General features: G+C 39.0%; 1 protein-coding gene across 3 annotated transcripts; it reads left to right on the top strand.

The window, feature by feature from the left end:
• The first annotated feature begins 1,974 nt into the window (after positions 1-1,974).
• IFT56 (intraflagellar transport 56) lies at positions 1,975-53,907 on the top strand. Of its 3 annotated transcripts, XM_075078864.1 has the most exons (18): positions 1,975-2,071; positions 2,185-2,322; positions 3,327-3,419; positions 9,968-10,082; positions 17,499-17,548; positions 19,216-19,361; positions 20,721-20,892; positions 21,303-21,377; positions 22,528-22,630; positions 26,742-26,797; positions 28,579-28,632; positions 29,054-29,117; positions 35,767-35,855; positions 42,230-42,313; positions 44,434-44,503; positions 47,305-47,411; positions 51,084-51,217; positions 52,574-53,907. In XM_075078864.1, the coding sequence occupies exons 1-18, from the start codon at positions 2,069-2,071 to the stop codon at positions 52,683-52,685; spliced, it is 1,665 nt and encodes a 554-aa protein (XP_074934965.1). In that variant the 5' UTR covers positions 1,975-2,068; the 3' UTR covers positions 52,686-53,907. The 3 variants fall into 3 exon arrangements, 2 of the variants coding, with proteins under 2 accessions (XP_074934965.1, XP_074934956.1); XR_012657992.1 differs by lacking the exon at positions 35,767-35,855 and having other exon boundaries at positions 1,988-2,071; XM_075078855.1 differs by lacking the exon at positions 28,579-28,632 and having other exon boundaries at positions 2,001-2,071.
• The last annotated feature ends 741 nt before the right edge of the window (positions 53,908-54,648 follow it).

Genomic DNA, 54,648 nt, shown 5'->3' with positions numbered 1-54,648 from the left:
GTCCCCCTGTCCTTTTCTGCTGGGCAGCTTTCCAGCCACTCTTCCTCAAGCTTGTAGTGTTTGTATAGTAAAAAAACCTCAAATCAAAATCTTGAGTTTTCCTAACTTACTACATAGAACCAGAATATTCTATGACAGTTCTGAAAATTACTGCGAGGTACTTACAACAATTATTATTTTCTTCCAATTTGAAATTAAGTACTTCTGAGCCATTGTTTAAGATCTGAAAGGAAAAAGGCATCTTACAATATTCCTGTCAATCTAGATGTTTTCCTTGATTTCACAGGGTTCTGACAGAGGATACTTTTAAGCCTACTAGCCTGCTGAAATTTTTTTTCTGGTAGATAATAGAAAATCCTAGGCAACCAATAAGAGGACAGATATCTGCATTATACGGATTAGTCTATATATACAATCTTGACAACATAAAAAAACACTTAAAATCAAAACTCTGAAAAGGCAAATAATTTCAGAATTATTTATGGAAAGTTAATTCTCTCCTGACAGAAATAATACCTTACTTAATAAAGAACAGCTATAAAAGGAAACCAAATCACTGGCACACATTCTTTATCACTTTGACTAACTCAAAATTAATTTCTTGCAGAGAAATTCTCTGTGGGAGGGTGGATTATTTGCCTTCCTTCTTTATGGCCTGTGGTATGAAAGCACATTCATAAGCAAGGTACACTGGCATGCTGCTGTTGCACTCCTGTGGTTCCCTCTCTGGGACAGTTGCAAGTTGGGTGTATTGTTCCTGGATCAAGCCCTCCTGAAGTGATTGGATGAAGGCGAACACGGAACTCACGCTTTGAAGAATCAGCATGCAGTTCTCTCCTGCCAGACTATGTTACAGACAATTGCAGCATGACATGATATATTTATTCATACAAAAAAAGCCTCTTTCATTTTTCGTGATGGAGTGCAAAAATTTTTTTCTTCTCAAGGAAGGAAAAACAGTAGAAATACAGATACCTCATTAGTCCTGTCCACGGGCATGTATTTTCTGGCTAGTTGAGTTGTCAGCAGGAGTGTAACGTATTGGTCCTCTGCACTGGAATTGCTAATGGTGCAGTTCAGGCAGCATAAAAATGAAATTTTAGGGGATTCCACCACATGGTGTTCCTCTGTAACTAGGGGAGATCCGTTTCATTCACAGCAAACTGCAATGTCAGAGATGATACAGGAAACAAACTGCTTGAAAATAATCCAGAGTTTGCAAGAGAGATCAGCTACTGCATGCAGTTAAAATGTACACAACCCACGTGCTTAACATTTTATATTATGCTTTCATCTCTATAGTTATAGAAATACAGATGGAGTGGCTATGTTTACCAGGACAGCATAAACCTCTGTGGGACTCCCTCCCCATGAGGCTGTCACAGGAGAGCGATCAACCCATGAAGAGAAGCTCTCTGGTCAATGGAAGAAGCTCTCTGGACCTGACACAGTGAGGGGGGTTGCTCATTATGGCATGCCAAGGAAGAGCGTTTTGGGATTGCACAAGACTTATTATGGGATGTTTAGGCAAAGGACAAAAGGTGGGGAAAGGAAGAAATTAAGCAGGTTTGGGAAGGAACCACTACGGGACACAGGACAAGGGGATAAAAGGGGGCTGTCGATGTGCAAACCAGTTGCTCATCAGTACATTTCTCTGGCCGTGCCCTGTACCTGATCAGCGCAGTGTCTCTCGCCTTCATCTTAAACTCCAATTCTTACCATTTTCCTGGGCGAGGGGACTCTGTGCTGCACGTGTGGGTGTGTGTATGGCGGTCTAAGTGCCGGCAGCTGGAATTAGACCACAAGGCATAGGGCCCTACATGTCCGGGATGCCAGCAACCGCACAGACAGATCGAGGGAGAGGATCGGCCGACCTCCCTCCCTCCCATGGTCGCTACGGAGATCGACGCCCGCCGCAGCGGAGGCGGAACCCTGGGGGGCGGCGCCAGTCGCCAGCCGGCGCCTATTCGCCGCCGCGCTCAGGTCTGCGCTGCCGCCTTCCGCCGTCCTGCGGTTACCCTGGCAACGGCGCCGTCGGCGCAGTGAGGAGCCCGGTCCCCGCGGCAGGATGGTGAGGGGCGGCGGGGTGGGAGGCACGGGGCGGCCGCGGTGCTTCTTTCTCGGGCGGGGGAAGCCCCGCCGAGGTCCCGCTCTCACCTGGCCGCGCTCTGCTCTCTGCCGCAGATGCTCTCCCGGGCCAAGCCGGCTGTGGGGGGTGCCCCGCCGGCAGGAGACAGGCGGAGGAAGAAGGGGAAGAAGGTGCCGCAGCTGGAAGAGCTCCTGGCCCTGAGGGACTTCACCGGTGCCATCGCCTTGCTGGAGGTAACGGTCGCGCCGGGGGCGGAGGCCCCGGCCCGGGGGCGCCGCCGGCACCCTGGCTCTCCCGCTCCCCTCGGGAGGGCGGTAGACAGTGGCCCCGGGCTGGAATGGGCGGACTGGTGTGTCCAAGGGAAGAGAATTCCTTTGATTTAGGTACCTGTGTAGTGAAGACAAAGTCTGCGAGAGAGAAATCAAGTATTCCTTGCTGGCAGCCTGTCCCCTTTATGCATTTGGTCTCCCTTGATGTTTAAGAGGTTTGTGGGATATGCGTTCCCATATCGATCTCAAAGGGGCTTACTCCCTCCTTAACCCTAGGGGTTATTCGAATTTGCAAAACAGCTAAAGGTAAGGCTTCTATCCATTTAAGGTGTCCTTCCTGGCAAAGTTTAGAGACTTGCCTGTTAAGGGTCTGATTCAGCCTTTCTATTTTTCCACTAGATTGAGGCCTCCAGGGGGTGTGTAATTCCCACTTAATCTGTAAAAATTTGGAAATTCCCTATACTACATCTGTAGTAAAATGAGGCCCATATTCAGAGGAGATTCCCTCTGGAATACCAAATCTAGGAATAATTTATTTGAGTAAAACCCTAATTACTTCTTTAGCTTTGTTGGTGAGACAAGGGAAAGCCTCTGGCCAACCTTGAGAATATTTATTGGTATTAGTAGAAACATTTATGCTGATTACATTTAGGTAACTCTGAAGAGTTTATGTGCCAGTATTTCCCAGGAGTTATTCCTTGTCTTACAAGTCCTCCCATAATCTTCTTCTCAGTTTTTGCGTTATTAGCGCAACAGAGAGTACACTTTTCCACTACAATATCTGTTTGGCATGTGAGGGTTGCCTGCTGCTTCCTTCAGAAAAGTGAGAGCAGCTTCACCCCAACAGCATCGACAGCTGTCAAGCCATCCATGATATCAGATAGCCTAATATTACTTTGATTACCTGTGGGGCTTTATGAACTCTGTGGCAGCTGACAAAATTCTTACATCCTTCCTTCTCTACAAAGTTTAAACGGCACGTGGGTGAGCAGGAGGAGGATGCTGACCTTTGGATCGGATACTCTGCCTTTCATTTGGGTGACTACAAGAGAGCACTGGAGGTAAGGTGGGAAAGTTCTGCTCCCTGAGGTTGGAAACTGGGGTGCTGTGGTAAGGCAAAGACAACAGAGAGAAGATGTTCTGTAATAGGGAACAGTTCTGCCAACCAGTTAAGGTACAAATGTATGGTAATAAGACAGATGCTGTGGAAAGCAGTTTGGATTGGGAAAAAAAAAGGGTATTTGCTTATCAAAATAGACCTTTTTTTACAGGTACCTACTGTCTGATTTGACAGGACTGGGGCAATGGACACAAGTTGGAACACAGGAAGTTCTACTTAAATATGAGAAAAAACTTCCCTACTGTGAGGGTGACAGGTAGCAGTGGAACAGGCTGCCCAGAGTGGTTGTGGAGTCTCCCTCCCTGGAGACATTCAAAACCCGCCTGAGGGTGGTCCTGTGCCCCCTGCTCTAGGTGTCCCTGCTCAAGCAGGGGGGTTGGACAAGATGATCTCCAAAGGTCCCTTCCAACCCCTGCCATTCTGTGATTCTGTGATTTAATACTAGGCTCAGTAGCCCGATTTGCCCTTTTAAAAGTCATAGTTCATGTCCTAAACTTTCCATTCCCTTTTTGCAGCTAGCTTTTCACAGGTTTTTTTTCAGGTTTAATTACATCTTTGTCTTCATTATGTAGCTTATCTCTGATATGCATACTTTTTAAATTCTTTCTCTAGAGGTTGATGCCCCTGGCCATTTAATGTACTTTGTTGTTCTTTGTGTTTTCTTGTATTAGGTAGCTCAGTGAAATGAGACATTCTTATTCTCCAAAAGCTTTAAGTCACAAAAAGACATTAATTCTTCAAATACACATAAATCTTTAATATTTAGACCATACGGTGCTGTTGTGTCTCTTTCAGTATATGAGTCCATATGCAACTCCGTCTCCAGCAAAACCCGGTTTGTTGCTAATCAGTTTGTTGCCAGTGTCCCTAGGATCCCTTTATCTTCTCGGTTGTGCTAGCCTATTTCCCTGTAGAAGTCTTAAATTTGCATCTTGCCTTCCCCTGTACCTCCGAGGGCTTGGAATCAGTGTGCACATCAGAACAGAGACTGTTGTGGAGAGCGGTGTGGTGATACGCTCAAGGCTGCATATAAGCTACTGAAGATTTGGAAACAACTCGGTCTGCCTGAGCAGTGTTTGTCTCATTGCTGTATTCCTACAGATGTGAATTGCTGTGTCTGTACAATGCTTTATTGCACTATTCAAGGCTTACTGCTTTTGGTCAAGGTCAGCTGGTGGAGATCTCCATCATAATGTACTGTGAAGTATAGCCGTGCTGTGGAAACTTTTCATGGTCTTTTAACTTGCTTTCCCTGGAAGAAATATTAAAACCAGATTATACTCTGAAGTATTAACAAAAGAAAATAACCATGGAGAAATAGGCTATAGAACAATAATGTTATTTTCCCTCTTAGATAAAATTAGGTGTTTAACTATAGTAATACATGGTCACACGCACAAGATTCATATGTGAGGCAGAAAGAGAATTTCTAAAGCTTACGAGTAAGTTCACAAGGCCCTTGCCTTAAAAAACTGAAGAGCAAATATCCGTTGGAGATGTTAGAAATGCTCAGTGAATCAAACTGACAGTATACATAGAATGTAAAAAAGTAGTATAGAGCATAGTGGTAACTTAATGTTCATGTTTAGAGTTGTTTAGAATGTAACAAGCAGTTTATTTATATCTGGATGTTGGGTGTAATTAGAAGTGAAAGTTTAAAAACAAAAATGTTTGTATAGAAATGAAAAATAGCTTGTATTTTGTTTGAAATAAATTCTGTTATTTGGAATACCTAGTAGGTGCTTTCATAGGCAGCACAGTTTTTAAATTTTTCCTTCAAAGAAAGAGTAACAGATTATTTTTTTTTTTTTAAAGATTAGGTTTTGTATGTGGTGTTTGATTCACCACTAGGTGATGCTGTTGATTCAGGCTTTTAAAAACTGCAACATAGTCGGGTTTTTCCCGTTTTTCTGCCGAGTAGGGACTGTAAAAGGCTTGTATGAGTGGTTTGTGGTTGGTTTGTTTGTATGGCTTTTTCAAGTGAGCGATCACAGGGCCTATTTTTTCAGATTTAAGGCTGATTTTTGGCACAGTGGTGAGTCCTGATAACTTTGTCATTTTGCTGTGGCATGTGGGAAATGAGCCTCTGCATCTTACCTAGTTTCTTTTGGGACAGAACGCTGTCTTGCAATTTCCAGGCTTGTAGTAATCAAGGGAAAGAGTGCTGACTGTAGAGGCTGAATTGCCTTTCAATTATCAGCGTCAAGGTTGAAGCAGAATGCTGTCTCTCATCTGCTATGTTACAGAGGCATTATTGCTGTATTCTCAAGGACAAATTCCTGGATTATCTTTAGTCTCTAGATCTTGGAGCACTCTTTGGGGTGGGCTGAGAGGACTGTAAATAAAATACTATGGGTAGGAGATTCTGCAGGATTCCCCAGAGTGACATTACACATAATCTAAATGATTCACACTCCTAAGTGCCTGCAAGTGACAACATGCCTGTGCCACTATATTCCCAGTCTATGATTTGTATTCCATATACCTGATGATGAGGCTCTTCAGAAACTCTGCTGCTCAATAATCCTTTTACTTGTAACGATACTTTCACAGTGAGCCAGGCATGCTGGTTGCATGACAACTTTTGGAGACACTTGAGAGTTGGGGTGAGGTGGCCATCATCCACTACTGGGAGAAGCAGGGAAAAAATGAAAAACACACAGACCTGTGGCTCCAAGAATATCTTCAGAGAGAATAACAGCAAAATACCTGGCTTATTTGCATGAGAGAATTCCTGACTGTTGGTGTGTCTACAATAACAGAACGTGTATTCTCTAGGTAGAGCTCTAACCTCAGCTTCACTAGGTTACACTTTCCCCTTCTTAGTAGGTAGGTGCCTTTCTCAAAGGATGTATCACTGACACTGGTCTGATGGGATCATCCCTACTGCAGTACACCAATTTACAAATGGTACTGCACTGGATTTCACCCTTCCAGCAGTCATGGCGGCAGTCCCTGCATGGGGAATGTCTTGCTTCCTTCACTCACAAACTGATTTTTACTAACAGTGGGTGGCCAGTGTCTTCCTGACATCATATGGCAAGCAAAACTGCCCTAGCAGGTGGCAACATCTAATTAGTTTTCTGAAGTCTTCCACCTCTGCTATCCCTAGTGGGGGAAAAACCCACCTGTCTTTCTGCCATGGCTTGTTCATAGCACTAATATTGAACTATTCCTGAAAAAATTTGCAACATCACTCGAGGACCAGAATCCAAGCATCAGCCTGATGATTCTGTTTCTGAGCTGCCTGATCTTATAAATTGAAGCAGCCAGGACCTAAGAAAGGAAGGGTTGTAAGACCTATTTGAGATATTGACAATTTAAGAGCGGAATTGGCAAGGGTGGGTGTGCTGCTAGGTTGGGTTCAAGACCTGGTTTCACATTTGCACTTTGCACCCTCTGGCTGGGCTTAGGCACACAGGATGCTGGCGTGGTACAGCTGCCAGACATGGTAATGCCAATTTGGATCATCAGCTGCATGTGAGAGCAAAACACAATCCCTGGGCCAAAGCCTTCAATACATTGTTTCTGTCAAAATATCACAAACTACCAGCCAGGGATTCAAACAGTCTCTGCTGTCTGCCACCTCCCTCCTAGCAGAGAATCAGGAGGCGTTCCACCTCTTCACTGAATGGGACCTCCTGCCTACTCTGGCTCAGCTCAAGATAATTTTGGTCAAACTGAATTATGAAAGGAATAGGGGGATACTAGGGTAATGGCTCATCCATGAGCAATATCTGGTCTTGCTCAAGTACTTCTGTTGTGAAGTGTGAGAATACAAGTACACTCAAGTTCCTAACAGCTGAAGCTAGGAAGTGAAAGATGGATTTTTGGCTCTTGGAAGTTCTCTAGGCTTCTCTCTTTTGACTGTAGCCAGCTTATGATGAGTATCTCCACACCTCCTTTTAGCACTTGTGGGGCAGCCCTATAGGTTGGCTTGTTTATTGGCCCTTCAGGGTCTGTGTTTATGGGTTTGGAGGATCCAGACAAGTAATAAAGGCACTGGGCAGAATCCTGCTGGCCTCACATCAGTAGGTGTCAACAGTTGTCGGCAGTCAGCCTGGCAGCCTGCTTTTGAGGAAAAGTGCACGTCTCATGATAGGGGTGAGAGGTGGAGGAGAGTGAAATAGCAAGAAGTTGTTACGCTGCTGTTTGGCAAAAATATGCCACAAGTTGACTGTTGGGAAAGTTTTTGGAATATTTAGTTTGTTTGGTTTTGTTGGGTTTTTTTGGAGAGCGGGGGGAAGGCTCTTGTGAAGTAGTCTTTGAGAGACTGCTGTTGAATGCCTTTTAGTGAGAAAAGGGGCAACAACGCATAGTCTGGGCTCATGGCCCAGAACTACAGGGTAAGGAGCACTGATAGTCCTCACTTTTATTTACAGTGTTTCCATAGATTCACGTTGGTACTGCTGGAGCACTCTTTATTTATTGCTTGCTTTGAATGGCCAAGCCAGAACATGACTTGTGTTTATGCACTTTGTCTTTTCCAATTAATCTGCTTGAAGCAGTAGCCGAAAGAGACCTTTGGGTGCATTTAATCTGAACGGATTTTGAAAGATTCCAGATGGTCCCAGTAAACAGCAGTGGCCTGTCTCTGAGCTCTGTGACAGGCCTACGTCAAGACTGAACTGGCCTCAGTAGGAAAGGTTGGCCTCTATGTAATTTTTTTTTTTAAATTATTTTTATTTATTTATTTTAAATCATCTTGAAGGACAGCTAGTCCCTGAAGTACTAGCAAGACTGAGCTGGCTTTTAAGGGCATACCCTACCAACATCATCTCTGTTTGGGAATGCAGTTTACTTTCCCTTGGCAACAAGAAAAAAAAATTCTTTGTGCTTGCAAACTGTAAACTTTATTGTTGTCAGCATGTTTCTGTTCTTGGGATATGCTGTCCTTTGGGCGTGGCTTATTTTATCTAGTGCTATGTATATATCTGTGCCTTTCCCCCAGGGGTAAGGAGTCTTCCACCTGTAGTGGCACAATATGGTAAACTATCCCTAGGCAGAGGGAAATTTCATGTGTTTGGAGGAAGAGTACAGAGTCAAGGGGTTGTGCTGCTGGGAGGGATGAGAGGCTTCTGGCAATTGGGAAGCACGTGGATGGCATTCCTTCAGCAGGTCTTGTGAGAGCCTTGTGTGACCCTGCCTGCTTTGCCTAATGCTGCCTGTTGGATGTGGCTGGATGGAGAGCAGGAGCACCAGCAGGAGGCACTTTCACTGGGGTGGTCCTTCCTAGCAATTTAACAGAAACCTGACAGAGGAAGAAAAAAAATAGCACTGAGGTGTCTCTCTGCCTCTGTTTTTAGAACCTATTGTTATGCAGAGCAAAGATGTTTATCTTCAGGAATGTCACTGTTTGGTAGCTCCAAAGTTTTTCTTCATTGAAGAAAGTAGATTGAGAGATTGATGTTAAGTTTTTACTGTTTAACAAATAACAAGAAATGAAGCAGTTTATGTGACAGTATTAAGGGCTATGTAATGAATGTCGATGTGTAAGAAATATCAGAAAACAGCATCTACTGGTTTTCTGTAGCTGTTGGCTATGAGTATTAAAATGGGAAGTGGTGAAGTTAAGCACAGTTTAGTAATATTTACTATAACTAAAGCTTTATCTGTTAGGAACTCTTGAATCTGCCCAATACCAACTTGTAGGCTTGTATTTAATGCAGTGGTCTCCGAACAATTTTGATCATGTGCCCCTAACAGTAAAAAACTTTAGAGCACTCTCCCCCAATATATATACATACATACATTTTATAAATTTATATATATGTACTACTGTACTAGTACATTGTGTAATTATAAAACACAAAAATAGAAATTAAAAAAGGATAAGATAAAGACAAAATAAACACTATTTTAAAAATATTTTAGTTATTAATGGCACCAAAAAGAATTTTCTTCCTGCACCCAATGGTATTGTCTTGCACAACCACTGGGGTGTGCACATCCCACTTTGGAGACCACTGTTTTATTCTGTACTAAGACACTACCTACAGGTTTATAAAAGCATGTTTAATGCTTGCTCCAGTAAGTATTCACAAAGAGATTTCACTGGTGTTTATGAGTCCCAGGCTTTGACTGGAGGGGAAGTTAGGAAAAGATGGGGAAAAGTTGGTTATGTTGATGCCTTTATAACTTAAATATATTTATCTTTTATAAAGGCAAATAATAATATATTAATAATAATATAATTTTCTTTATATTTGTAACTTTGCTGTTGACAGAATTCATGCTCCTACAGTGAAGATTCATAGCACTGCTTGTCCATGTTGTATGTTCTATTGCTGTAAACAAAAAAGAGCTAGGGACATACCTTAGGTTAAAATGCAATAGTTTCATTGTAAGAACGGTAATGAACTTGAGAATAAGTTATTTGATCTCAATAATTTAATGATATGTTGTAAAACAGTGGAAGAAAGAATGATATTCAATACAAGTCTGTGCTATTACACATTTTTAAAAAATCAACCCTCTCTTCTGTTATAGGAATATGAGGCCTTAACCAAACAACCAGCTTGCAATCCAGATGTTTGGGTGAACCTTGCCTGTACGTACTTCTTTCTGGGGATGTATACGCAAGCTGAACAAGCAGCCTTGAAAGGTGAGATGTGTATCTCTGATGGAAAGGACTATTTGTTGACTTGAACACTTAAGTGATTTCTTGAGAAAGTATTCAATGCCTTTTTTATAGAAATACAAAATACTTTTGAGCAAAGCTTTTTTGTTTTTGTTTTGTGGGGTTTTTTGTTTTCATTTAGCAAGAGTGTTATGATGCAGTAAAAAATACCTTGGGCAGGTTGGAGCAGCTGGAACGGAAAGAAGCATCTAGAAAATAATTTCTCTTATTAATTTCTAAATACAAACCTCAGCACATGCTCCCAGCAACAAAAAGTTACTTTTCTTTTGACTGATTTTATGTATCTGGACCAGTGTAGGTGAAGCTAATTAGGCTGCTGAAATTGTCAAAAAATAAGCATCACCCTGGTGTGGACAAGGACTCTATTTACATAGTTTGAGTGACTTAGCTGGTGCTCTTGTTGCCTGTTAAGTCAGATATTAGGTATCTGATTGTTCAAGGTGTGGAGTTTACTGCAGTCACATTGTTACAGTTCTTTAATCCCAGCATGCATGGGGTCATTTAAAGGAGAGGAAAGGGTATTACATTCCAAGGCAATTTTTACTGCCTAAAAATGTTTCTGCAGTTTAATTTTGCTACCCATCACTTTCTATTTATCTTAGTGATTTATATTGTTTCCCATAACCATAGTATCTCAGTGCTTGCTAAGTAGAATTAATAATAGTGATGTTCTCAGTCAACTTCTGACTCTTGCCTTTTTAGGATAAAACTCTTACTGAAGTATGGGTTTTCTCTTTTCTTTCTTTCTTTCTTTAGTCTTCTTGTCCTAGGCTGAAAATAATTGTGTACTCTCTGCTACTGTGGAGGAATGCCTTCAGAAAGGACAGTTTTGTAGTCTATTTTAGAAATAATTAGATTCTTCTGTCCCTTTAAAATCTTCTAAAAGATCACGCTGAGCTCGAATCCCACAACTGGAAATGTTTTTTTTCCAACTAAAAAGTTTGATGCAGAGCTTTCTTCTGTATTGTTCAAGAAGTGTGTAAATTTCTAATAGTCACAGATAAAAGTAAAATCTTTAATGTACCACAAGTTTGATCTTTGGAGGCTACAATCAAGGATTTGAACTGGAATCTAAAAATAATTGGGCAATAGAGCCTGAGAAGTCGCTTTGACCTAAACCATGCAGGAAGCAAATGGCTGCATCCTCTACCGGTTGGAGACATTGTCATCAGCTTCACATCATGTGAATTACAGTAATCCATTCTAGAGATGACAGATACACAGCTGGGCATGCACCTTTATTAACTGTGAGCTTGAAGTGAGGGAAGGTTAATTTTTTTGTGCCCCTTCAAATTAGTTCGTAGTGGCATGGTGAGTGGCAGGGTAGGGGGTGTGGTTAGTGGTACTCGGTGCCGGAGGAAGGAGCAGGAACATTAAGAAAGGAATGCAAGACGTAGGGAGAGTAGCTGAGGGAGGGAACAGAGAATAACTGAGTGCTCACGCTAGTAATATCAGTTCCCAATTTTATGTAATTGTTTAAGAAGGACAGCATGCCAGTTCTTATAGCGAGGTGGTAAACCTTTCTTGTGAGTACTGTAGTACCGATTTCTGGCTACTTGAGCTTGGTGGGGAGGCAGTCACAGGTGAAGATTTGTAACACTTGTCCTTTCTCCACTGAAGGCTTCTAAGTGTTGTATATTCCCCTTTCCACTCCTGTCGCTTCCATCGTTCTTACATTGAGGTTGAACCATTTTATTTTCACTCAAGACAGATCCTCTTTTAGTTTTTTTTAACATCTTAATATTGCATCATCTTGTGATCTCTTCTGTGGTTTTGCAAAGATCCTGAAGAAGCAAAATATTTCATTTGATATAGCAACAACAGGTGAAGTCTCTAGAATAACACCATTTAAGCAGTACTGCCTTGAGTACTGCTGAAAAAACGATAGTGTTAGTGTTGAGCTGCTTACCATTGCTATTTTGGGATTATTTTGCATGAATTCTTGCATACTGCTTGCTGTTTATTGTTGCAGTTATGCTAAGCCCCTGAAAATAGCATAGTGCTAAAACGAATGAGAGAGAAATAATTTATTTTCAGCTATAATTCTAAACTTCTACAGTGATGGAATGTGTGAAAGGCAACATAAATGTCACTTAGCTTTCTGGAATAGATTTTCCACACAAACATGTAAATCTAGAAATCTAATAGTTGTTTTTTCTTGCCATGTACTGTCGCTATTGCTTAAGAAAATTATTGTTAACTATCTGGGCAAAAATATGCAGGATACTTAAAAATTAGGAAATTAGCGTTAAGAGCCATGAGGTAATTACTGCATTTCCTACAAGATATATAGTCCACAGTCTCTTGTGCAGCAAGGTTTTATGTTTGTTTTGTAATAAATTTGAAGTGTTCTCTTAGCTTGTCGTTACTTAATTAAAACTTCATGGTACATTCTCTCAGGGAAGAATAAATCTGTATATCAAAAGTCATATAAACCAAAATTACTGCAAATATAACCTAAAAAGCAGAGCAAAAAGGCAATCAGGGAAGATCCTTCTTTGAGGGTTTTTCATTACAGTTGTACTTCATCTCCTCTATGCTTTCTTCCAAATTTCTTTCCGATATTTTTGGCTTCTCCTTTTTCCCTGCCCTCCCATTACAGTACAGTTACTAATGTTTGTGGATCTGAGGTGAGGGTAGGGTTACTTCAAGTCAGCTACTGTTGTTTCATAGTCATCCCATAGTGAAGCTGCCAAGTGATGCTTTGTGTACTCCTTTCACATCTGTGCCCTCATACATGGGTTGAACATATGTTTTCCATTCATCTAGTCTTGGGAGAATGAGGCTGAAAGTCATCTTGGTTTAATACATAATAATAATAAATTACTGTTTTTTCAATTATAAAACCAAATAATCTTATGTTGCATTCCCAGTTCCTGTGCCTTGCACAGGACAAGGACTAGGAACTCAGCCTGGCAGGCTTACACGGTGAATCTGGCAACTGATCCTAATGTTTAGAAGCCTGCATAGTGGTCTCAGAAGCCATTGGCTAGTACTGCATTATGAAAAACACAAGAACTAACAGTGTTCTTTTAAACCACAAAATGTGCACATAAGTGGGGCTACAGTTAAATCTGTCATGAAAAACAGTCTTTTTAGGATAAACGGAATTTCACAATTAAATACAAGATTCATGTACAGACAGGGTTGTGTTGCTGAACCAGTCATTAAAGTTCTTTTTTTGTTTTGTTTTTCTTTTTTTCTGCCTTCTAATTTTTGATGGGCAGAGCTTTGTAATTACTTTACTTCTTCACAACTCTGCATGTGTCAGATCTGAATGTGGTTTAACTGAACAGAGATACTTCTCATTTCACAGCCTACACTGGCAGGAGCAATACTGTACAAAAGCAGAACAGAGATGGGTTAGTAAGAACAATGACATTTTCCAAACCAGTTTTGCTTTTGCGCATACTGATGTTTGCCAGGTGTCAGATAGTTGTCACCAGTGAAAACATGCAGTTACAAGCAGGCATGGAAAAGTTGCTGCGTTTTCTTTTTCTTTAGACTGCACCTTTACCTACATGCAAAATTATCTGCTTTCTGTTTGTACGGTATTTCTTGAGAACAGTAGTTCATTATCCTTGAATCTTAGCTGTGGTTTTGAACTAGCAGAGCTTGATATATGGAACTTTGAAAGTGCACAAGTGAAAATATCAATTTAGACATGTTTACACTTTAAAACCTACTAACCGAATTTTCTTGTTTTGCTTTTTAAAATATAGTGAAAGCTACAGAACAGGAGTAATTGATAGGTTTTTTTTGCTTCAATGATCTTTAAGTTACTGTGCTTAGGCATGACTGAAATTAAATGCGTATATGTTGCAAGTAACTGAACGTAGCTGACCTGGCTTTTAAGTATTTTGGGAATGGGAAAATTTCAGTGAATGTCCTCTGTAAATTTTGTTCAAGAAAATTCTGAACAGTTGAGCTATTCAAGTGTGTGTAAGCGTGAACCTCACTGTTGGACCATGTTTTTTCCATACCCTTGCATTTTCCCTCCACCAGTGAGACTGTGGTTCTGAGGCACAGAGGGCTTCATTCAGCTACTGTATTCAGGTGAGCAGGGTGTTGTTTCTCAGGGACAGGAGAGTAAGATTTCCTCTGGTCATATTTTCTGCGCTGTCAGGCCAGGGCCCTCGCAGCGTTGTTCTATTCCTACCAGCTCCTGCTATGTATGTTTAAGATGTGTTCTATGTCTGTTAATGTGTCAAGTGCTGCTATAGCATACACATTATGTCTGCTAGATAGGATTTTTTAATGCTTGATGCACGACCAGTGCTGTCTCTTATGAGAGGGCACAAATGTCAGATTGTCCATGACTGTATCTCATCATATTCTTACTGCCTGTGGCAGCAACATGAAACCCACCAAGGGTCTGAGCTGCCATTTGTAGTGAGCTTAACTTTTTATTTAATAATTAGTGAAGATAACTGCCTTCACTCTTCTTGTAATCGTTTATTATATTTTAACAAATACTTCACTATGTGCCTGTTCAGTGTCAGCACATAAAAATATACGGAACACTTTAAGATCAATGTCAGCTATGACTTTAGTGCCTGGAACACCAGCACTGATCGTGACAAAAATTCTAGCGTAGGAATATAAGTGTGTTTCCTAGCTACCTCAGTGATGCCTTCAGCACAAGGCCAATACTAGACCTCGAGCAGGATCTAGTTTATTGCCATGCAGCATTGTCATCATGTTTGTTATGATCCCTGGATTGCTTAGTACCGATCATCATGAAAAAGTAGGACAGAAAAAGAAGATTGTGCTTCCTTGTGGCATTAGTAGATCAGTGACAATGAAATTCAGTAGCAGCAGAGATTAATAGAAGAACAAGCCTAATATCCTAAAAATCATTATCTCTGGTAAGGCAGTTGTATCACTTCCTGCTCCAGTGATTAACAACAGCTTTATCCAATATTCATAACCAGATTCTTTCTGGAAACTAATCTGATCTTGTTCATATGTTTTCTTGTCTTGCTCAAAAAAATGCATTTGGAACTGGGAGAAAAGAAACTGCTGATAATGAATATTTCCCGTGATTCTGCCTATTGTACTGATAGGACTATATTTTGGGGGTTTTGCCCCTCTCCTTCTCTGGCTGACATTAAGTAAAAGTGTCTTAAAGAATATCAGATGGATAGTATCCTATGATATCTTAGGAGGCAGGACATTTTTTTTCTCCCTCTGTATATCCATGCACACCATCAGAACTCAGCTTTCATCTTTTGCCTGTTTTTAGGTGTAAAATAACATGGACTAACCCTCCAGCTTTTGCCAAGAAGTAAATAATAATTTTGATCTCAGATCAGATGCCAGGTTTGCGAGGGCAGCACTGCAGTCATTGGTTGACCAGTGAAACAAGAATTCCTCGGTTTAGATTCTTGAGGGAGTAGTGCTTGCAAGTCACAATTTTCACAGTGAAATTAATGCTAAAACTACCCATAGTACTGTGATTATACAATATGTTATTTTCAGTGTAAATCCCACAATCTGTCCTGCTCATATTTTTGGAGTCTTTGATGACCAAACGGTTTGAATTGTGAAGGGTGGTTGTGGTTGGCTTAAGTTTCGCACAAAAGCACATGTGGGGTCCATGTGCAACCCTTCTAAACTTTGATATTAAAACCTATCAATTAATGCTGGAGCACATGTGGACTTACCACAGTATCATTGCTGACAACATTTTGAAGAACATGTGTTTAAATTAAGGTACTCTAACTTTGTAACTCAGTGGATGAAATAATTTCTAGAATGTACTATCGTGTCAGTTATACTACTGCTGCTGCTTATACAATATTAATTGTAGAACAGAAAACCTTTCCACTCTTTAATAATTAGGCTAGTGAGAATTCCCACATATATCCTAGACTGAAGACTATTTAGCTTCTTAACAGCTTGATGCCCTGTTAGTAATACCTCGCAAGATGTTGTGGTTTTGTGAGAACTCTCTCATACTGCCTTCGCCGTTTGAGACCCCCGTTCTAGCAGTTCTTTAAAGATACAATTCACTGTGCTCTTTTTCTAGGAACGTGGTTAAATAACACAGCTTGGGAAGAAGAAAAGGGGAGAAATTATTGCTGTGCCTATCAGAATTAGGTGGACAGCCTTACACTGCCAACCTGACAAGAATGGCCTGGGTTTTGGCATTGCTCACTGTGTTACAAGATTTTCTTACTATGTGGAGAAAGAGTAAGAAGTCTGGAAATATATCCCTAAATTTCTTTAAAAAAAAAGCAATCTAACTTATTACTAGAAAATTCCATCTTAGAGGCAGGGAGGGAAGAGGTTTTGGTGGTTTGAGCCCTCTTTCATGGTTTAGGATGTCAGAAGAATTATAGCCTCGTGTTACAGGCCATTGCTTTGCTAACTCTGCACTTTTGTGGCCTCATAAACACAGTAAGTAATTCTGCTTTTTGTAAAGATTCCATGTACATCCTTTCTGTGGAACATAGGTTGCCAGCTGGTTGGTCTGAGCAAGAATGAGAGTGCTCATTAACTGAGTAGGCTAAAGAAAATACAGGAAACAAGGGAAGGCTTTTTGGAAGGTTGCTGGCAAAAGAAATTAATAGCTCTGTTGGACGAGGACCTTTGTCACTCTCAGTGAAGCACAAGGCTCTCTCTAGTGACTTAAAGCTCTACAGTTAACAATTTGTGTCATATGGGCTTAGTTAAATGGAATTCCTAATCCTGCTAGAGCAAGAAATTTAATGAACTTTAGTGGCTCTAGAAAGGAGATGTCTTCCTTAAATCTCTCACCCATATCTTAGTTTAAATCTTATGGGCTCTGACTGCAGGATTCTTTCATGTGCCTTTTGCTTCTAAGGACAGATGAAATATTAGAGCGAAGTATCATATGTGCATGCATAACAAAACGGTAGCAGCGGTAGGTTTTGCAATACACTGGAAGTTGAAAAGATTCCTATAATTATGGATCACAACTTACTTCAAATATGACATATTGTAGAAGGAGCCTTGATTATGAGTTTCTGTTGCTCCTTTTTATTTTGTAAAAGATGCTGTGCTGTGTGTCACTTGTGCAAAAACAGAGAACTAGCCAGAAGGCCCTGCAAGCAAATGATAGTGCAATTCATAAAAGTTTTAAAGCTCATGGAAGGCAGAGGCCAATGAAAACTTATTTTCAACAGGGATTTCAAAAGAAATGGGCAAGGAATGAAAACAGGAAGCTGGAAGGCCTTTCAACCACTCTCAAATTGGTAGAACCTGCCCCAGGGCATGACCTGCAAAGAACTGTACTTGGGCTAGTTAATGAAAGAATATGGGTGCATGAATGTCTATTGAGAAAGGGAGTTAAAAATAAAATAGAGACACCCTGAGTTGCTCTTTGCAGCAATACTTACCGAATTTTCCTTACAGCACCTAAGAGTCGTCTCCAGAACCGTTTACTCTTTCACCTGGCGCATAAGGTATGTCTTTTCTTTACTCATGCTTTGTTTGTTTTCTTTTCAGTTGGGTAATATGTAATTTATGCTGGCAACCTGGCAGAATAATTAAAATGTCTGTGGTGGCAGGAGAACAAAGGTTTTCCACAACCACCCTACTCTATTAAAATGTGGAGGAGAAAGTAAGTGTGAAAACATGATCTCAGAATAGATGCCCTCAGCATGTATCTAAGGAAAGTCTTACCAACTCACTTCACGTAAGTCATACCACAGGAGCGTGATGGTATTTTTGATCACGAAGAACCTGGGACTTGAATAGAATCTGAAATGTATAAGCCCCTCTTTTTCTTTTTTTCTTTTTCTTTTTCTTTGAAGTGTACCAAGTTTTCCTAACTTGCAGCTGTCTTATACTTAGCAATTTGAGCAAAATGGTCTATACGCTATTACTGATCCTCCTAAGTCATTCATTATCCAAGAAGTAATATTGTTTATAGGATGAAATTTACTTTAATTTCAACAACAATAAACGCTTATTTCACTCTACCACACATAGCTATCTTGCCATAAATTTGGGGTTGCACCATCCTGTGTTACATTTAATAAGTATTGTGCTTGAGTTTTGAGTGAAAGAGAGTGAGTTTTGGAAGACAGAAAGTATAAATCCCAAGTGTTAGCTTTGATGTCAGATCCTCTTTAATGAAATCTTTAAAAGAGAAATGTTAAAACATTTTTGTAGTGGCACTGGCACTTATAGATGTCCATGATAATGAGAAGTTGGATAATTCCTAGTTCATGTAGTTAGTCTTTAGAAATAAAGGGTTTTATGAAACTATGAAGCCCATTGCCTTTAGTTCTGTTATGCAGCTTCTCTTGCCTTTTTACTGGAGTATAATTTTGTGACTGGCCCAAAGGAGGAAAAGAATTTGAATAAAACTGAGCAGATAGGTGAAAATCAAATGCATAAGACTGAACTTGTGTGTAAGAGGAATTCATAATTACTGTTGAATCAGCAGAACCAACAAAGGGAAGCACTGGAATACGTGATTTGAGTAGACTGATTAAGGAATAGACTCAACTTTACTATTGTAATACAAATATAATGGGTATGTTTAACTCTGTTCCTTGTTTGTATCCTTGTGTATGTGTGTTATATGCTATACAGCAATGCTTTTAAAAATAAACCATTTAGTTAAAGAAACTGGAATTTTACGGGGGTGATGAAAGAGAATTTGTTAGTGCTGTGAAGAAGTCTTATGAAAATTAGCGTTTGTGTGTTGGCAAGTCTTGGATTTTTCTCCTATCCAGGAGAAAAAAGATTTGAATCTACAACCAGCAAAATTTCTGCTGGCTCAAATAGTAACAGTCAAAACTTGTGTTGCAAAATTCTGTTTGTGAAATAATTAATTCAGCTATTCCTCTCTTACCCATCAAGGCATGTGACATGTAATTACGTTTAAATCACACCTTAAAGGAAAACGTGTACTTAGTTTTAGCCTCACATTTATCTAGTTTCAACTGGTCTGCCTTTTAATGTTTGGCTTTCTCCAGTGGTCAAATTAACTTTAAAGTAACAGTTTTTCCAGATGTTTAATATGAATCGTGTGCTGTTTGCCAGCAAGGACAAACTAATCCAGCTAATTAAAACATTTTTCTTGCCGAACTCTTCTGAGAATGTGTCACACTCTTTTTAGTTCAGTGATGAGAAGAAACTGATGAGCTCTCACCAGAATCTGCAAGACATTACAGAAGATCAGCTTAGCTTGGCATCTATCCATTACATGCGGTCCCACTACCAAGAAGCTATTGATATCTACAAACGCATTCTTCTTGATAATCGGTGGGCATCTCTACTCTAAACCTTATTGCAGTGTCTCTGATACTGTTGGTATTTGACTTCCATTTAGTTGCTTGGTTTTTGAAAGTAGGAATTTTCCCCAATTGCTATGTCCCTTTCCCACCACAAAAAGTGTACAAGTTCTAGCCCCCTCAATTTTGTTCATTGCAAATCATTATTGAAAAATGCATGTCTAAAGAGCTCTGCTGTCTGTTGCTGTCTTTTAGTGGTATTCCCTTTTATTCATTCCAAGATCTTTATTTTGCTACTTATTTCTTCTGAAATGATACATAGTTCTATACCTACTTTGTCTTTTTCTCCTCCCCTCCCCTGATGGCCAGTCTGGTGACCCTTGCTTGTGGTTATTGACTTCTTCACCTCTTAGCCTTTTTAAGAAGGGTTCAGTTCTTAGTTTTTATGTAGAGTTCCTTGCATTCCTTTGTCTGAAATTCTTTCGATTTCTATTTATCTTGCTATGACATTTGTTGATGGTTTGGGGAACTCTTTTGGGTTTTTTTTGTTGTTTGATTGTTTTGTTGTTTTTTTTATTTTATTTTATTTTCTGCAAGTCCTTAGTTCAGAATTTAACAAGGAACAAACTGAATTTGTAACTGGCTGGAAGTATTAGTATTGTTTAATAAAATAGAAACTGCTGTTCCAGCATATGTAGCTATCTTTTGGCAGTATGTGCTCTTGAACACTTCAGAGAAAGTTGAGAGTCCATCATAATGTATACAAGTATGTCATGTAATTCTTGGGGAAAGGACAAGATTTTAAATTCCAAGTCCTGTAGAAGCAATCACTGAAAGCTAAATGAACAACCTTCATAACAATTATCCTTTTACTTACTGTTACCACAAATATCTGTCTTATTTCTGTGTCTAGTTCTTCTGGTTTGATAGCTTGGAATGGCAAGGACTTTTTGAAATAATTGTACTTGGTATAAGGTAATAATAACCATTAAAACATTTTCAAAGTTTTATGTGCATGTGAAATGTCTTTGCACATATTGCATAGACAATCCATTTCTGCCAGGCCAAGTACAGTGCTTGTGTTCTGTGCATTTTCTTAGTGTGAAGTTGCCATTATTTCCCAGATTTGCAATCCAACCTTTTTGTAGGTAATCCTTTAAAGCTGCAGTAGCTGCCATTGAAGAAACTAATGTGAGTCTATATCTGGATCGTGCAATCCTATCTAACAAACTAGAACTCTAAAGAAACCTCAAGCATTTCTCAGAAACCCCGGTTTTGGTGTGCTTGTAAAAGATGTATAGCCATGTGAGAGCTTTTCACTGATGTTAATGTTCTGTAGTATAACTTTCTGGTGGAATTTAAATGTTTTCTTTAATCCTCTTTCCTGCAGGGAATACCTGGCTCTGAATGTATATGTGGCCCTATGCTATTACAAACTGGATTACTATGATGTATCACAGGAAGTACTAGCTGTTTATCTTCAGCAAGTTCCTGACAGTACCATTGCTCTCAACCTTAAAGCTTGTAACCATTTCCGACTTTACAATGGGAAGGCTGCTGAGGTACCTATTGAGCGGCCCTTGAGTTCATCTTTATTTTAGTTCAAGATTCCATACAGGTTTCTTTTTCTTGTCATCTGCCTTAATGAGTAATGTTGATAATGGCCTTTATCATCTCATTGTGTCTTTCTCTTAGGAATGTCTCCCATTTCAGTTTCCCTGGTATTAAGCCATCTGTCCACATGTGTGCACAGTGGTCTTGCAGTTTTCCCAGTCCGCTTCTGACCTTGTGTCTATATGTATTATCCAGTTGTTAAAATCATCACGTAGAAGTGGGAAGGCAAAAATCTTCCAGTGACCCAGCACTGCTGGAGATGCCTTTCTGTCAGCTTTAGGGATCATATGAAGCTCCATTTATGCTTGTGTGCTTTTTTTGGTTTTGCGTTAAAATTTTGGAATGTATGTAATTCCAGGCAGAGCTCAAGAACTTGACGGACAGCGCCTCATCATCTTTTGAGTTTGGCAAGGAGCTTATTAAGCACAATCTGGTGAGTAAAATAGTTCTGAATTTAATATGAACTTCTTTCATTTGTAGAGCTTTTCTTGATTCACAAAATGGAGTATTTTGGGAATTGCAGACCCAATTGAATCTTTGCTGCCATATAAGTCCCATTCCAGAAATCCTACCTGTATAATTAATGTGTGATCAAGTGTATGTTTTTTCCTGGAATTTTTCCCTGTCAGTTTGAGACTGTCAGGAAAATAATAGTGCTTTTACCCCCAAAGTTATTTTCAAATAACTTATGTCCTGTAAGAACACCTTTGCAAGTTATTTTGTGAAGCCCAGTCAAGAACAACACTGTAGAAACAAGTCAGAATGCGTGACCCTGAACTCTTATTTAGTACTGCAGCAATGTGAGTGGAATTAAGATGACTCAGGGAAAATGGTCTTCATCCAAAAAGTACTTAACAGTGAGTTCATAGGGAAAAAGATGTTGATAAAGCCAAAATACTTGTGTGTTCTGCAGTAAGAGAGTCACTAATCACCTGATCATTTTCCCTGAAGTGGTATTATTAATTTGTTGAATGACCAGTAACAGTAGATTGCTCTTGTTTAATGATGGGCAGTTGCTTGCTTTGTTGTTTTTCAAGAGCAGTCACAACAAGCTAACACTTTTCCCCAAGAGTTAAAACTGCTTTCAAACTGGACTTCTTTAAGTTAACATTATTTTGAATGTTGGTCTTTTGCCAGTGGTTTATTGAAAAAGTATGTTAGACTTTGTTGGAGGAGCTGTCACGTGAAACTGAAGTATAAAGAATTGACTGCTCCTGAGTCTTGTGGCATTCTAAATAGATGTAGAGTTGTTAGCCTAATTTGTTCATGCGTTCCCCTCACTCTTGTCTCCGACCACTTTTTTTTTTTAAAGTCTTTGATATATAATGTATCACTACTTTGAGCTGCTAAAAGCTGAACTAACTTAATCTTTATTGATGGATTAAATACTTTATATTCCTCAGAATAAAGATTGTCACACATTGTAATTCTATAGTTATATTAAAGCAGGGATTATGCTAATGCCAGTACCACTGACCTTTTCATGCTGTTAATGTAGGAATTTAAGGATTAATTTCCTAGAAATAAGAGATGGTAGACAAGATTTTGATATGCAGTTATCAATATGGTGCTTTTCTCTGCAGGTGGTGTTCCGAGGAGGAGAAGGGGCTTTGCAGGTCCTGCCTCCTCTGGTTGATGTTATTCCTGAGGCAAGACTGAATCTTGTCATTTATTATCTCCGGCAAGGTAAATACACCTTCCTCTGGCTCTCTTTTAGCTTCAGGGTGACATTCATTCATCTGATCTCAACTGACTATTCCATGAAATGCTGCGGGTTTTTTTCTTTACAGTAAAATGTAATTAATTTAATTTTCTGTTCCTCTGGAAAATAGTGAAGAGCTGCCATTGCTTGCAGAGGAGGGCTTTAATTGTGTGGTGTCAAATAAATCTACTTCAGCAGAGTATTGGATGTTCTTAGTTTGCAGGAGAGGGCTTTGGGGATGGTGGTGTTTATATGTTTATTGTGAGAGGACATCTCTGTCTGAATATGTGAAAATGGTAAGCGTATGTCCTATGAAGGCAAGGACAACTATTTCTGTAAATACAGCACAAACAGAATATGAGCAAAGTGGCTTTGAACAAGGCTACAGTTTGTGAATGAGACATTGCATTCCAAATCTACTTCACAACTCTTAAAGAATGCAGGTAGGTAGCCAGAATCAGTTGGAAAGGATTTTCCATTTGTTTCTGTCCTTAGCTGGCTGCCTCCTTTGAATTTTATCTGAGTTTAGTTTGAGAGCCATTCCTATTCTCCCATTGTGTTCCTTTATTCAACAGTGGGTTGACTGGCTGAGTGATGAGTAGGTGTTAACTTCAGTCATCTAATATAAGGAGACATGGTGATTGCTTTTCCATCCACTGCTTTCTTATAAACCTTGTATTTTGTCACCATGACAAACAAGTTTAGATGACTAGAGCATCTGAAAGCAGAAAAATGTCGTCTTTTTTACTTTTTAAATAAATAAAGCCCATGCCTTCAATTTTTTCAAGATGTTGAAAAATTAGCAGGAAAAGAAAGGAGATATATTCTGCTGGCAGAAGTAAGTCGCACCCACTTTATATTCTTTGTGTCCCAATAAGTTCATCAGAGAATCTGAGCATAGGTAAACAGAGTACACTGAAAAAGCTCTGTGAGCTTTTTATAGTGCGATTACTTGGAATTTCACATAACGATTCTGAGTAACACCTTTATGAGTTGTAATCAATAAAGTTGGTGAGATTTAATCTTTGTAGTTGGAATAGGTTGTCTTTGGGTGCTTAGTTGTATCTAGGACTGCTTCTTTTGTCTGCATGTGCAATTGAAACACTGCCTCATTGTTTCAATTCAACTCAGACTGTGACAAATTTTAGAATATACCATTACTGATGACTGTTAGCAGTTACAGAAATTTTTATTGTGGCTAATACTGTGCAATAAAATCTCAATAACCTGACTTTGCTAATGTGCAAACATCACAGTCTTCACAAAATATGGCAATTCTATCCCTATTTTGTTTTATTTGATACTAGAGAATGACAACATGGTTATTTAAATTTAATATGAGGTTATTTAAATTTCTTCATGGTTGTAAATTAGGTATGCATTCTCAAGTAAATTTAAATGGTCACAATTGTATGTTATTAAAAGTACATTATCACCTGTCTTTATATTGCATAAATTTATAGAGTTCTAGGTAAATAACAGAATCAAATTATTAGTGAGCAGGGACCTCTGGAGATCTCTAGCACAACATTTTATTTAAGGAAGGTCCAATTAGATCAGGTTGTTTAGAGCCTTGTCCAGAGGAGCATCTAGGCAGAACTTCCTGTGTTGCACCTTGTGTCCACTGCCTTTCATCTCACCCTGTGGAATCTGTCTCCATCTTCCCTGTACCCTCCCATTAGTTAGTTGTAGACAGTGATAAGACCTCCCTTTAGCCTTCTCTTCTGACAGCTAAGCAAATGCAGTTCTCTCAACCTTTCCTTATTCCCCTGCCTGCCTTGGGAGCCCTTGGGTGTGCTCACTCCAGTATTTCAATGTCTGTCTTGATCAAGGGATCCCAAAACCGGACACAGTGCTCCAGGTGCAATCTCACAAGTGCCAGCTAGAGAAGAATCCCTTCCCTTGCCCTGATGACTACATTCTTGCTAATATGATTCAGTGTGCAGTTGGCCTCCTTTGCTGCAAGGGTGCACTTCTGTCAGGACCCCCCAGTTGCATTTTTAGCCAGTCAGGCCCCTGCCTCTCCTGTTGCTTAGGATTGTTTCAAACGGAGCAAGATGCAGGACTTGCATTTTGCCTTCATTGAACTTCATGAGATTACTTTCAGCCCATTTTTTCAGCCTGCTGAGCTTCTTCTCAATAGCTGGGAGCTCTCTCCCCAATCTTTTGTCATGTGCAAACTTGCTGAAAGTACTCTCTATCCTATCATCTGGGTTGTATTAATACAAGATGCTCAACAGTATCAATCCCTGGGGCATTCAGTTAGTAATGAACCACCAGTTGGAGTTTGTACAACTGATCACTGTTCTTTAGTAGTCCAGCCAGTCAGGCAATTTTCCATCCCTTTATCATCTTACTTAGCCAGTCCTTTCTCTCAAGTTTGGTTATGACAAAGGTATAAGAGACTGTGTCAAAGACCTTGCTACAATCAAGGTATGAAGCACCCGCTGCTATCCCCTTAGCCTTACAGCCATTCATCCATTGGGTTAGTCGGTACACTTTGGCATTGGTAAATGCCTGCTGTTCCCAGCCACCTTTCCGTCCAGTATTATTGATGCCAATATCACTGGAGATAATGTTGGTATTATTACCAATTCTCTTGCCCAATACTATTGTAATAATAATAATATATGTTTCAAATTAAGTTCTACTTATGCAGAAGCAAAGTACATCATCTGCGTTACTTAAAAATCAGCCTTGTTTACTCATTTGTTGTCAACCTTGCAGTAATTTTCTTTAGTTTGGTTCTGTTCTTCGCTGTGGTATGCAAACAACTTGCATACTGACAAAGGAGGCCAAGGGGAATTAGGATTAAAGCCTCTTTCTTGGTTAGGCCAAGTTTCCATTTAAAGTCTTGCTAGTGTAGCAGCATCAGTTAAGATTGTGAGAAGTCATTACTTCTAATGACTCCAGCTGTCTCTCCAAAACCTACAAGGTCTCCAATAAAGGTAGGCTTGTGTTAAGAGATGCTCTGAACTGGAGTGACTGAAGTGCAAACATGCATCCCATTTTTTCCAACTCTTTAAGGTATTGACTTTTAGCAGGGTTTGGGGCCAGGTATCCAGTCATAATTTGCTCCAGTGAGATTTGCTAGAGGCTTCTGTTGGAGTCTGAAGAGCATAGTTCTGTGTTGATGGTCTACATTGATGCAAATAAGGGCTGCTGTCTTCTTTGTTGTTGCTGAGCTGAGCTATCCAAAATTAACAAAAAACCTATTTCAGTTTTAAAAAAAAAGTTTTGACTTTTGGCTAGTCTAGTACCTTGTGCTGGCTTACTATGTGACTGCTCAAGGGAATGGATAGGAAAGTAGAGAGCTTGGATGGGAGCCTGGCAGCTCCAGTGTATAGTGCCTTAAGTCACCCTGGAGTACTGTCCTCATGGTGTATGCATGGTATGTACTAGGAAAAAAAAAAGTTTTGTTTGATAAGGCTTGTTCTTATGGGCAGCTGGTATAATGCTGTGTTAACGAAATTTTGCCAGTAAATAAGGTTCACTTCACTAGGTTGGTTTTCAAAGCCAACCATAGTGCCAACATTGTTTTTTGATTTAGGTAAAGTTTAAAATCTTTTCAGTTTACTTATTTCTTGGATGGGAAGGAAGTATACTAGTAGTGCTTTTTGCATGTTAGAATTAGGATCAGGTAAGAGCTGCTGGACAGATTTTTAAATACTTATAAGGAAATATTTATAAGGAAAAGATGAAGTTTCCCTTCAGAATCACGTTACCCTATCCTCCTTGAGTGGTAAACAAATACGCGAAGAGAAAAAACAGGAAAATGATGGATTTATTATCTTGACCTTCTACTGTTTGTTCAGAAAGCAACCACTGGAATATGAACAAGGAACCCAAGTCATCTCTACTAGGAAAATTGTAGTAATAAAGAAGCTATTACTCACTCCATGTTTGTTATTTGAGTTCTAGAAAACCATCACCATTGTGATATAAATTCAAAATGATTTATAGTTACCTTTCTCCTCCTGTCTAAATACTTTATTTCTTAGTCTATGACTGTTGGGGAATGTTGTAGAGGATGAGTGACTTGTTCTAATTCAGGGTGCTATGGGTTGTCATGCATTCTAATGTCTGGTATTTCAGATGATGTGCAGGAGGCTTACAACCTGATTAAGGACCTGGAACCTACAGCTCCACAGGTAATTGGAAACTGGTGTCATGGTCCATAAAGACAAAGGTTATAAATTGTTATGAAATCTACCATGTACAAAGCTGGTATTCTGAGGACAGCTTGCCCCATTCCCATTTTTAAAACTCTTGTAATTTCTTTTTATCAACAATAGACTTAATGTGCTTGCATAAAGCATTTAATATGAGCATATATGAGTACTTAGCATGTTACTGCCATACCACCTGGAGTCAATAAGAATACAAGTCTGTTTTGTGCAGACTTGACTCCAGTGAGCTGACCATTAGTGCATAGATAAAAGCCCTCTTCCCACTACAGCCACTTGTCACTTCTGCACTGGTGGTGGTTACCATCCAGGAGATCTACTAGCTCAGATGCTCATGTGGTTTGTCCTGAAGCCATTTCAATAAAAATGGGCTAGATTAGATTAAACAGTTTAAATAATAGGTCTTTTCTAATTCTATCTCACTTTGGCTGCAATGAGTGAAAACTGCAGTGTCCCTTGGCTGCTACTGTAATTTTCTTTTGTGGCTGTTCCAACATCTTTAGTCTCTGATTTATTCCTCTTTGCAGTTTATTTTCCAAAGGTCACATAGCTGGGCATGAAAGGGACCTTTCACGAGTCTCTGCGAGGATTAGATGGAGGGAAGGAAAAGCAAAACCTTGAGAACACAGTTCTGGTGATTCTGTGCTGAGGAGTGTCTTCTGCCGTTGCTTTTCACTTCTTGCATTTTTCAGTATAGCAAGATTTGCTTGAACAGTGTTCTGCAGCTATTGATCCTTTAGCCTCTGTTTTCCTCATATATGTGCCTAATATAAATAACATCATGCCTGATCACATTTTGAAATGTGAATCTTTGTGCTTTTTTTCCATTTTCTCACTCACACTTGGAAGGAACTGCCTGCTAAGACTTGCAAAACTACTTGTATATCCTCCTTCAGTTCTCAAATTTCTTCTTTGTCATGATGCCTATAGGATATAATTTGGGGTCTTTAAGAGAGTTGGTGTGCTAAAATGATTACTTAGCATGCAGGCTAGTACTCTCAGATTGTTTCCTGCACCCACTGTCAGTCTATGTACATGTCTTTTTCTATTTTTCCATGTATACATCTGTGACAGAGCTGTCCAGGTTTATCAGGAGTGCCTACTAAAACAGCTATAACTCTTAATTATAAAATTTGAATAAGACAAATGAATCTGTTACATGCTGAGAAAATCTTGCTCAGAGAAGATTTAAACTCTAGCTGTATCTCATAGTAGAGATTACAGGGTACTCTACTCCTATTTCTAATTGCAGTAGAGTAATATGACCACAGAGCATAAGCCTCTTGACATTTTTGCCTTGATGAGAAATACTCTGCATTTTGCAGCAAGGGTGGTAGTGGTTATGGTTAACCAATGTGCATACTTGAAGTGGGATCTGTGCATTAATATAACAATATTGCACTTGATTATTGTCATATGATGGTGAAGAGGACATGATAGTATGGTATGGTGTTCCTTCTGGTGTATCATCTTTGACCATAAGACTTACCAGAAAACACACCACCCCTTTGCATCGCACATATTTAGCAGAAGTGACTAGCTAGCAAGTAGAATGGATTTTGGCAGGGTAACTTTGTACTACTGTGCTGAAGCACTATCATAGGAACCAGCTGCCTATTAAACTGAGTTGGGATAGAGTTGAATTTAGGAAGAAAATAATGTGCACATAGGCTCTTAGGTGTCTCCTGAAATCTTCACATTGTCTTCTCTGATGCTTTTTACTTTTTTCCCCCCCCCCCTCCCAGGAGTACATACTCAAAGGAGTGGTGAATGCAGCACTTGGACAAGAAATGGGCTCGGTGAGTGAAGCCCATAAAGTTCTCCAGCTTCTCCAACAGCCGAATGTGAACAGATTTGTAGGGACTGGAATGGAGTGAAAAAGGCAGCCATTTCTCACTTAGATTGCAGTATCTCCAAGCCTCTTAATCTTTTTCCATACAGTACTCGCTCCAGAATGAGAGAGATGCAAATCTTTGTTGCTAGTCCTGACAATAAATCAAGCTGAATATGGCTTCTCTGTCCTGCTTCAAAAAAACCTGTTTCTACAGTGTTCTTGTGTGTCTAGGCACATAAAATGGCACATTTACCTTTTCTGGTTTTACTTCAGCCCTGGTTTGTCTGTTAGTTGCTCCCCATCTGTTCCTCAGAGTGTATTCTCACTGTATGGTGTAGCATCAACTCTGGAACTCATATTGGATTGGTTTTTTTCCCCTTTCCCAGAGAGATCATCTGAAAATTGCTCAGCAGTTCTTCCAGTTGGTGGGTGAATCAGCCAGTGAATGTGGTATGTTTGAAATGTTCTTTCTCCATTATGTAATCCTTCTTACAACATCCAAAAATATACCATCGTATCTTTGTCTAACTGCTGGCTGTTAGCATGACTATTACTAGGCATTTTTTTGCTATGGTATGAGTAACAGAAGCTCTAATTCATAGTCTAAAACAGATTTGCAAGTTTAAATTAGAAGGCTCAGCTGATTCCAAACCTTACTATATGAATTAGGCCAGAAAAGAGATACTGCAAACTGCTAGTCTTCACTGACAGGTGTTGTGGCAGCTTGCCTTTGACTAGTAATCCCCGTTACAGAAACAGAAGACATCAGCCTAATTAGATGAAGCATGTGCTGAAACCTCAGAGGTACAGATACTCACAGGTACAAATCTAGGACGGCTAATGAAAGCCTATTGAGCACGTAGAGTTCTAGCACAGTGTGCGCCCTGGAATTGAGTGTGATAAAAATATAAAGAGGAATTTGGCTACAGAGAGAAACGGAGGCTCTGGGACTACCTACTTGGTTGAACCAAGAAACACATGATAAAACCCAACCAAAAAAAACAATATATTTTCAATGTTTACTTTTACTTATTCAATAATAGAGCAAAACAAGACCTTGTCTTCCCTTCCCCTTGCCAAAATAAAACCAAAAATCCCAAATCAAAAAAGCCAGTAGTTGGAACGTAGAAATTCAGCCAAAATGGGGCTTCCCAGTTTGCATTGTAGGCATTGTCAGTAGGACTGTTTCTTTGGGTGGGTAGTTTGCACATTTATGGTGCAGACAGCTCATGGTCCTCAGAGACAGAATGTTGTCTTCTGTGTCCGTGGTGACTAAAGAGAAGGAGCTCAACAGGCAGAGAAGCAGCACTGATGAAACGTTCAGAAATACTGTTGAGCTGTTCTGTTCCCCTTGCACCCCTTGGACGTTTGTTGAGATTGTGCAGCAGAGAACTTCACATTGGAAGGCCTGAAGTGGTTCTACAGATGAGGTTTCCCTAACACATTCCTTTTGCATTAAGGCTATCCCTTTGGAGTCGGGATCTCAGCTAACAGAAAAAAGCAATATGAACTGTAGTAGTGGAGGACTCAGTTAGCAGGCATATAGCTACCTGGGTTTATGATACCAGTAAAGTCACAGGGTGACTGATAAAATGGTGGCAGACTTCTTAATGCCTGTAACAGTCATGCAGGTGTGATGAGTAACCATAGCATCCGTGGATAAAAATAACATATAGTCTGAGAAAAGATATCCTGAAAAGATATGTAGTGAAGATATAGCCCAAAACACAAACTGAAATTGTTAGGAAGCTAAAAGTCTTAATTTTACTGTGAAATATTTTTAAACATATATGCGGAACAGGATAGAGAGGTTGAGGCTTGAGGTATAGTTGGAGTGGGGCTGAGGCGGGGAGGGAACAGAAATGTAGTCCAATTAGAAAGGTGGGTGAACTGGAAAAAAATGAGCCTATGGGAAGGATTGGATCCAATTAAACGTAAATGGAAACGTTAGTACTACAAGCATCTTACACTCTCAATACTTATGTAAAAACTGCTTTGTCATCTTTTTGAAACCTTGTGGAACCTTGTGGGAGAAAGCTGACATAGAGAAGAGTGCACAATTCAAGGTAACTCCTCCTTTAAAGGCGAAATGGTGTGAGGGGTTTGCTTGTATGCTCAAATGAAGGACAGATGGAGATCAACAAACTGTAGATGGGAAATAGAAGAGGCAAATGGTTCAATTTACATAGGACATAACAAAAAGCAAAGACATGAAGACCAAATATCTAAGTGTTTTTATAAGGATATAAGATGTTTTACAGCAAGATTCATGAAGTGAAACACCTGGTTTTAGAAGGGGAAGCTATAAACCTAAAATAATTTTTAAAATGTGATAGGAGGAAGGTAATAGGTAGGATATTGTTCCTATTTAATTTACAATGGGGTATTACAAAATAGATGATGCCAGTGGAGAAATGGATCTAAATGTTATAGAAACCTTCTTTCAAAATAAAGTAAATATCTTTTCTTTATCAGTGAGTAACATAAAATTGTTTTAAATTACATGCTGCAATAGGAGACTCATCGTATTGAGGCTAAATTATTCACCAGCCAGCCTGGATGGGAACAGTGACTGGCATATTAAAGAGGTTAGAGATTTTATATAGAGAGATAATTAAATAATAGTTGGAGACTTCCATTCTGTCCATATTGACCTAGTAAATGCAATGACATGGCGTGATATAGAGAATGGATTTTTAAATGCTAAGTTTTCATCTTAGAGAACACACAAGTGAACAGGTGACTCTAGACCAATACAAAGATTACATAGAACCTGATGTGAAATTTTATGATGAAAATCCGATTCTGTTACAGTGATCCGAGTATAATCAAATTCAAAATCCATGTCTTAGCAAATACTCAAAAAATTTCCACAGTACTAATTTCAAGAAGGGAAGCTACATAATAACCTTCCTCATTTCTAACAGAAAATTTTCAGTGAAGTAGCAGTGAAAAGGATAAAATGCACCTGATTTGAACACTTGAAAGAATCTTTTGTTTCTTTAAAGAAAGGGCTCGTATTCATAATTAATGAGCTATAGGAGACAAATAATGACATGACTAGGTTTGCCAATGGTACAAAATTACCCATAGTAGGAAAACTGAAAGCTTCCACAATGATGAAAGCTGTGGAAGAATACACGAGGGTGGGTAATAATATGCAAATTGAATTTAGCTTTGATAAATGCAAAGTAGTATGTACAGGGGAAAAAAACCTTGAACTATGTTTGCAAAATTATCAGAAAAATTGAAGAGAATCTTAGGAATTGATGAGGAAAGAGAGAGCAAAACAAAAATAATTACTCTTTTGTACACAGATGTGGTTCCCTTTCTTCGATACTGTCTGCAGTTCTCGTTCTTATATTTTTAAAAATGTATATATGGTAGAACCAGAAGGGGTACAATAAAGACAGCAAGAATGATCAGAGAAAGGGGACAGCTTATTGAGCAAGGAGATGAAATAAAGGAGGGTACATGGCCTGGAAAATGACGACTGAGTTTGGTTATGTTCGCAATACAGAACATCGTAAATGAAAGGAGAAGAGTAATAGAGAAGAATTAATTACTGTACCATACAAAAAAAAAAAAACCAAAGAGCATTGGTATACATCAACGTGCAACACAATTAAAGCAAACAGCATTAATCACTTTTTCACATAACACACTTATTTGATATAGAATCTTGTGAGAACCAGAAGGTATAAAGAAATATGTAGAAAAAAAGTCCATTGGCTGTTTAACACAAATATTTCAGTGATGACTAGGAAATCCTCAGTATAGATTGTTGGAAGCTGGGAGAAACTTCAAAGGAAGTGGCATTACATACAACACCATTTTTTATATGTGAAATCAGAATATATTCTTTCTATAGCTTTTTTATTCTTACTCAGGAAGCTTCTGAACCAGATGGACTTTGGATCCAATATGATCATTTTCATGTTCTTATGTACCTTAGCATATTAGCCACTATGTTGTATATTTGTGGTCATTTTTTATTTGCTGCCTTTGTTTTGCTGGGTTTAGCATGGAGAACAGAATTCTTGCTGCTTGCATACTTGGGCTTTGGCTAAGTAGCCAGCCGTGCTATTCAAAAATGTAAGTCATGCTTCAGCACTTCCAATGTGCCAATCCTTACAAGGAGCTAGTACTGCTAGATTGTGTGTGTAAGATCTTTATCAAGTTACTTAGCTGCTTTGCAGATTTATAATACAAAAGTAGGTTGTGCTCACTAGAGCAGGGAAATCCTATGCTGTGTCTTTGCTCACAACTGGGCCTACAAGGCTCCTGATTTTAATGTGGCTTATCAAAAATTAGTGGATTAAAAGGAAGATGTGGAATATTTTTTCTAAACAAGGTCCTATCTTTCTGACATGCTCCTGTTAGTTGTAGAAATCCCATGGCAGCATTAAGGAAGAGCAGCAACAGACAAGAATAGTGTCATCTTTTTGTAACATCATTTGGAGTCATCAGTTAAGCCCTTTGCTATTTTTAATTAGATCTCTGACTTGGCAGTTCAAGAAGCATAGAGCAAACAGTTACTGTGGAAGTCCTTTGCAATACACGTACACATTTAATCTCATGTTGGAAGTTATGTACTTTAAGAGGAGTAGGGACACCCAAAACAAAACCCCCACACACACACACACAAAAAAAAAAAAACCCACAACAAAAACAAACCAGGAAGCACTTAGAATGTAGGAGTCAATATTCACCCTCTAACAGCAATAGTAACACACAGAACAGCAGCTTGGTTTACTGGGTTTTTTTTAAGCTTAATAAAAATTCTTAATCCAAATGACATGAAATGGAACTGGCAGTACAAAGGAGGATATGACTAGAATTTTATAGTTAATTCTCATGCTCTTCTCCAAGGGTCTCAACTGGGTGGAAAATTCAACAGAACAGATTTCTGAGTTAAGTTAAGGAGGAAATGGGGCAAAAGGAACGTTAGTGAAAGTAAATTAAATTAATATTTCCATTAAATGCAGTGTTTCTGGTGCTTACATAAGTCATACAAACTACCCTAAAAATACTGCAAGCATAATGGAGAAAAGCACCCCTTTCATTTTCAGTGGTCCTCTTTTAGTACCAAGTCAGGCATATCTAGTGTTGGGCGGGAGGAATGAAACATTTCTTCTGGACTTTGTGCAGTCTTTTCTTTGAGGTATTCATAGGTCACCCTAAGTACTATTTTAAAATGAGAACTTTTTCCTCTTCCTGCCTGAGTCACATGGGATGAATTGGAACGATACAAGTCTGGTTTTCCTGTCACTAGGAGTATTAATTGCTGAGTCAGATGAGATTTACAGATGTTTGGTTTTTTAATTAAATCTTTCACTAAAAGTATATGGAGGATGGTATGCTGGGATAACAAAATTTTCTGCCAAAATGTGGACATAAGAATAAATACTGAAACTTAGAAACTCTCCAATCACATATAGAAGAAGAAAAGTCTGGTTCTAGTATGTTGTTACTGTGATTATTTTTTACTGAAAATGCATTCTCAGTTTTAAGTCATCTTTGTGTGTTTATTTGCATTGTTAAAATTTTGTTTAAAATAAATTGCTGTGAGTTTATGAACTTCAAAAATTTAATGTGAGAGAAAAGGACCACTTTTGAGATACCTGCATTCTTACTACAAAAACCACCAAAAAAAAAAAGAGTGGAAGAACACTGAGGAAAATTGTTTCTGTTATTGTCCTGTCAAGACATATATGCATCATGATAAGTATGTCTGCATGTAAAAAAGGACAGATAAATATACAGGCCAGTTTCTACTCCCAAGTGAACACTTCATAAATAACCAAATAACTCTCAAGTTGGAGAATTGAATGATGTGATTCAGACATAGATAAGGATGGATTTTCTCTATATGGAAATGACAGGACATCCAAGTTTAGTATCTCCTAGTGCTAAAAAATAAAAAACTAGAATATTCTGCTTTCCTTTGAAATATATTTTGAGATCTTATATAGTCCTTTCCAGGAATAATTACTACCCTACCTTATGTAAAGGAGAATGTACAATTTTCCAGTGGAATGCTATATTTTGTGCTGTGGTATGGAGTCAGAAATATTGGTCTTCAGATAAATTAAATTTCTATATAGAGAAGAGATATTTTAATTTTCTAGTGTTGATGGATTAATGATAACTAACCTACAGGAGCAGATTACTTCAGGACCATTGTTAGCCTTAGGATCTTATCTCCTGTCACCTCACCAAACTGCACAGAGCAACGTGATCTCTAATGATCATTTGACATAGTGAAATAGTAGTGATCTGATATCACTGGGGTTTATGCCTTCCCAGCTGCTACTTGGGTTCATCCATCTCTGACCAATTTCCATTGGTTGGGTCTGAGAAAAATTAGTCCTACTAAGCTTACTTCAGAACCTCTAAAAAAGATAGTTTTTCAGTAACACAGCTAGCAATTTCGGAGTAGATGACAGCATAGTATGATGGCAGCAAAGTTTACTCATTTGAACTATATGCCTAACTTATTTATGGCTTTATCACTTGTGAGCAATATGGTATTCCCAAGTGCATGAAAATTAATTTTCATATTGTGTTTCATCACTGAGTATTTTCATGTACATTCATTAAGGTTTTTTTTAATATGTATAACAATATCTTCAGTGTCTCAAGTTTACTCTCTTACTGGAACTAAAATTAAAATATGTAGAGCTTCTTTGTCCAGGATAACTGAAAAGCATTATTTTAAAGAAAAAGGCCAATGAGGTTATAATAACAAATTAAGGCTTTGTATCAAGAGTCATTTCCTAAGAGTAAGAATAATTCACAGTAAAATTATGCTACATAAATTATGTCCTGAAGAAAAGGCCTGCTACTTAAACAATTTGTCTCTGTAGAATTTATTGTTGAATACAGTCTTGCAATAGTTACTGTATGCAGTAGAAAAAGTTGACAAGATGATCTAATAGTTCTTCTAACCTCTAGTATGGTCCTTTACCTTGAAAAGGCAAGTTACACTATTTTTAGAAGTTAGCTGCTTTTGTAGTTGCCAACGGTCTTGACAGGGATTTCCATTACCATGTGATTTTTAAATTCTACAAATCTCTATTTCTCTTTTGAATTTTAGATACCATTCCAGGGAGACAGTGCATGTCCTCCTGCTTCTTTCTTCTTAGACAGTTTGGTAATGTCCTGATTTACCTCAACTCAGTCAAGGTTAGTATTATTATTTAGTATTGGTAGTACCCTAGTGCACGGAATCCCTACATATGGAATTAGACTGTACTGCGTGAGACACTATGTAAACATAAGAAGTTACAGAAACACAACAGTAACAACAAAACACAGGAACAACAGTGGGACATAAGTGGTTGTGGTCAATACAGCAAATGGATCAAAACGTAAGGAAGCAGTTTAGTTGGCATTGTGCAGCATGGCGCTCTTATCATACTTGCAATTTAACCATTATCAGGCTTTCTGGTGGCATCACAGAAGACAAGGAAGATAACAAGATTTGTGGATATTTATGGGGTGGGCAGCATGGAGGAAAAAACCCTTTTTTTCAGACTTATCGAATGAGTGATGGGGATTATTGTCACTGGTTAATAATTGGGGACAACGTTTTAAGGAACAAGACTGTGTAAGGAAGATAGGACATGAAGGACCCTGAAAAGACTAAAGCTTATATTCTGTAGGGAAAGCAGTCACTGAAGGGCTAAGAAAGGGCAGTATTACCAAAGATTTTTATTTTTGCAGAAGTAATCTGAGTGGTACCCTGCAGGTAAGGTTCCATTTTTCAAGGTAAGAGGAGATGGCAGTTATCGTAATGCAGCATTATCAGATCACCAGTATTCAATGGGTAAAAAACATTTAACTTACAGATATTCAGTTATAAATCAGATGTGAGGAAAAAGAGAGAAGGTGGAGTGTGATTATAAGGTTAAGTGATTGCAGTCTTGTGCTGCTGATTGGAAACTAGAGTTGTAAAACTCTATATTTGGTAGGAAGAGGAATGAGAATCTAAAAAGAAACGGTTAGGGACATGCATGAGATGAGGATAATTACAATGTTCTAATGAGGGTGGGACCTGAAAAAAAACACATGGCTGTAATGGTGCCAAAAGCAGCTGGTAAGTGAAGAATGATGAAGGTGTAGTGTTCTTAATCTTTGTCTGGAAAGGGGTCATTGAAGAAATCCCAGGTGGCTGTAGCCACTGGAATGGCTCCACTGTAGTGGAATGAAGAGACACCCTACCACCACCACCCCAAATTGGAGTATGTGTGTAATTGTAAAAAACAAGAGCTGGAAACTAACAGTGAGATTTGTTTTGCCTAATTTGAGCCATCTAAAAGTCAGACTTTTAGAAAACTGATCATCTGGTCTCAGTCTATAGCCAATGGGGGCAGATGGTAATTTCAGGAGGAGAATTCATCCTGTGTATTTCTTACAGTTAGAATTTAATGAGTCATCCCATAGCAATACCCAGCTCTTCCCATTTACTTTAAAATGTTCTTAACTAGTTCTAACCTGGAAAGATTAAAGTTAAATGTGAATACTTACCACTTCCAAGGTATATGGGAAAGCTTAGAAATGAGAGAGAGAGAAGGGGAGCATCTGGGGAGGCAAATGGAGTCATCATTACTATTGGGAAGTAAGGCATGGCTAGTGTTTGTAAAGTAAAGAACCAGAAGCAAACAAGACATTAAACAGAAATTAGGATGGCGAAAGTGGGCAATAGGATGATCAGAGGACAGGTCAGGCATGAGGCCAAAGAAGTGCTACAGGGAGGAAATTAAGTGGGACAATTCTGTATCTGTGAGGGTATAAAGGAAAGTGTTGTAGGAAGGGTTGGAAAGAAAATCCAAAGAGAAAAAGAAGAGCACAGAATACTCGGTGTTAATTTGTAAGATGCAAGAGCCCATGCAGAGGAAAACATAGGTGAAGAATAGATCTAATGTTAAAAAATGTCAGGAGGGAGGCAGAGATAATGACAGATACAGGTATGTAAGCCTTCAATCCTGCCATATTTATCAACTGGAAGAAGGAGTGTTCTTACCTTGTCATATTTTGGAGAAAAGATTTTATAATGTGTGCATAGGGGAGGGGAAGGGTTATTTCACTGCTTGTGATATCCCAAAGAAAATGTAATTTTCCTCTAAGCAATAACAATGAACCTTGTGAGCCTGGCAAAACAGAATTTGGTGGCCAGAGAAGCAAGCTGAGAGATAGGGAAGCATTTGTTTTACGGCTACATCCTTGAAGAACTGAGAGATCGATAAAAAGGAACATCTCATGTCAGAAGACACCGAAAGCTGGGTGATAAAGTATATAGTCAGGGAGGACAACTAATTGGCATGTTGATAAGAACCAAAACTAAGTGTCCTTTAGGTGAAATTACCTCAATATAATACTAAAAATCACACCCATAGGTCAGAAAACCCCCTACTCAAATAAGGCCCTCACTCTCTGAGCATGTGTGGTAAATTCAAAGGTAGCTGTACCTTTAAGGTGAAATGAGAAAGAAATTAAACAATTATTGGCTGGGGGGCGGGAATATTGTCTGTGACTGATACATTTAACTGTATGAATACTTTGTAGCGTCTTGGTGCGGGGGGGCTGGCTTTGTGGGGTTACCGCCTAGCGCCCGGCTTTGCCCAAAATGAATTGAATAAAATACCTCCGCTCGGTGTGTAGTTTGGCGTTTTGCACACTGGGAGAATGAACCTGCTTTTTGGGAACACATTTATTTGGATGTTTTGTTTTGTTTTAAAAACTTAACTTTTGCTGAAAGTACCATAACATATTTATCAGCTTGCAAGCTGGACTTCTCCACATATACATGCCTTTGACATCAGTAACCGTATATCCGTTTTGATTTGACCCATATTTAGGCAAAGATTTAGTATTTTTTTAAAATAATCCCTTGGTTTTCACAGTTGTAATGTGATAGCATTTCTAAGAGTGAAACAAAATATGCTAAGTAAAGAAAATTCAATAGAAAAAAAAAAGATTCATGCATTTCATTGTGTCACTGAAATAGGGAATAAACCTCGTAACACCAACGTAGTGTTAAAAGGCAGGCATTCTTTAGTCACAGCATGGTGCCGGATGCACAGGGGATAACTCCTCTTAACATGTGTACCTTAAACACCTTTCCCATGTGATTTATATAGACCAAACATATACATATTCATCTTATCCATACATATTCAATATTATTCTCTTTGGTGATTGGCACAAACTTGCTCGCTTCACATGTAAATTATTGCGCAGACTCTGTTGTCCTTTCCCATTCTTCTCTTTTGAGTAGGTGGTATTACTTGGGTCGGTGGTCGTGATCTCCCCCTGCCGGAATTACCTTTTAACTACTTGGCTCTTAATCTTGGCAGTTCTGGCCAGTTTTCTCAGTCCACTACATGAAACCACATTTTGTCATCCTCTTCTGACAGAAGCAAATTGTCTATTGTTTCATTTGCATTAATGATTGCCCAGAGACTAAAATACAGATCAAGGAATACACTGATTTGTATACTCCATGTCCCCAGACTTAATGTCTGCTTGGATAGGGCTGTACCAGGAGTATAGCAACATCCATGGTTGGTTAATTCCATCACCCTGGTTACAATTGCACAGTGGTGTACTCTTATTTGAAATACTGGGCACTCCCCCCTCAACTGTGGGAAGAAATGTGATTCAGAGTATAATTAGAAGTTGAAATATAGTCTTAAGAGATTTAGAAGATATTATTTGCTATAGAGGGAAGTTAAGAAAACAAAATGATACAAAATGAGGATTAGAATAAACAAGGTAGATTTGAAACCTCCATTTCTATTAGGAGAGGCTGATAACAAGATACAGCTTGCTGGAATTGCAGCAAATTCACCATGTCTTTTCTAAGAAAGATGCATTTTGTCCTTCTCAAAACAGAGTTGGTTTATGGAACTCATTGCCATAGTTCAAGGTAAGGTTGAGGTTCCAAGGTTGAAAGGTTTTATAGATGTATCTAGCAAGCTGTAAAATGATCAAGCTTAAGTAAAATATGTATTTGTTAAATTCTTGAAAGGAATCATAAATACTGGTACTTTGAGACATAATGCAGTTGATAATTAGCAAGGACAAAGCTTTCTGCCTACCACCACTTTCTTTGCATGGTCCTTTTGAAGTAGTTGGTACTCATCATTTTCTAGCAGAGACTAGCCACTGCTCAGATTTATTTAGGTCATTCCTCTCCTCTTCAGGTCACAGGGATGCAAATAATTCTGCCTGTACTATTTTACAGGCAATGTTGAGGTGGCTTTACAGTCACCTTTGTGTTTCGTTTACAGGAATCAACTTCAGTAGACTCTCTGCAGCTCTTTAAGTGGAGCTGTGCACTCTATGAAGATTATTTGCATGACATTCTCTCAGGAAACACCACCTTTAGCCGTGATTGACTAAAACTGCTTTAGGCATGAGAGTGTCTCAAAGGACACCTTATTATAAATGTATTGCCAGCTGCCTTGAGGGTGACATTATAACACTGAGGATCAACTAAGAAGACAAGCTAATTCAGGCTCAGCTGAGTTCTGGCCACAAGGAATGCTTCATTGTCCAGCTGGCTATCTGAACATCTCCCTGAAACAGACTTTGCTCAGAGTACATTTAGTTTTATGGAAAGATGGAAGACCACTAAAAAGACAGCAAGAGAGTGAGGTCCAGGGCATATAATGTGGTTTAAAAAAACTGGAAAGAAAAGAAAGAGAACCAAAGCATCAAGCTGCTGTGAATGTGTTGCACTATGAGCAGCACTAGTTCATTTTTACTGGTTTTGTTTTTGCGGCAGGTTTGGTCTCCAGCACTAATACAGCGAGGATAGAATGACAGAGTTTTTGAGTTTGGTTGCTGACAGTTTCTTTTCTGTTTTAATTCTGTCTATTTGAACAGGAGGACTATTCATGCAGTAAAACTAGTATCTTGCTCACCAGCTTTGCTTAACTTGGGACTTGTGCTGATTCACACGAAACTATCATTGAGGAAGAATACAGTAAAGTGTTGTAATTCTCATATGGTGAAACCAGTTAGTTCACCCTAAGGGTACTGAAATGTTTTCACAAACTAAGCTTGAGGTTTATCCGATTGGTTCATCCTCATGCTTTTACAAAGCTTGCTGTATTTGCCAGCTCTTTTGGACTTTAACATAGGCTATTGGGGTGAAACCTAGACATCTGGCAAATAGTGGGGCCCCCCACCTCTCCTCTCCAGGCACTGGCATACTGATGTATGAGGGTGGACTGGGTCAGTGCCCTTTGTCAACTACCTGTGACAGAGAAGGGAAGAGGTTCCTCAAGTATCCCTACATAATGAAAGAAGATAGAGAGCACTGGGAAGGGGTTTTGTCCCTTGCTTCCCATATCTTTTGTACAGTCCCAGTTGTGCTTTTTACCTCCTTACTCTTTAATGAGGGAACAAAACAAAAGCTTGGTCCTCCTATACAAGTTGTTTCTTTTGTAGATGTTATATAAGGAAAAACATTTCCACACACCTTGCTGTTACGCACACAGGGAAGCTTTTCTTGAAGTAACTGTAGTGGATAATTCACCTTGCTTTTTACCCCATGCTCTTTCACAAGCACTGCACCTCTGCTCAGCGGGGATCCTCGATCCCATTCACACTTGTAGCTGTGGTATTTTCCACCTTAACCTCCACCAGGTCTACCAGTGCAGCAGGGTGGGGCAGTGCTGAATGTAGAGCACACTCAGCTGATTTTTGGTCATCTGAGTTATACTTCAATCTGGACATCTGACCATGATCAAATCTAAGCTATTTGGGTCAAACCCAAACATCAGGCTAATCTGTACCTAGAGTTGTATTTCCTGCTTTAGCCCATGCAGCTTTTCAGAAAAGGCGCAGCTAGATCTGTCATTATCCAGGTGTGTCCAGTCTAATATTATGTGAGAGAAAAACTTAATGTTGCACTTCAGATAGAGAGAAGGGTGTCTGTAAGCAAGGCTTGAGTTAAGGAAGTCCTATTACACAGTGTGCTCCCTGGTTGCAATCTGGTACAGCAGCTCCACCTCCATCGTGTGATCCAGTGTGTCAGACTAGCAGCTGTCATAGAACCAGATCCACAGGATCTCTTGTTGAACCTTGAGAAGTCTTGGAAAAACAAACTGTTCATCTCCTTAAGCCATTAGGGAGTCAACTGCCTATTTACCACCCTAGTGGTGAAATAAATGCTTGGGAGGTGCAAGAGACCATGGCAGCACATCATGTCTTCACATGCCTGAAGTGAAAATTACACCCATAAAAGCTGCCACTGCAATTTTGAGCTTGGAGCATTCTCCAGATCTCTCATGGTTAATACTGTGGAATGTTCCAGCTGTGTTTGTAGTCATGAATGTAGGATGGAAAGCCACTCCATAATTTTCTACCCACTGTTTATAAATGCCGTATGCTCATAATGTGGGTTTTAGTTTTTCCTTCCCGTTGTCTGCATAAAGTCTCACTCGGGTGGGGGGTGGGGGGGTGTATTTTTAATGTTGTTATACTATAGGAGAAGAGGAGGAGTTGTTTTATTTATTTGGGTTTTGTCTGTGTGGCTTATTTTCCAGAGTTACTTCTACAATGATGACACTTTCAACTTCAACTACGCCCAAGCCAAAGCTGCCATGGGCAATTTTAGTGAGGCTGAAGAGGTATGTATTTACTTTCTTTAAAAAAAAACAATGGAAACGTTTCCCACATACTCCCCTCTTTCCTTCCTTTTCTCCCTCCAGATCTTCATGTTGGTTGAAAATGAGCAGGTTGTGGAACATCACCTTCCCCTTCTTAGGGGAACTGAAACTCTGAGTGAACACTATTCAGAAAAGATTATCTTGCTAATCTTGTAATGTGAGGTATATGGGGAGTCATGCTGCTTGTGGTGCATCACAAGAGTGCTTGCAGCTATCTCTAATTGATCAAAGAATGCCCTCTTAATCAGATTTCCTACGCTTTGGGATCCTAGGCAGTCTTATTGTTCAGACTGACTAGGGCATTTCAGAGTAAAAGACACTGAATAGTTAAGAGCTTCTTAGGTGTCCCTAGAAATATGTGTTTAAAAAAAAAAAAAAGTTTTTTCCTCTGAAAGACGTGGGAGGGAAAGAGGAAGTGCTCACTATCTTATTCAGCAGCATCCAAATGCAGCTGGAAGAGATTAACTTCTACACACAGCATTTTTTGTGTCTATGTGCAGTAGAAACTTAATTACAACAAAAATATGCAAAAGCAAATAGCTATTATGTAGATGGAAGCAATATTTTCCACAAGACCAGAAAGAAGACAAGCCAGGAAAAAAAACAAACCCAACCACATAGCCTAAAGTGAATCATATAGGTTTAGTTGGTTTGGTGTTTGTTTTTCCTGTCTTTCTAACATATTAACTCTTCAGTTTTCTTGACAACAGAGCCCTTCTGGGTTTTTTTCCTTCCCACCGCTTTAATTTGTGTGACCTGAAATTGCATGTCTCTTTAAGAAAAATATCCCAGACTGTCATGCAAGATGGATATATATTTCAATTTACCTACCTTAATTTAATTAGCTTAATGAAAATGCAGGTGAGTATCTTAAAACTATATTAGCAGGCCATGCTGATAAAAATGATAATACTGTTAGTAAGCTTTAGCTGCAGCCAGGCAACAAAGAAACACAAAGGTGTAAACTGCTGATAATCCGTATTTTGCCTCTTATGTTCCTACCAATGATTTTGTACGAACTTGCGTTCTGTAGCCAGTGCATTTAAACAACAGGATTATGTAATTAAATTCATTAGTCTGTCCTAATATCTGATCTTTGCCTGTGATGACACTTCAATAGAAATATCACCCTTCTGCAGTGTCTCATAAACTTGTAAAATACCTCCACATACAGTACTTATTAAAAAGCTTACCTTCCTGGACCTAATGAAATAAAACCTATGATAAAGCCCTACTTACACTGATAATGCTGCTTTTTTTATTTTTCTTTAATTTATTATTTCTTCCCCACCCCCAAAATTAGGGAGTCAGCAGTAGATAACCAATAAAAATGTCAGTAATATGTGGAACTTGCTGTACCATCTACATCTGGTAGATACATCTGCTCCTACAAAGGTATTTTGAGTTTTGCTGGTAGCATCCTCATATAGTTACAAATATACCTGCACAGAGGCATAAATAGCCGCTTTGGTTTTTTTCTGTGAGTAACGGCAGAGTACATTTTAAAATTTATAACTTCCCCCCGCGCATCCCTTTAGATGTAGAATGTAGTAAACCTGTATTTGTACAGTAAGTTACAAAAGATGAGTGTTTTGCCTCGGAACCTCACTGAAACCAAAATTGTTAGAAATGACCTGGAATGATCTCTGACATATATGGGGAGGAAAGGTTCATATATATGTGAAACTTCTGGTATTTCAAGAAGATGCAAATGTAATTGCTTGCACTGCTTTCTAAACAAACACATTCCAAATAGCTTTTCCCACAGGCCCAGTGTTCCTTTGTGCTGTTTGTGTTGCATGGCCACCCACTGGCACTTGTTCAGAGCAGGCCGCACCCCCTGCACAGCTTGGTGTTTGGCAGCTACAGGAGTCCCTTGATAAGCATGGCACTGTTTGAATCCTCCACCTACCCGACACAGAAAGATGCCCTGGCACTGCACTTGCATACCCTAACTCTTCTCATGAAGCAGTTGTTCACGTGGCGTAAGCCTTAGCTGCATGTTGGAATGAGGCAGCTCTGCCTTCTGTTTGTTTAAAAGTATATGCATGTATAATCTTTTATTTTCCTTCTTCCTGCAGGTGTTCCTTTTGATCCAGAGTGAGAAGATAAAGAATGATTTTGTTTACCTCAGCTGGCTAGCTCGCTGCTGTGAGTCACTTTACCCTCAACGTTGCAGAATACAGATCCTCCTCTATTGCATCAGTCTTGGCAATCCACTTTCTTAATTGAATTTAATGCTGTAGGTGGATTCAGGACTGTGAAAGTGAAAAGCTGATTGCACTAGTTATAGCGTGGGTGGTTATTGCACCTTTCATACGTCTGGCTTTAGTAAGCAATTACTGCTTCAGTGCAGTGCTGTTACAGTTCTGTCAGTGCAGCTTTGTCCTAACCAGTGAACCTTTTTCTTCTCAATTGTCTACAAAATTGCTTGAGTGAAGATTTTCTGTCTTAAAATACTAAGTTGCAACTCTAAAATGCTCACAGTAAAACACAAAATAGAAGCATCCACACTGGGTCAGGCCCAAGGGTCTGTCTAATACCAAGGGTAGCCAATGTCAGGCATCTAGGGAAGAGAAGAACAGGCAAGCATACATCGGATTTTTCTTCCTACTGCGTTACTCTTTGCGTTGTCCAAATTCCTGTGCCTGAGGGATGTCCTTTATAATCTCTATCATGTTTTTTCTTTCATAAAATTTTCTATTCTTCCCTTGAAACCAGAAAATTTTTGCTATGTTTAATATCCTATAGCAAAATTTATTTAGTATTTCCAAGTCAGTTTTTAAAACATCGCAGAGTATACCTCAGTACAGATACAGCTGCAGCTGTCACATGCAAAATAGTATAGGGGTGGGCTTTTCTGATGACTCAAGTCTGAGACTCCCTAGGCTAATTTGTTTTCCTTACAGTGCCTCAATACAAAAATGTTCACATACAATTTTCAGTAGTTGTACTTGGAACGTAAATACATTTGTCTTGGGACGTTATGCCATATCACAGATGTGGTCGACATCTCTAATGTGATCTTTCTGGACAGGCATATCATACCTATGGATGCCTATCTGTGACTGTTTTTTAGAACATGCCAGTTTATTTCCTTTTTCATTAAGCTGTAGTACCTGGCTGTGTTTGAGTGTTTTATATGTGAATGTTTTATGTCAATTTTTTTTGATGGGAGAACTCCTATTGTGAAGGGAAGTCATGGCTGTTCAGTAGACAGTGTTCATCCCTTTGATTCTGTGCTATAGTAGTTCTTTGACATACATCTGGGGATGCAGAACTCTTTGAAGGGGCTACTTATACAAGCAGTAGAATCAACACCATGTTGTAAATTAAAAATTTTCTAGTTCTTTCATAAGAGTTGCTGTTTATTCTTAAGTGTGCCTTTTGCCATTCTGAATTCCTGCTGAAGTTTCAGTAGAGCTGCTGTGTCTGTCTTAAAATTTTGATTTTTCATTCACAAACAGCTGCTAGAATTCTTTGCAGAAACAACTGTTCAGTGATGACTATAGTTATCTTTTTGTGTCAAGTATGTAAATTACTATTAGATCCTTCTGGATAAAAGCTGCTGTAGAAATTAAAAGAATTATAACACATTCATGTCAGAGTATGATTAGGTATTGAGTTGTAGACAATTCAATGCTGAAATATTTCCAACGGGCAAAAAGTACCAGAGAAGCATCTTTTTGGATGCTAGACAGTATTCTTTCTGTTTAATATTATTATACTATTTATACCAAATTCTTCTTGAAGAGAAGGTAAAAAACCATTGAATTAGCACAGTACCTCATTTCTCTAGATAGATGGGTTGGTATTTAGAAATTAAGACGTGGCTGTTTGCCACTATGTATAGTATCTGCAGCTGATGAAAGAAAAATCTGATTTGATGTTTTGCTGCCTCCTAAATGAGAAGTGTCTATAAATTCTGTGATTTGGTGTTACATCTTTATTGTCGATATTGCCACCCATTCTACCTGCAACATGTGTATTGGCACATATATACCTGGTGGGCACAGATACAATAAGCTAAACAGTCCCTCTTTTGAAAGAGCAGAAGAGTGGTCCATGTGTGAACAGCCAGCTATTCTGTGAGTAGCTGGCAAGACTTGAAAAGAAAGGAATACTTAATTTCATTTTCTTTTTCCCAGAACTTGAATAAGCCTGGAATTACCAATATCAACCTGAGATTCAACAGAAGGGGTTCTTATCTCCAGAAAATCAAATTTTAGAGTTCTTTGTGTTCAAACACCCTAGTAGAATTCCCACTAGCTGAGATGGAAGATTCAGATTCTTTTATTTCTAATTGTGTATAGCAGTAATGTTTGAAGGTAAAGACCAATGAAAAGGTCTAGGCACATTTAAAACCAGCACCAGATCTCAGGAATTTGGAAGTATCTTATTTTTTCTAGTAGGTGCATAATGACAAGTTTTCTTATGCTTGTAGGGCTTCCCACCCACCCCCCTTTTGGTTTGCTATGTTTCATGGGGATTGACTGTTTAGGCTGAGGTGGGCACCAAGTATTACAGACCTCAGTTCAGTGCCAATTAAATTTTTTCTGTGTGTAAGAACATATAATCCTAAATCTCACCATCTAAATGGGTTGCCACAGTTCATTGCCCTGCGTGAAATAACTTCTCTAATGCTTTCTATTGACTATTTCTTCAGCACATCTGAAACTATGAGAGTTGTGCTTATTGCTGTATCTGTGAAATATAAATGGAGATGTAAACGCCATAATTACTCCTCTTGATGCTGGTATTCTCTGATGAATTGCTGTTATTGCTAGTAAGGCAGACGATAAGGACAAGTTTCCCTTCCCAACCTCATGCTCACAGGCTGAGGCATGCATTTACATTAAGCAAAGAAATTTAGGAACATTTATTCCGCTTGCCATTGAGTATTGTGCATGGCATATTCTTTTCACAATCCCACTTTTCTGTTGTTATTGCAGATATTATGAATAAGAAACCACAGTTGGCCTGGAAGCTCTATCTGAAGATGGAGACCTCAGGGGAGTCCTTTAACCTTTTGCAGCTCATTGCAAATGATTGCTACAAAGTGAGTCTTCTCTTTAGAACCTGGTGTATGGCATGTTAATTCAATGATTGTACCAACATCTATTTTTTCAATACTGTCCATCATTGTCATCCACTAGTGAACTTTCTTTTATAACAGCGGGATGTCTAATAAAGTAGATGAGTTGGCAAGGATTAGTCAGTATTTTAACCTGCAGGCCTTCTTGGTAGACAATCTACTGATTAAATCGTTGGTAAATTACTGCATGCTTGAGCTATCAATAACAATAACAGTTTCTTCTCCTAGTAGGGATTCATTGTTGGTAGAAATGACAAGAAACTTTTAAGGAAAAAAAGAAATCTTGCATAGATTCAGCAAGGAGCCTCATGCTGTACTTTTTTCTGGGACAGTGTTATTTTTTCCTTAAAGCTTGTAATGGCAATGGGATTGTTCATCTCCTTTGTTAATCATAAGGAAATGGAAAGAGAATCCCAACAGCTACTATTCTATCTGCCCAAGTGGAGCAAAGAGACATTGGGTGTATGTAATCATTAGGAATTAAACTGCTCAGAAAAAATGGTGAGCTTAACTGCCTACAGCAGGATCCTGCTAACACAAAATAGTTCTTCTTTTGAACCTTTTCTAGAGAGGACTTTAAAGAGATGACATTAGACTAAGCTGTCTAACATTTTTAAAAGTCGAGCTAGGCAAGACCATGTCCATTTTAGTAGGGATACTCTGGGCATTTTAGAACAAGTTAAAATATATGTTACCTTACTTGTACCAAGCTTCTAGATTTTGTTTACTAGTTGTGATGCTCCGTGCTAATACACTGCTGACACACCTCCAAATTCTATTTTACACAAAGCTATGTTAATAGTGAAGAGATCTTGGGAAGCTGATTGCAATTCTGCCTAAATTCCTAACATATAATTTTTCAGATGGTGTCTATACACAATGAGAATTAGCTCTAGTTCAAGTTTTTTTGCTGTTCTGCAAACATGGGAAGAAAACATGAGAGCTTCATCCACAGAACGGATGTAGAGGCACATAAAGAAAACTTGTCTGAGGGGATTGTAAATGGCACTATAGGAGAAAGAAGAATTGGTTTTCCTGTGCAGAGTACTGCTGTGCAGGATTTCAGTAGAAAATCACAGAATGTTGTATCCAGCATCCTCTCTGCTATCTGCAAGGATGATTGCACTGTGTTGGGACCTAGAGGAGTAGCAGCTCAGGGATAGGTGAAAAGGATGTTCTTTGGAGAAGTGTCATGGTGAGACACAGGTCATCCACTTTTCAGAATGTATTGGCCAGAGCCAGAAGGTGGACAACCTTCATTGCTTATTTGGGGAGCAACTGTTTTAGATTTATTTTAAATTAAATATAGAACATAAAGACAGATTGAAATTTTGTGAGTCACTGTTTTAAGAAGGCAGATGTGAGCAGGAGAGCAGAACACATATAATAGGTGTAAAGCTTATGGAGCTGGTTCAGTGGAGCCTAATGCAAGCGAATACACAAGAGCTAGCAGCTATTAGCATAGGCTGCTTAGAGATACAGTGACCAAACTTGCCATCATAGAGGAAAGATAATAAACTGAGCCCTATTGGAAAACCTCCCAATGATTCTCAGTTCAGCCAAGCTCTCCAAAGCGCAGCAATGTCCACATAGTATCTGGAACATTTTTTTGCTGTTTTCCTTCAACTGACAAAGTAACACATTCTCAAAATCCTAACAAACATAACTGAAAGTCAGAAAATCTACCTTGTGATCTCAAAAGCATTCTTCTAAAACTGCGGGCATTATCTCTGGCACATCTTTCAAGTATTCAGTCCACCATCTCTCCCTGAAAGTCTTGTTGCTCAAGCAAGTGGCTATGCCTCTGGTGTTTCCCATAGCTGCAATTTGTGAAAGCAAGTTGACAATCAGACCTCATGTAAAATCTGCCTCTAGACCATTTTAAGTCTCACTGGACTCTCTTGATTACTTTGACTAAATTCTTCTCAAAACCTTATTGTACTCTAGAGGAAAAGCAGCTCCACACTTTGGATTTATCTAGAGCTCTTAAAAACTGCACGTACAGAACTAAGTTTTTCAGCCTAATTATGTATCTATATATGGCCATAATGAATGCTACAAAGACCAAGGAATTTCATTTCACAAATTATTACTATAGTGGTATAATTTGTCTTTCTACACACTACCAGCTGTTTGTACCTCTTCCACTAAATGGCAAGGCCTATGTTGTTTGAGTTTATGTAGCATTTACCAGTTATTTCTGAAACATTATATTACATTGAAGGACCACAGGCAGCACTATAGCTGTAACTTAAGAAGGCGGACGCACTAGGCTTCACTCAAAAGAGTGCTGAATGAACATGGACAGAGCACGGTCAACAGTGTCCTGAGACTAGGTGTAGCTGGATGCCCCATTGCTATGTTGATAGAAGTTGTTCAGTGACGAAGCTGGGGCACAGGACTTCTGGGTAATTTCTGGCTGCTTTTTACGCAATAGCCCATGTTATCCATGTAGGGAACAGCACGTGACTTGGGGTGAAGCACTTCCTGCTTTTATGTCAGATAGAAGGAGGACATTAAACCAGTACCTGCTTAATGGAACTAGATCAGATGCCAGTTTGGAGAGATCAATATTCATTTTTTTTCTTTTTAGCTGACACATCTGATACTGTTTATACTCACTACCTTTATTCCCATCCATTTAAGTGCTTGCCAGTCACCTGTGGTTAAAATCACAATGCATGTGAAGAAAAGGGAATTTTTACTCATTCTGTAGTATCTGTGTTTCTCTGACTAAAGTTTTCAGACATAATTTCCGCAGCCTGTGCTTTTTTCTCAGCAGATGCAGGCTTCCAGCCACCAAAGGATGGGAGGCTGTGCTGAGCTTCTGTGCTCTCTCGTGGGAAGATGCTAGCCACAGACAACATTGCTATTCAGGCTTGCCCAAGTGAAGAACACTCACAGTCATGCACAAGGTCCACATCAGTTATGCTGACTTCAAAAGCCACAGTTACTGCGGTCACTCCTTTTGCACTAACTGTTGCCAACCAACTTGCTTCTTGTTCCCGTTTACAAGTTGAGAACCTAAGGCAGAATAGATAGTGTACACAGTGGATTTTCCTATGCTCAGGAAAACTGTGGATTGTCCTATGCTTAAGAAAATTTTGGATTACAGAGTCACTGAATCTTATTCTGTACTGTATCAATGAAGAAAATATTTAGCTCTAAGTTAAACCCAAAAGACATCCAGATATGTCTCTGTGACCATCTCCAGATGAGGAAAAGTGGTTCCATTTTCAAATGTTTGGACTAGTTTGAAGTGGATATTCTGTCAAGGACTTTGGTATAGTCAGTACGACAGTAGATAAGGCACCTCATAAAAAAAGTTCTGTAAGATGGAGTTATCTGTACATGATCAAAACAACAGTGCTGATCATTGCCAACTACTAAAGTTCACAGTGCAGTTTGTCTATAATATGTTCAAAGAAATGGACCGGTAATGTTATAATACCACCTCTTTCCTTACGTAGAACTGAAATGTTCCTGTTCTGTGTCTCTTGCTGCCTGCAGAAAAACATGAAAATGTACCTTGCTTCTATGGCTTACTGCTGATTTCAGAAAACTGAGCTCAAAATTTTTAATCCCCTTCTGAAAGATGGTCATATAGTCAGAAATAATGTTTCCCTTTCTGTGCAGATGCGTCAGTTTTACTATTCAGCCAAAGCGTTTGATGTTTTGGAGAGACTGGACAGTAATCCTGAATACTGGGAAGGCAAGAGAGGTGCTTGCGTGGGTGTCTTTCAAATGATCTTAGCTGGCCGAGAAGCAAAGTGAGTATTCTGTCTTGTATCTGAATTTATTTTGCTCTTTTCCTGTTTCCAGTTAGCTGTAAATTGGAATCATAATCTTAGCTTTAGGACTATGTATCCTCTTCCAATTCTTTATTGACCTTTCAGAGAGTAGACACTCTGACCAGTGGTTCCGTATGCAGTGTTCAATTTGAAGTGTATCTTCCACACCAACAGTTACAGAATATATGGCGGAGAACAACTTATCAGCAAATGCTATGAACTGTAGGAAACCAAAATGCTTTAGTTATTATACGAGGAAGAGCTAAGTTATAAATGTAGTATGTTAATGAATGGAAGGGAAAGAACCTCATTTTATGTTGATGGTGTAAGAATGGAAAACTGTCCCATGACATTTTAAGGTTCATAGAGTGGTACTAAGGAAACATTTTCTAGCGCTGTGGGAAGGACACAATTTCTCTAAACAATGAGTAGATGAGACTGTGTTTTTATTAAAATTTGCTTTCCAAAGACACTGTCCATGTCAGGCAAATATACTTACTTGATGAAAGCTTAAAGGAAAGTATGTGTGTTACTGATAATTTTGCTTTTGGCACATTTCACTGGAGGGGAGAATAAGAGAGAGTAGTGAGGCTGTATTTAAGAACTGTTCCCTTGTGAATATTCTGCTGTGATGCCAGATGGCCATTCTCCTCTGGCCAAAGTTACTCTTTCGTACATGACTGGTAGGTGTGTATCTTGGCTTCTACGCCTTCCATGTATTCCCTTCTTTGCTGGAATAATCTCATTAACTACTGCACCCTTCAAGTGTCCTTTTAGCAATTACTGCACTAGATGCAGTAAAACACACATAGTTTGCCTGTTTTTCAATATGCATACAAGTTCTTGCTGTAAAGTAGCTGGAAAACTGCAGCTTCATACTGGCTTATCCTATTGGTAATGTGCATTTCCATGTTATTTGTATTTATGTGTAAGGTGCTTAGGCAACATTAAGCTAGATGTTGCCATACTGAAGACTAACAAGTAGCATTACAGAAAAAAAAAGGTTTGCTTTGTTCTGGGGAACTATTTTGCAAGAGTAAGGATTTATATATAAATACACACATGCGCACACACAAAACTCCAAACTAATTACATTTTGCTGAAATTTTTTTTTTTTTTACTTTTAATTTCTGTCCTTGTTGCAACTGTATGCAAGACTTTTCTTGGTCCCCTGGGATCTAATCTACCATCCATTTTTACCTATTCCTGCTCTGCAGATGAATGGGCCTCTCTGTCTAGGTGCCATGTTTTGCAAAATAGTTTGGATGTGGGTAGCTGATCATTTTATCAGTTGGGTCTCACCCTCATTTAAACCTTTGCTTTTCATCTTTGTAGAGAGACTCTACGGGAAGTACTGCACCTCCTGAAGAGCACTGGTAATTCTCAAGTAGAATACATTGTCCGCATCATGAAGAAGTGGGCCAAGGAGAACAGAGTCCCTGTTTAAGTCAGTGCCACAAAATTAACTGGGTCAGTTACTATTGTGTGTGTGGCTGTAAGACGTGGGTCTTGGTTTCTCCTGTGATTTCTGGGTATCTCCTTCCTTGCAGGACTTTAGAATGTCAAGCAGGTTGACCCAGCTGAGCAACAGCAGAGTGTAGTGAGATTGCAAAACATTCAGCAGTGGTTTGGGTTTTTTGTTTTGGTTTGGGGTTTTTTTTTTTCATTAACGCTTTATTGGTACTTTTTCTGTTGCACCACTCTCTATTCCTAATTTTTTTTTAGTAGTAATTCCAGTGGTCCACAAGTCAAAGTGCTCCTCAGATTTCTCAACACAAGTTACTGGAGTGCTTTGTGGGTTGTTTTGGGTTTTTTATTTGTTTGTTTGTTTTTCCCCACCAAGTCTTCTGGCCTCTGGAGAATAATAATTTTTTTAATGGCTGAGACAGATCTACTTCAGCAAGAGGTGGAATGTGGCATGTAGAGAGCATGATGGTGGCAACAAAAAGCCAGTGCTAGGGTGTCAGATGGTACATAAAGACTTCTATGTATTGCCTGCTGTCTGGGGTAAAATACAAACTGTATTCTGAGCACTTGTCCTTTTCTGGATAAATCTCACTAACTAATACCTTCATATCTTATTTTTGTCTATAAGGATTGTCTTCTCTCTTACCATTAATTCTGAAGATGAGAGTTAATCAACCCAAAATTCCAAGCTCCAAAGAGGCTTATTTGCTTTCTAGGTTGGTAGCAAAGCATGACAGTAGCATCTTTTTCAGAGTGTGGAGATTTGACCAACCGTATTGTTCAATCTTGCTTTGAGGTCTGACACTCAAAATGTTTATTCATGTTAATATAATTCATGTGAGTAATCCATTTAGTTTAGCAATCTGATGGATAAAAGAACTGGATGTTTTGAATAATTTTCTTCAGCATTTCCCACCTTAGTTAGCAATATATTTATTATACTTTTAGATTTATTATACTCTCCTGTTTTCTAAGGAGAACAGTTCAGGGAATACATAATTCTAAAAGAAGGCAACAGTTGTAACATAGAAATGTATTATATGTTTTGCAGCAAAAAACATTTGTATATTATTTGTAAAAGGAAAATTTGCATTTTGTAAATTTGTAAAATACAAAGTATTTTTTTATCTTTTGAGGGCAAACGCAGAATACTGTATTCTCTACTGTCTGTGGTTTGATTAAAGCTCTTAACTGAATCTACAGTTGAATGTCTTGTTGGTCTGTGTTGCTCCATACTGAAGTTGAAATAGTATATTCATTTTTCTGTGAAAAAGGGCAGATTTGTGACTGGTCATTAAATGTATGTTCAATAATCAGTCAAAGGCAACTCAATGGCCTTGGTCCTGATTTTATGGTGGTTTGATGCTGAAAATAAGGAGGCTGGGTGCGTAAGGAGCACATACACCTTTCTGCCATGCAGCATGCCGATATTTTTACTGCTTTAAGCAAAAACTGGGGGTATCGTCATACAGGTATCTAGAGGTACATCGATAGTTGTGACTACTTGTATTTACATGTATCCACATCTAGAAAACTGATTCATCATACTAGCAACAATAACAGAGCCTTTCAGCAGGGGCAATGTTAAACTGATTCAAAAGAGGCATGAAAGGATACGGTTGGCTACTGTCGTGGTTCAGCCTCAGCTGGCAACTGAACACCACACAGCCGCTCGCTCACACCCCCCACCCCTGTGGGATGGGGAAGAGAATCGGACGAGCAAAAGAACTTGTGGGTTGAGATAAGCACAGTTTAATGATTACAATAAAATGATAATGATAAATGATTATGATAATAATGACAATAATGTTAATATAATAAAAGGGAAAAGGAAGGGAAAGGGAAAACAGGAAAAAAACCCACGGAAACACAAACGGTACAACCGCTCACCACCCGCCGACCGACGGTGCCCGCCCCTGAGCCGCGATTGCTCCCTCCCTCCC

The sequence above is a fragment of the Phalacrocorax aristotelis genome, chromosome 1 (assembly GCF_949628215.1).
Source record: "Phalacrocorax aristotelis chromosome 1, bGulAri2.1, whole genome shotgun sequence".
Lineage (NCBI taxonomy): Eukaryota > Metazoa > Chordata > Aves > Suliformes > Phalacrocoracidae > Phalacrocorax > Phalacrocorax aristotelis.
Note: the sequence above shows the minus strand (reverse complement) of the source record. Positions and strands in the feature narration are given on the sequence as shown.

What these genes read in the sequence shown, in the direction of transcription:
- IFT56 (XM_075078864.1), top strand. An exon ending in TGGAACCTACAGCTCCACAG is followed by an intron (nt 26,798 to 28,578) that starts GTAATTGGAAAC and finishes CCCCCCTCCCAG; the next exon opens with GAGTACATACTCAAAGGAGT. An exon ending in TTGCAAATGATTGCTACAAA is followed by an intron (nt 47,412 to 51,083) that starts GTGAGTCTTCTC and finishes CTTTCTGTGCAG; the next exon opens with ATGCGTCAGTTTTACTATTC.